The 72,089-nt window shown below is 45.7% G+C and overlaps 1 protein-coding gene across 2 annotated transcripts; it reads left to right on the top strand.

The window, feature by feature from the left end:
- Positions 1-12,747: 12,747 nt before the first annotated feature.
- Positions 12,748-49,303, top strand: CD34 (CD34 molecule). 2 transcript variants are annotated; one of them, XM_075615227.1, is made up of 9 exons: positions 12,748-13,011; positions 24,139-24,230; positions 26,544-26,714; positions 27,299-27,570; positions 29,060-29,143; positions 36,134-36,281; positions 38,554-38,597; positions 42,940-43,098; positions 46,335-49,303. In XM_075615227.1, the coding sequence occupies exons 2-9, from the start codon at positions 24,152-24,154 to the stop codon at positions 46,527-46,529; spliced, it is 1,152 nt and encodes a 383-aa protein (XP_075471342.1). In that variant the 5' UTR covers positions 12,748-13,011; positions 24,139-24,151; the 3' UTR covers positions 46,530-49,303. The 2 variants fall into 2 exon arrangements, with proteins under 2 accessions (XP_075471342.1, XP_075471341.1); XM_075615226.1 differs by lacking the exon at positions 24,139-24,230.
- Positions 49,304-72,089: the final 22,786 nt, after the last annotated feature.

Here is a 72,089-nt window from a genome sequence, read left to right as displayed (position 1 = left end):
TTATATGTAGCAGTAGGAGCAGTTATAGGGAGCAGTAGGAGGAGTTATAGGGGAGCAGTTATATGGAGCAGTAGGAGCAGTTAGAGGGGGAGGTTATATGCAAAGATAACAATAGTTATAGGGAGCGGTTATACAGTATGCAGAGATAGGAAGAGTTATAGAGAGTGGTTACATGGAGCAGTAGGAGGAGTTATAGAGAGCGGTTATATGCATAGATAGGAGGAGTTATAGAGAGCAATAGGAGGAGGTATATGAGAGGTTATATGATGCAATAAGAGGAGTTGGGGTTATATGGAGCAAGAGGAGGTGTTATATGGAGCAAATGGAGTATATTAAGCATGTTCTGTGTTCCCCTTTCCACAGGAAACGTACCCGCATTTCCCTTTGTCATCTGACATGGAGGGATCGTAGCCATTTTGGATGATGTCATATTTAAGGGGTGGTGCTAGATGGATTGACCAAATGGTACCCCGGGATTCCCAAAGTAATGAGAGAGAGAGAGAGAGAGAGAGACTTGCGAGCAGCAAAGAGAGAGAGACAGTGGCTTGAAGTGAGGGAGAGAGAGTGAGAGAGGGTGTAAGAGAAAGAAAGAAAGAGAGAGGAGGAGGAGAGAGACCACAAGAGCACTCTGGGAATTTTAGTTACACCTGCCCCCCAAAAAATAATAATAATTCCGACAAAAAGTTGCTAACTTAACCCGGAGCTGCAAAGTGATTAATCCGTGAAGATCGAGTTAAACAGCACAGCGCTATTTTCTCTTATTAACCATAGCGCTGGGTTAGTGAATCTGGGGTGAATGTGACATTGGCCCTGATTAGCTCATTTTCTCCTCCTTCTTACAAACCCGGAGTTAATATAACACCATTCCCTCGGGGTAGAAACAGATGAACAGCACGCACCTTCGTAATTACCGTGTTAATTAGCGCGCACGCGAGCATTGGTAACGCCGCCTTAAAAATACTAGTGCTGCCTTAATGTGCTACACAGACAAATGAAGAGAAGGGCCCATCGCAGAGAGCAGAAGGAGCACAGAGGTCAGGGTGAAGGACAAAGGCAGGTGACAGTGACAGAGAAAGGGACAGTCACAAGGAGAACGAGAGACAATGCATATGGGACTATTCAATATTTTATGAAGATGCTCCCTGTGGTTGAAGATGCTCCCCGTGGCGAATAAGAGACCAGCTCCGTTCAAGTGAATAAGACTATAATATTCTCCTGCGTAGGGAGGAAGTCTCACATCTTATTCAATAAGGACAATGGTCTTTTGTAATTAAAGTTACCAAACCTCCACACTGAGCCGGGACAGTTTGTGCTGTAACCAGAACGCAAGTCTTGTTACAATTAACAAAACAATGCCTCCTTTTAAAGCAAAGTTATCACAGATTACATTTTAGCAACCCCCTACATACACTCTTACACCCTCTCTCACCCCCCTCCCCACCCCCCCACCCCCCATCCAGTGCCGGATTACACATTTGGCACACTAGGCATGTGCCATGGGGACCCCAAGGTTAGGGGGCTCCCGCCGGTTGCAGCGGGCCGGTGCTGTGGCTCCCCAGTTCCCCAGCGATCACTGTTTGCAATACCCACCTCCTCTTGTCAGCGCCGGGATCCAACTTCCGCCCGACCAGAGGAGGGAGCTGCAGAGCCTCCGGACCTCACGCAAGGTAACATACCCCCCACACACACACACATTTTTCATTGATAATTTGTTCATGATTTTTGGGATCTTACCAGTAGGGTTACCAGGTGGCTTGTCCAAAAATACTGGACACAATGGTAAAAGATGCGTCCCCCACGCCCTGAATACATATAAAAAATACCCCCACGCCCCGAATACTTATAAAAAATACCCCCACGCCCCCGAATACATATAAAAATACCCCCACGCCCCGAATACATATAAAAATACCCCCACGCCCCGAATACATATAAAAATACCCCCACGCCCCCGAATACATATAAAAATACCCCCACGCCCCGAATATATATAAAAATACCCCCACGCCCCCGAATACTTATAAAGAATACCCCCACGCCCCGAATACATATAAAAATACCCCCACGCCCCGAATACATATAAAAATACCCCCACGCCCCCGAATACATATAAAAAATACCCCACCTCTCCAATACATAACAAATATACCCCCACCTCCCCAATACATCAAAAATATACCCTCACCTCCCCAATACATATAAATATACCCCCACCTCCCCAATACATATAAATATACCCCCACCTCCCCAATACATCAAAAATATACCCCCACCTCCCCAATACATCAAAAATATACCCCCACCTCCCCAATACATATAAATATACCCCCACCTCCCCAATACATATAAATATACCCCCACCTCCCCCCATCACCATGATCTCATCTCTCCCGGCTGGCCCCCATATCATCTTATCTCCCCAGGCTGGCCCCCATCAATCATCATCATATCCCCCCCACCCCCATATTTTGTCCTTACCTTATTTGCTGGCAGGGCGCAGATATCACAGGACCTGTCTCTGGGCCGCTGGGGTGTGGGCTCTGCCCCCGCTGTCCTCCGATTGGCCGTCCTCTCCTCCAGTCAGGGACAGCACATGCAAACAACTCACTGCAGACTGCGCCCGCCCACCGTCCGCCCTCCTGTCTCAGCGCAGCGCTTCCAGCCGCACGCCGCCCACGCGCTGGCCGCTGCCTGCCCTCCCCCGCCCACGCACTTGCCGCCGCAAGTTACCAACAATGGTAATACCGGAAACATACGTGTCCGGTATTACCTCCAATTTTATACCGGACAGGCAGCAGAATTACCGGCCTGTCCGGGGGAAAACCGGACACCTGGCAACCCTACTTACCAGTGGCGCGGCTAGACATGCGCAGGCCCCGGGCAAACATCTTTTCAGGGCCCCAGTATACACTGGCGACACACTTTATTCGAGCTCGGCTAGTCCCACGAATTCGGGTATACCCGGGTGTATTGAGGTTTGTGACTGTTGTCTGCCCGAGTGCATTGTGGTATTTTCCAGGCAGGGATTGAAGCATTTTATTCCCACTGGCTGCAATACTGCACAGTATATATATATATATACTGCATTACAATTCATGAATTTATGCCATCTGGTAGACACGCGAAGCATTGCAGCCTATTAAATCCTAATCATTATCATTTAACAGATCAGCCGCCCGTCAGCCAGGCATGAACCCAGGCTGGGAAGGCAAACGCAACGGGGCTTGTCAGAGGTGAGGAGCGGCGCATTCCAGGTATCTGCCAGGTACATACCGGGTATTTGCTCGAATAAAGTGTGTCGGTGCAGTATGTGAACATATTACTTAGACTCCAAATTAAATATACCGCACACATAAATATAGATTAAATATAAGTGATAGATTACTCCTGTACTCATCATTTATTTTTAAGTCAGAAGTGATGTTCCCGCACTTTTCACTCAGCAAACACGTCAATGATGTGATGCATTAGGCCCGAAAGCGCGGCAAATGTATATTGGGGCGGATATTTTTTTCGCCCCAAATTTTGCCGCCCTTGGCCCGGGCCTAAGGAGACTAATGGGAAATTTGCCACTGGGTAAAGTAGCGGGGGGGACCTCTCTGCACCCATCCACAATGAGAATCAATAGCTTTTTTTTCTCAAATACTATTGGGGGTTTTTTCTCCAAAGTTGTGTAAAATTCACCATACTCTTTAAATAAATCAGCATAAGATAATACTGTCTGACATTTTTTCTCTCTCCCCCCTCCTCTTCCCTGATCCTCTCAATCATCCCTCCTAATATCTCCTTAGCTCTTCCCCTCATCATCATCACCATCACCATCGCCATCAGCTCTCCCCCTCATCATCATCAGCTCTCCCCCTCATTATCATCAGCTCTCCCCCTCATTATCATCATCATCATCATTATCTCTCCCCCTAATCACCATCATCATCATCATCATTATCATCTCTCCCCATCATTATCATCATCATCATCATCAGCAGCAGCAGCAGCAGTAGCAGCAGCAGCAGCAGCAGCAGCTCTCCCCCTGATCACCATCATCATCAGCTCTCCTCCTCATCATCCGCACTCCCCCTCCTCCTCCATGCCTACCTGTGGGTGGTAACAGAGACAGGCGGGGGGGAAATGGTATGCGGCGGCCCCCCAGCGTTAAACAGAGGATAAGCCGACAGAGGAATTAGCAGATGCAACAGAGGCAGAGGAGGGTGTCCGGGGAGAAGCGCGCTGTAGCAGCAGACACCGGAAATAAGAAAGACTTCAGGGCCGGACCGCTGGGGCGCGCTCCTCCCCTGCAGTCCTGCCTCTGTAGCAACTGCTCATTCCTCTGCCAGCTAATCCTCTGTTTAACGCTGGGGGCCCGGTGCCACCGCACACCATCTCCCCCCGCCTGTCTCTATCTGAAGAGAGAGGTATGGGCCGCTAACAGCTATATGCTAACAGTGGAGGTTTTTTGTCGCCTTTTTCACCCACCATAACTTAAAATGTGTGTGGTAAACCTACCGAGCCTTGAAAATTGCAGAGCCAGTACAACCAATCTCACACTGAGGAGGCCCACAAGGTTGTAACAGCTGTCTGTGAGTGGTTTGACTGGCTTTGCATCTAATCCCATGCTGTGCTTAAAAGCTGTGTGAATAGCAGAGCATTTGCTTATAAGGGTTCCATGTACAAATGGATTTCAGGCAAAAGGTGTTCATTTGCATGTCATTTCCCAGAATCCCTTGCTGTAGTGGAAGCACTGTATGCTAGGTGATAATGGTGAATGTCAGGGTGGATTACAGACCTGTCTAAGACATGTGAATTTGCTCACAAGTGATAATACACACACAAGCACACACGCACACATGCACACACGTGTCTTGTCTGGTGGGTCTGACTATGGTGTACTAAGGGAGGATGGAAATACAAAATACAGATGTAGTCAATGTTATTGCAACCTGTAGTTTGCCCCCGCGGATGAAATAGCGTGATAACCCTGATCCCTCCTGGACACTTCTCCTGCTGGGAAGGTGTGACACAGTGAGAGTGAGTGGAGGATTATTGGGAAGGTGTGACACAGTGAGAGTGAGTGGAGGATTATTGGGAAGGTGTGACACAGTGAGAGTGAGTGGAGGATTATTGGGAAGGTGTGACACAGTGAGAGTGAGTGGAGGATTATTGGGAAGGTGTGGCACAGTAACAGTGAGTGGAGGATTATTGGGAAGGTGTGACACAGTGAGAGTGAGTGGAGGATTATTGGGAAGGTGTGACAGTGAGAGTGAGTGGAGGATTATTGGGAAGGTGTAGCACAGTGAGAATGAGTGGAGGATTATTGGGAAGGTGTGACACAGTGAGAGTGAGTGGAGGATAATTGGGAAGGTGTGACCGTGAGAGTGTCAGTTTATGGAAAAGTGTGATACAGTGAGAGTAATTGCAGGTTTATGGGAAGGTATGACAGTGAGAGTGAGTGGAGGATTATTGGAAAGGTGTGACAGTGAGAGTGAGTGTCAGTTTATGGAAAAGTGTGCTACAGTGAGAGTAATTGCAGGTTTATGGGGAGGTATGACAGTGAGAGTGAGTGGAGGATTATTGGAAAGGTGTAACAGTGAGAGTGAGTGTCAGTTTATGGAAAAGTGTGATACAGTGAGAGTAACTGCTGGTTTATGGGGAGGTATGACAGTGAGAGTGAGTGGAGGATTATTGGGAAGGTGTGACAGTAAAAGTGAGTGCAGGTTTATGGGAAGATGTGACACCATGGAAGTGAGTGCAGGTTTATGGGAAGGTGTGACAGTCAGAGTGAGTGGAGAATTATGGGAAGGTGTGACACAGTGAGAGTGAGTGCAGGTTTTTGAAAATATTTTAATTAGTGAGAGTGAGTACAGCTTTATGACAAGGTTTCACAGAATGAGGGTGAGTGCAAGTTCATGGGAAGGCATGACACAGTGAGAGTGAGTGGAGGATTATTGGGAAGGTGTGACAGTGAGTGCAGGTTTATGGGCAGGTGTGACACAGTAAGAGTGAGTGGAAGGTTCTGTAAGTCCCACTGTGTGTGCCATGCGCTGCAATACTGTTGGCTATATCTGTACATCATGCTGCCCTATATCTGTACATCATGTTGCCCTATATCTGTACATCATGTTGCCCTATATCTGTACATCATGCTGCCCTATATCTGTACATCAAGTTGCCCTATATCTGTACATCATGTTGCCCTATATCTGTACATCATGGTGCCCTATATCTGTACATCATGCTGCCCTATATCTGTACATCATGTTGCCCTATATCTGTACATCAAGTTGTCCTATATCTGTACATCATGTTGCCCTATATCTGTACAGTACATCATGGTGCCCTATATCTGTACATCATGCTGCCCTATATCTGTACATCATGCTGCCCTATATCTGTACATCATGTGGCCCTATATCTGTACATCATGTTGCCCTATATCTGTACATCATGTTGCCCTATATCTGTACAGTACATCATGGTGCCCTATATCTGTACATCATGTTGCCCTATATCTGTACATCATGTTGCCCTATATCTGTACAGTACATCATGGTGCCCTATATCTGTACATCATGTTGCCCTATATCTGTACAGTACATCATGGTGCCCTATATCTGTACATCATGGTGCCCTATATCTGTACATCATGTTGCCCTATATCTGTACAGTACATCATGGTGCCCTATATCTGTACATCATGGTGCCCTATATCTGTACATCATGTTGCCCTATATCTGTACATCATGTTGCCCTATATCTGTACAGTACATCATGGTGCCCTATATCTGTACATCATGCTGCCCTCGTGCCCTGGAGAAGGTTCGAGGAGAAATGTCCCTGATGTTATACAAACCTCAACCCCAAACTTGTGGGAGATTATTCTGGAGCAAAAGACAAAAGGTCTGAAGCGCTGGCTCTCGTCTTATTACAAATACTTCCACATTCCTGCTTCCCAGCTTCCTGTTTCCTTCTATTCACTGCGGGACCCTCGTCCCACCCCACCCGACGGAAAAGCTGAATGTGGGGGGCTGGTGGTCTCTGTGGGGGCAGCTCAGCCCACACCCCTTCCTCTCCCCTAATAGTACAACACATTCATGTGGTCCTCACAGCCTTAAAAAGAAGGTTATGTGTAAATCCAAGATATGAACGTGCAGCAACGCAGACTGTAAGCTCTTCGGGGCAGGGACTCCTTTTCCTAATGTTACTTCTATGTCTGAAGCACTTCTTCCCATTATGTCTCCTATTATTATGTGACGTGTGTTACTGCTGTGACCCGCTGTGTACATGGATGGGCTATACAATTAAAGTTACTGTATACATACACACATGTATAGTTATATGGGGTACCTAAGTAGGGTTGCCAGGTGGCTTCTCCAAAAATACTGGACTCAATGGTGAAAGGTGCGTCAGGTCACTATGTCCAGGGAGGAAAATACCGGACACGTACATGTCCAGTATTACAGCACCTCTCATTTTTTACTGGACAGAGTATCCAAATACAGGACAGTCCAGTTCAATACCGGACACCTGTTGACCCTATACCTAAGACTCAACCATTCTCTGTCTAATAAAAGAATGTAGCCATGCAAAGTGGTTGGTGGAGGGCTCCCTGACTGTACTGTAAGGTCGTCCCTAAGTGGATAGATTCTCCTTTGTAAATTATTAGGATAATCTGTCTTTATGGATTGTGCTACTTCGGGGTCAGGAATCCCTTTCTCTTTATGGTTACTTTTATTGGGATTCCATTGTATTCTATGGGGAAATTAATGGGGGTAAAACGGGTGATCCTATTGAAGCCTGTGGGGCAACTGGAGAGTGAGTGCAAGTTTATGGGAAGGTGTGACAATATGAGAGTGAGCAGAGGTTTATGGGAAGGTGTGACAGTGAGAGTGAGCAGAGGTTTATGGGAAGATGTGACAGTGAGAGTGAGTGCAGGCTTATGGGACGATGTGAGTGAAAATTAGTGCATGTTTTTTTAGAATGTTTGCATTAGTGAGAGTGAGTGCAGGTTTATGACAAGGTTTGAAAGAATGTGAGTAAGTGCAGGTTTATGGGAAGGTGTGACAGTAAGAGTAACTGCAGGTTTATGGGACTGTGTGACAGAGAGAGTGAGTGGAGGATTATGGGAAGGTGTGAGTGAGAGTTAGTGCAGGTTTATGGGAAGGTGTGACACCGTGTGAGTGAGTGCAGGCTAATGGGAAGGTGTGACAGTGAGTGAAGGTTTATAGGAAGGTGTGACACAGTGAGAGTGAGTTAAGGATTGTGGGAAGGTGTGATACAGAGAGAGCGAGTGGAGGATTATGGGAAGGTGTGAGAGAGAGTTAGTGCAGGTTTACGGGAAGGTGTGACACTGAGAGTGTGTGGTGGTTTATGGGAATGTTACAGTGAGAGTGAGTGCAGGTTTATGGGAAGGTGTGAAGAGGTGTAGGTCATCGGGAAGCGCAAACCATGTAAAACAGAAAAATAATCTGATAGTGCAATATACGTGATAAATAGTGAATTAATATAAATGCAGGAGTCTGTGTGCAAAATACTCACAAACATATAGTGAGTGATAATCACATAAAGGTATCTTTGAATCACAGCCCACCAAGGATGGTAAACACAAGGAGCTTCTGGAGACCTTAATCATAAAAGAAACGGACATAGTGCAGACTGGATTGACAATTTATAAAAAGTAAGTGGTAAGGGATACACTCACATGGTATTGGAAATATAAAAGCATATAGATCCTGCGAACTGGATCTCGGCAAGTGAAGCGTGTGTTCTCTGCCTCCCCTGTGTCTCGGCGTGCGTGTCACTGGTGCGTCTCACCGAACCCGGAAACCGGAAATGACGTCATCCGCTCGCAGGGGCTCCAATCGCTTAGGGATCTCACTGCCAGATCCCTAAGCGATTGGAGCCCCTGCGAGCGGATGACGTCATTTCCGGTTTCCGGGTTCGGTGAGGTTTATGGGAAGGTGTGACAGTGTGAGTGAGTGGAGGTTTATGGGAAGGTTTGACAGTGAGAGTGAGTGGAGGTTTATGGGAAGGTGTGACAGTGAGAGGGAGTTTACGTTTATGGGAAGGTTACAGCGAGAGTGAGTGGAATGTGTGACACAGTGAGAGTGAGTGCAGGTTTATGGGAAGGTGTGACAGTGTGAGTGAGTGGAGGTTTATGGGACGGTTTGACACAGTGAGTTAGTGGAGGCTTATGGGATGTTTACATTGAGAATTAATGGAGCTTTATGGGAAGGTTACAGTGAGAATGAGTGGAGGTATATGGGAAGGTTACAGTGAGAGTGAGTGGAGTTAATGGAAAAGTTACAGTGAGAGTGAGTGGAGTTAATGGGAAGGTTACAGTGATAATGAGTGGAGGTTAATGGGAAGGTTACAATGAGAATGAGTGGAGTTAATGGGAAGGTTACAGTGAGAGAGTGGAATTAATGGGAAGGTTACAGTGAGAGAGTGGAATTAATGGGAAGGTGAGAGTGAGAGGAGTTAATGGGAAGGTTACAGTCAGAATGAGTGGAGGTTAATTGGAAGGTTATGGTGAAAATGAGTGGAGGTTAATGGGATGGTTACAGTGAGAAAGAGTGGAAATTAATGGGAAGGTTACAGTGAGAATGAGTGGAGGTTAATGTGAAGGTTACAGTGAGAATGAGTGGAGATTAATGGGAAGGTTACAGTGAGAATGAGTGGAGATTAATGGGAAGGTTACAGTGAGAATGAGTGGAGGTTAATGGGAAGGTTACAGTGAGAATGAGTGGAGGTTAATGGGAAGGTTACAGTGAGAATGAGTGTAGGTTAATGGTAAGGTTACAGTGAAAATGAGTGGAGGTTAATGGGAAGGTTACAGTGAGAATGAGTGGAGGTTAATGGGAAGGGTACAGTGAGAATGAGTGGAGGTTAATGGGAAGGGTACAGTGAAAATGAGTGGAGGTTAATGGGAAGGATACAGTGAGAATGAGTGGAGGTTAATGGGAAGGGTACAGTGAGAATGAGTGGAGGTTAATGGGAAGGGTACAGTGAGAATGAGTGGAGGTTAATGGGAAGGGTACAGTGAGAATGAGTGGAGGTTAATGGGAAGGTGTTATACTAGGGTTAACTCCCTGTGGAGTTGCTCACCTGTGGCACTAACGTGCTATTTTTATACACATGGAACCAGGATGTGCCTTTTCCTACGGCTCTGACACAAACACACATCAATTAAAAGGCAGAATAATAGTAGGAAGAGGTGAGTCTGTGCAGAGACACAGAGAGCGCGAGACGGAGAGTGAGTAGGAGAGTAAGCAGGGAAATGGGGTCATCCAAAGAGTACTTCAAGTTCACATGCTAAGCAGCTCTTGGCTGCAAAATAGGCCATGAAATATTTCTGCCGACGTTTAGCATGAGCCCTTTGCAAATGCCCATACGTGTCCCCGTTTTGCAACTGAGAAGCTGCAAAACAGGGCCACATTTGAGCCACATTCCTAAAAGCCAAGCCCTTTAACCATCTGGTTGCCAAAGAGGACTGCAGCTGCTTTGCAAAATAGTTGTGTAATGTAAAAAATAAATACAAAAGTAGGCGTGCTGGGAAACGATGAGTCAAACTGTTTGCACCTATAGTTTAAGCCGTTCACATATACGAATGTAGTGATAGAATGGTACATTACGTCAGTCTTTAAAACAAGATACAGTGTTTACACTGCAAGATACTGACTGTCACTTTTTAGCTTCCACAGTTGCCTGTAAACAGCAATTTCCCTAAAGCTTCAGTCTGCCATAATCACGGCGTGTGCAGCCCAGCTTGCGTTAAGGGAGTATAGGGAACAGCCAAGGACCAGCTCAGGCACATCTGTTTGGGTTAATCGGTTTGGTTGCTGGATCTCGAGGCTGCAAAACAACGATAAAACAAAGCAACGTTCAAAGGTCAGTCCATCAAAAGGAATAATTTGGGAGCACGTAACTTTCCGAGGTGCCATATTGTACAATGTTACGGAAGATGTGTCTGTGACAAAGGAAAGCCTGCGTAAGCTGCACATGGATTCATTTAGGATACTGATGCAATTTGGCAGCTGAAAGGAGTGAGAAGATACAGAGCTCTTATTAAAACCCGTTCTTTATGGGTGGGGGACCCAAGCCGGGGCTGGGATCTGCCAGCTGAGGCTTCGTTGGGAAAGTTGACTTGTAACATTAACTACTTACTTTCCCATTCTCACGTTAACTGCACAGGACCAGACCTGAACAAACGGGACTGTGGGTATTATTGATCAGCTGTCCTGCACGGCTTAATACATCTTATATTATCAATGTATCTGACTTCCCTCTATTGAACCCATATGGTATGCGTTAATATCCGTAAGCAGCAGGATGAGTTTGGGAGGAGATACACTGCGTACGCATTATTATGGGATTCATACTTCTCAGATCCTACGTACAACCAGTGGCTTCAAAAAGTAGTTGTTCTGGTACTGCCCAATAAAAAAAAATCGACATTTAATAAACATTAGCGCTACATTTGGAGAAGAGTTTTAGCAATGTGTTGACTGTAAAAATAGAGGTTTGGGAAATATATCCCCTTTTTCTTTCCAAAGAATTGTGGAATGGAATTGTAGGTTACTTAATGGGAAAAGTATCTGTGCTGGTTTGAGAATAATGACTGTCCCCATCATTTATTGATGTTGGTCCAATAAAAATAATAATATATTTAAAACATTTAACTCCTTCGCTGCCAGAAAGGGAATGCCGTAGAATGGTGCAACCTGAAAGGAGAGAGACCCAAAGAATAAATGACCCGTAGCATTAGACTATATGATGTCGCGGACACAGCGATGCGTCTGATATTCTGCAGTTTCTGTAACAAGCTGGGTATACGGGCGCCGTGCAGATTTTACGCGATTAACCATTGATTCGCCCTGACTCTGCCCCCAAACTGCTGCTTCATCAAAGTCTCCCGCAAACCAGGGGGATTTGTATCAAACTGGAGCATTGCTCCGGAAACCTCAGCACAGTGCGTCATCACAACTCTGCGTCACTGGGTCACTATATCATGGTGAATATTTTGGATCCAATTGCGCCGGTAACAGTTTTGGGGAGCGGTTGTAGGAGGAGTTCGGGGAGCAAAGAGTCAGCCCAATAATATAGTGAGATGGATGACAAGTTGGTTCTATAACCTGCGCTAATTTGCGCTCTCTCTGTGTCAGTTTTAGGTGGCGCTATCTCTGCTCCTGAGCGATCGGCGCCCAATGTAACAAAGCGAGATTATCGCGACAATACGTCGCTGGTGCAAATGAGCAAAGATGATGGTCTTTTTTTGCTCTGTGTTTTGGAGCAAAGGGCCCAATTTTAATCCCCATAGCAGCTTGGATTTTATTTCTCACATGTAAGTAGATACCTAACCACTAAAATGAAATGATGCCTCCGTGCTTTATCCGTAGAAAACAAGCCAGCGCTATGATAAAGATAGAAACATCTATGCAGGAGCTGAATTCATTACCTTTCATTCACATCTCGCCGGTGGAAATGCAGAGGCCGCAAGAACGCATATGACAAAGTGACATCACGTTGAAAAGTTTATAGTGTGTAGGTTTAAAAAGCGCACGTCACATTGTAACGCATTCTCATGCACAGAATAATCTTTTCAGCTGAATGAGCTTGCCTGTGTCTTTTTTCGGATGAGAGGTAGACACACTGGCATGAATGGGTTAAGCGGCAAAGCCTTGTAATCACACATCCTACAGACGGAGTATATAAACATATCGTATAATACATGGGATATTGGTGGCTCCACCTCACACTGTAGTTGCTTGAGTCTGAGACACACTCTCTCTCTCTCTCTCTCGCTCTCTCTCTATAAATATATATACACACGCTGCCCTTGCAACTCTAACCTTAAAGGACACTTCAGCTTCCAGCACCAGCATCAGATAACAGCAGAGGACCACGTCTGTCGGCTGCTCTTTGTCAAAGCTCCAAGGATGTTACTTTTCTGCGGTTTCCGAGTCCTGAATAGGAGGCTGGTTTTGTGGAGTCTGTTAAGCATCCTGAGCCTGTGTGGTGAGTTACAAATACTTTACAGCAAATAACTTATATCGCAGGATCGGACCAGTAGTCGTGCAAAGTTGTGACAGTTCATTTGAGGCGCGTTATGAAGAAAGTGAAGATCTTTTTTTTTTTTCTCATGCATTTTTTCACCAGCTGGTACGAAATTCGCCAAATAGTGTAATTAGGCATCCGATTACAGTATTATTGGAAGATTGATCAGGAAAAATGAGGGGTAATCTTCGTAATTCGGAGTACGTACTGTATCGCACCGCGATAAGGGTTATAAAAATAAAAGGTATTACAAATTGACTGAAGTAACTGCAGCAAACGTTCTACATTTATTGTGTAGAATAATTGTCGCTTTAATATTCTCTAAGCGGTTTGTGAACATTCTATGGGGTACAGGTTTTAAGGCTCACTTGGTGATATGTTGGCGCAAAAATATTGCTCCAGATGTATCAAAAATAGAAAATCCTATTGATTCCAATGGTATATTTTACTGTGTTACAGGTACATACAATGCTCTTTTTTGCCCTAGAATTGCACCACTTTTCCCTTGATACATATGCCCCTATATGTTGTCCTACACATCCAGATGTTGGTATATCTGGACAGTGTTTCTGCCCTTTCTAAGATGCCTATTCTATTGCTTAAAAAACGTTTCTGTGCAAGAAATAGTTTGGGAGGTTTGCAAAACATATCTTTTTTTGCTGGTTTCTTTTTCCTCTTACTAATATGAGTAAATTCGCCTCACTTGAGAGTAAAAATGACGGGAACCCCGATACCAGCCTGAGCAAGTAATTGCTTAAATCAGGGGTTCTCAACATCAGTCCTCAAGACCCCCCAACAGGTCAGGTTTTTCAGGATATCCCTGCTTCAGCACAGGTGGCTCCATCAGTGGCACCATCTTTGACTGAGCCACTGATTGAGCCACCTGTGCTGAAGCAGGGATATCCTGAAAACCTGACCTGTTGGGGGGGTCTTGTGGACTGTGGTTGATAAGAACCCTTAGCTTAAATAATTTATGATACATTTGCTGTACTGCATATTCATTAGACCTCATGTAAATCACATTTATACTCCATGCGCAATACTTTTATACTGCGCACAAAGTTGTCCCATCCTAAATTTGTCAAGGACATTTCCGTCACGGATTTCCCGTCCTGTTCAATTTCTTTCAACAAGTGGGTCTGGCAAAAAAATTGCAAGTAAATGAATACCCATCACTTGTAACCAATTTATTACCAAATTCACCGAAAGCCAATACAGCTGTGTTAAATTTGGCATTATTCCAAAATGGCATTGCGGCGTTATTTTTTTAGATTTACTGCAGTATTCGCGGTTATTCATTCCTAAATGGGTTGCGATATTCATCTCATTTGCATACACGAAAAACGTGTGAACTCTAAATTTAGCACAGGTTGAACTTGATGGACCTATGTCTTCTTTCAACCTCATCTACTATGTAACTATGTAACTATGTAACTATAACTATGTAACTTGGTATTAAATAACCCAGGCGAAACAAACACGCTATAACCTCAATCAGCGCCAGTGATGCAATTGTGGAGGGTTAGGCGATATCACACTTTTCTACCACGGGCTTATGTAAAAGGATTTCTTACAAAACTCTATGGCAGAAAATGATTTAACCCCTTAGATGTGTAAGGTAATGCATTAAAAAAGGAAATGTATTCTGGCACCAAATGGGTTAACATACAATAGTAACACCCCACAAATAAAATACTAAAAGCATAACATCCACATGTCCAAATGTTAAGCATTTAGTAGCCCAAGGGGCCAACTAGTCATGGCTCGAGCATGATCAGCTTAGCCACTTGGGCTACTACGGCTGCGCTTATACTGTAGTGCCCTGCGACAACGCCGCCGCTCCAAAACAAATCCATTGACTCCGTCGCAAGCGCTTATAGTAAGTGCGACGTGACGGAGCGACGTCGCAACTAAAAATTTTGAAGTCAGGTAAATTTGATTTTTATAGAGACAGTCGCCACATGTGACTGTCTCTAAACCAATCAGAGAGCGCTGCCCGTTCCTTCGTGACGTCACTGGCCTTGCCGCCAGCGACGTCGCTTAAAACGAAAGTTTAACTTTCGCTAGTGGCGACAGTGACGGGTGACGTCATCGGTCGCGTCACCGTCGCCATCACTATAAGTACGGCCTAAGGGGTTAATATTTAAATAGGTTCTACCAGTGGCGTAGCAAGACATTGCTGGGCCCCACAGGCAAAATGTTTTTATTGCGTTGGTGGCGCATGCGCGACCGGTACTTGCCATCTGCTTGTGCGTGACTGACAAGCTCCGATCGTGCATGCGCACGAGCGACCAGCAAACGCTGATCCCGAATGCGCGGTTGACAAGTGCCGATTGCGCATGTGCACGAGCCGCCGGCAAATACCGATCGCACATGCGCAGTTGGCGGATTGGTCACCATAGAGAGCGGTCCCCCAAAGAGCGCGGGCCCCTGGGCCATAGTTACGCCCCTGGGTACTACATTGTTAACATGATGTATTTGTATTGCCTAGTCCGGGTTGGCTAGTCTTCTCTTGCCAATGTATATACCGTAGTGGCCATTATTTATCATAGGCATGATTGGCCGACCGCCAGCGTGGTATAGCTGATAGAAATCGGCTATCCTTTTTGCCAGTGGTATGGTATCACCAGGGATCAGAGTTTAGTAAATAGCCTGTGAATAAGTAACGAGCTGGCATTTACTCATTTGCCTGTCGATATTGTTGGTAAATGTATCACACTTGCATATGTAATTAGGCGATGATCACGCATTTGCTTACTCATTAGCGACACTTGCTTTACATTTAGCCCACACTTGGCGCTGCAAGAAAACGAGTTGTATCGCTGCCTTATTTAAGCATTAAAGCTTTCGTGAATACGGCGGTACATAGAACGCTTTTTTTTTGGTAAATAACACAGATCGTTATCAATATCCACCATTAGTGAGTATAGGCCTTAGGGTCTCTTTGATGTTATGGAAATTGAGAACAATTTTGGCGCCATCGGTGCCTTCATGGTGGAAATTATTCTCGGGATTAGGATGGTTGGCGCTTGATCTTTGGAGTCACTGTTGACATGAACGCATTTTCTGCTTGAATGTTCAATGTCGGCCAAGTTTGGGAACATGAGCGAAAAATGTACACATCTCATAGGAGTTTATAATCACACACACACATACGCAAATACATCCTATCCTTATGCGGCCCGGAAGTTGTTTGGGAGGGAGGGACTGAGAGGTGGAGAGAGGTGCTTGGGAGAGGTGGAGGCAGTGCCATCTTAACGCATGGGCACGCTGGGCAGTTGCCCAGGGGCCCCGCGCTAATCTATGCACAGACCAGCATTTAACACTAATTTGCCGATCACCCGCCTCAACATTCAAATCTCCGCTAACTCGGTAGAAGGAGAAAAATGACGACTTGTAGCGGAGAGTTGGCAGGGCCCAGTGCACTGCTTTGCCTGGAGGCCTATAATGCTGTTAAGACGGTCCTGGGTGGAAGGGAGGAAGAGAGATGCAGTGGGAGAGAGAGAGAAGGGGGGGGAGAAATTAGAGGGAGGGGATAGAGGAGAGGGTGGGGGGAGAAAGAGGTGGGGGAGTGAGAGAGGTGAGGGGGGAGAGAGGGGAGGGGAGGAGAAAGGAAAGGGGGGAGAGAGAGGGGAGAGACATGGGGAGACAGAGAAGGGGGGAGAGAGTAGAGAGGAGAGAAGAGAAGGTGGGGAGAGAAAGGGGTGGATGAGTGAGCGAGGTGAAGGGGGAGAAAGGAATGGGTGAAGAGAGGTGAGAGGAGAGGTGAGAGGAGCGAGATGGGGGAGAGAAGGGGAAGAGAGAGGGGAGGAATGAGGGGGAGAGAGGGGGGGTTAGAAAAAGAGGAGATAGGTGAGGGGGATAGTACAAAGTGAGGGAGGAGAGAGATGGGTGAGGGGAAAGAGATAGGCAAGGGGTGGGAGAGGTACGGGGGAGAGAGAGCGAGGTGTGGGGGAAGAGAGAGAGGTGAGGGGGGAGATAGGGGAAAGAGAAAGAAAGAGAGAAGGGAGGAGAGAGAAGTGGAGAGAGAGAAGGGGGCTATAGTGGCTATGCGAGTCAGACCATAAACGGCTTTCTTTTTTTCCTTCCGCCTCTCTGATGATGCAGCCCGAGTCTTGCAGTCGGATTTAAGAATCGGCCCTGAACTATTGTGAGTTTGACGGGCCTGTCCTAGACGTATTTTTCCTGCAGTGCTGTGGAAAGTGATGTGGGGGTGAAAATGTATCCGCTTATCTGTCAAAAAAATCTGTATTCTGGTGTTTTATCAGCATGAACTGAGAGGAAATTAACGTTAGTGGAGGTTTAACGGCTAAATGATGCAAACATTTACCCACACTGAAAAAACAAGCTTACCCCACTCTGTGAAAACAAAGGAGGCTTAACCGCTCCTGTTCCAGAGTGGGCACTAGTGCCATTCGCTTTGAGTAATTTCGCCCCCTCGGTGTTTGGAAATACAGCGCTGAGCATATTATAAAAAGATAGATGAAGTTCTGCATTTCTTTAAAAAACAAAATGTATAACTGAAGGTTGTGGAAGGGACGGAGGATACAGAAATAAGAGGAAATGGGGCGCGGGGGAGGGGAGTAGATACCCTTGTAAAACATAACCGTAGTTACAATTATCGGAAAAAGAATTGTGACTAAAGCGCTAAAGTATAAATAACTAATTAGTGATAGTACAAATAGTGATATAAAACCATTTACATAAAGGTAGGCTGCCTAGTACCTACTGTCTAGTACAGACAGAATCAGACATAAAACAAAAAATAAACCATATTGGATATAGATCCAATGTTGGTCTTACTCCCTCCTAATAGAGAGCCAGAGACCGCAAGGAAGAGGTTAACTCCCATCTTAATTAATGTCCTCAATTGGCTCGTTAGCGGTATAGAAGTCTATAGAGACTCACTGCAAGGCTCTCGCTGATCCAGGAAGGTACTGGACCGGGACCGCATAGAATAGGAGATCACCCTCTTACCCTCGAGGAAGCCGAGGGCCTGAAGCATTTGTGCAGATTCACTGAGGATCACAGGACTTACCATTTTGAACATTTGGCGCCAGGTTTATTTTTTGTACGTAGTTACAATTATGCAACAAGTGGGTACACAGAAGAGTTTAGGAACCATAGAAACATGGTAACTGTGGTCATGGTGTCATTCTCTCGGTAGGCCGCAGGCCTCTCGTCTAGCTGAGGCACACTTGTGGACCACCTTGTGTAAAAGGTTGCACAAATACTCTATACCTTGGGATGAAATATTCCTCAGATGACCTACTGGTGACTCGCAGTCTCATTCCTTGGACGGAAAGACCAAGGGTTTACAGTTCGATCATTAAGCTTGCACCCCATTTAGAGTTTTGGTTTGTTCATTGTGTGTTATCCATGGTCCCCAAATATTCAAACATTTTGTGTGTTTATCTTCAAGGAGACTCGTAAGCTTCTCCATCATCATTATGTCATTAATGGTCTCTCGGTTTGTCTTAATTGAGGGGGGTTTCACTTCTTTCCAGTGACCAGCAATTCTGCATTTAGACATAAAGAACATTTACTTGATCAAAGCATCTACATTTCTGGCCATGTTTTCTGTGGACCTGCCAATCAGTACTAATTTGATATTCCATGAGCCTTACAACCTGAAGTGCCAGTCTTTTGATTCTCTCCCAAAACACCTTGATTTTAGGGCACGACCACCGGATATGCATGAATGTGCCCTCTCGTACGCAACGCTGGCAGCAGAGTGGAGGTTACAGTGTAGAAATCATGCCGACAGGTTGACATGTGGTACTACCTGTGCAGTACTTTGAGATTGGTACCCTACTTCGGAGCATCTGGAGGATTTGGTCGTTCTCTCGAATATGTCGCCCCAGTCATCGCCGTATAGTTTGTGTCCCATGTCCCTCTCCCAGCTGGGTATGTTTTTGTCCTTGAGACTGGTTGGGGTGACCAGTGTGTGTTATAGTAGGGCTATAGTCCCCTTATGGTATGAAGCATTAAGGTATAAATGTTTAAATGTCGTTAGTGTTCTATGAATGTATTTTGTGCTCGCTAATGAGGTTACATATTGACGTAATTGCAGGTATTAGAAGAGATGTTTGTGAGGTATTTTGTACTTGCCCTGAATTTCGGTAAACATTTTAGATTTGTTTCCTCTCACCATGTCCCGAGTAGCATGCGGGTGGAAAGTTGAGATTGTCTAAAAGGGGAGATAGAGGTGACGGTAAGGTTAGTAATTTTTTGTTTCCAAATAAGATCCCAGACCTTCAAAGAATGCTCAATGACTAGATGAGTGAGCCTGTGGAGGCCTCTCCTGCTTTCTAGCCATAAATTGACTTCCATATCATCACACACCTTTTCTATGTCTACCCAGCCATGGCTTTATTCCTTTTGCTAGAGACCAGTAGATCGGAGAATTTAGCCTGACAGCTTTGCAATAGCTCATGAGGTTTGGTTAGGCCAATCCACAAGAGATTGTGGGTTTAGTCATTGTGCTGTTGTTTATTCTGGGCATTCTCCTATGCCAAATATAATCTGTATCAGCTTTCTCTAAGTCTCTGATATGGTGAACAGGAACTGCGACTGGGAGTAATGGGAAGAGATGTAATATGCGCAAGTTCATCATCACCGAGGTTATTCGGCCTGACCAGGATATTTGGAAGGCATCACATATTTTTAGATCTTTCTTTAGATTCCTCATAATTAGTGGGTAATTCAAATTGCAAATTTTGTTATATGTTTTAGGTATGAAAACACCTAGATATTTTAGTTTGTCTTGTTTCCAAGTCTTTGGTAACTGCTAATTGATAATTCTAAGGTTTTCTGTAAGAACATGCAGGCTGAAATTATGGAGCTTCCCAAATTCATCTAGTGAGTTAAAAAGTTCCTGTAGAGATGTCTGTGGGTCAGTCAGTAAAAGCAATACATCATCTGAGAACAGAGATATGTTGTGCTCTCTATGCTCAACAGCTACTCCAGATATCTTGCTATTTAATCTTATTCTGGAAGCCAATGGTTTGATGAAAAGGGCAAATAGTAATGGAGACATAGGACAACCTTAGTGGGTGCCGTTTGTTATTGAGAAAGGTTGTGATGTATAGTCTGAGGTGCACACTGTGGCAGTAGGAGTGGAATAGAGTGCTTGTATCCCCCTTATGAACTTTTCACCCTGGCCCATCCTTCAGAACATAAAGGGCCAACCAACCAGATCAAAGGCCTTCTCAGCATCTAGGCCTAAAATCGCTGATGGCCTCTTTTTCTTGTTGTTAATGTGCATGATATTGATGGTTCTTCGGTTGTTGTCCGAGGCCTGACGCTCTGGTATAAAGCCTGCTTGGTCTGGGTGAACTAATGTGCCTAAACATTTGTTGAGGTGAGATGTACATCTTTTGTTTTACTTCTTTACTAATATAAAAGAGCCCAGAGGTCTGGGGCAGTATGAAGATACCTCGTTAAGGATCTGCATGTAATTTTAAAAGCATGTTTAACCAGCGACATGCATTTGATGCAGCCATAAGGACATAGGAAACATTTCTTCCACAGTCTGCTAAAAAAGCCGTCCGATGTAGTGGGTCAAAAATGTTATTTTTTCTAAACTAATCGGTGTACAGGCATACACCACATGAACGTACGCCATGGGTCCAGAGCATGTATGTAAAGCGAAAATGTACTTAAAGTGAAGCACTACCGTTTTTCCACTTATCAATGCTTCGGTACAGGTAGGGAGCCGGTTTTGCTGTTCAGGACGTGCTGACAGGCGCATGCGCGAGCTGCCGTTTGCCTATTGGGTGAGGGGAATCAGCGCGTCACTACTACGGCGGTCTGTAGGGCAGAATAAGTGTCCGTACTCGCGAAGCGAGCATACGGACACAGGGGTATGGTGCTATCGAAAATATGTCCTTACTCGCGAGTGTACTTAAAGTGAGTGTCCTTAAACCCGGGTATACCTGTAGTTAGTTCCTTGGAAAGATCCAATCGCTCTTAAAGTAACTGTCTTAATTATCTGTATTCTGTAAAAATAATCTTATGCTTATCTGTTTGACTAATAATGGCTTCATATTTACTTTGGATAACTGATGGGCTTATGACTGAAAGACGCTAGATAAAGGTTGTAACAACATTCCAACGCTTTTTGTTTAGCAGGAAAATCTTTCAAACATGATTTAAAAATATGAATAATTGTCAGATTATTCTCCGTGTCACCCGGCTGCACTTAACCTGTGGAACATATCCCTGTTATTAGGTCACTTTGGTCCTAGGAGTGGCTGACCCCCTACTTAGTATATTTCACCTAACATTCCTCTCTCTCTTATCAGCGCCGATTCAGGCAGGTTAAATGCCCAGAAAGAGAGTAACAGGGCTGATGTCATCGTTCAGCTCAGTTTCCTTTGTGTGTTGCCTTTGAACACAATTTGCACGCATCCTGTCTGGCCCACAGTGAAAAGGGGAAGAATTTTATCAGACATTTCCAGAGGGCAGAGTTCCACCCAGCCCGTTCCTTTCACATGTCACAGGCTCACAATCCTACCGATCTCTGACTAATTTAGAACAGACTCCTAAATTGCAGCTATTGTGGGACCTGACTGAAATCATCTAGGATCTATTTTGGATCTTCCTATTATGATATTATTAACTTTTTGCCCAGTGGCAGCCAGAGGTTTCCTGTACTTGTCCACCGATGTCAAATGTTAAGCACTGAAAGAAGGGAGATTTGGGGGTTTCTGGACCCAAAACTGCCATTTTAATTGGAAAAAAAAGCGAGATTCTGTTGGTCTATAAGAGAACTCATTGGAAGATTGAGTGAGACTGCAATCCTATGAGCGAGACTCAGTTCAAATGACTGAGGCCACTTTCCAGTGAGTGACAGAGTCTGCCTTCCAGTAATACAACTCACTCCCAGTATCTGAGTCTGCCTTCCAGTAAGTAAGACTCACTCCCAGTGACTGAGTCTGCCTTCCAGTAATACGACTCACTCCCAGTATCTGAGTCTGCCTTCCAGTAATACGACTCACTCCCAGTGACTGAGTCTGCCCTCCAGTAAGTAAGACTCACTCCCAGTGACTGAGTCTGCCCTCCAGTAAGTAAGACTCACTCCCAGTGACTGAGTCTGCCTTCCAGTAATACGACTCACTCCCAGTGACTCAGTCTGCCTTCCAGTAATACTACTCACTCCCAGTATCTGAGTCTGCCTTCCAGTAATACAACTCTCTCCCAGTGACTCAGTCTACCTTCCAGTGAGTGAGACTCACTTTAATTAACAAAATAATGTCATTCAGAGAGTCATACTCAATCTGAATGATAAAGTAAGAATACGTTTAAACATGTCCATAGCACCCAGTGTAATTGTCATGCGTTGTGGCTGATGTTGCAGTTGTGTGACAGTTTACAGGAGCAGTTAGGAACATGTTAGGTAATACACATTTTATTCAAATAATATCACATTTTGTGTCTGGTTTTAACATCTTCCTTCTTTTCCCCCTGAATCAGTCACTGGTGATTTGCATCTGCAAAGGGCTGCAACTGCCGCATCAGACTGTATAGAAATTCCCCTACAGTGTTATTCCCCTCTCCTCTTTCTCTTCACTCGAGCCTTTCAGGGCCTGGATAAGAGTAACACCAAGACTGACATAACGTCCCACGCAGGCGTTAAGCCTGTGCTAATGAGATGTACAGCAGGGCCCCGCTTCTCGGCGATCCGCTGATACGCCGGCACCGAGAAGGGGGCCGCCATCTTGGTTCTTAAATCGCGCATGCGCAGACCGTAGTCTGCGCGCGGATACCATAGGCCGCGCATGCGCAGAACGGCAAAAATGCCGATTTGCGAATGCTGAAACAACTGAAATCGCCGGATTCGCTATCCGGCGATTTTCACTGTATGGCGGGCCCCTGGAACGGAACCCGCTGTATACCCGGGGCCCTCCTGTAATGCGGACATTGCCTTTGCATATAACTAAAGAGAGCGAAAAGGGAAAAGTCTCGCTGCAAGTCATGAAAAAGAAGTTGAACTCAGATGTATGGGGTGTAAGACTCCCATCTTAAAACGCTTTACAAAAGAAAAGGCTCCTAGTATCAAATGGGGCCCCTATCTCTAGATCAGGGGTGCCCAACTCCAGTCCTCAAGCCCTCCAGACAGGTTAGGTTTTCAGGATATCCCTGCTTCAGCACAGGTGACTCAATCAGTCCCTGCTGCAGCACAGGTGGCTTAATCAGAGTACTCGACTGAGAATCTGATTGAGCCATCTGTGCTGAAGCTGAGGTATCCTGAAAACCTGACCTGTTGGGGAGGCTTGAGGACTAGAGTTGAGCATTCCTGCTCTGGATGGTTAAATGCGCCTGCATGCAGAACCCTGCTAATACTGTAGGTGAAACAAGCCTTCCTTATGACTTTTAACCTTTGCCTTTTTTCACATGGGATTTACCTATTCAACAGATGAATACTATAAGCATGTACTTTGCTATCACAGGTCCCGCTTTATTCTTTGTGTATATATATATATAAATATATATATATATATATATATATATATATATATATATATATATATATATATATATATATGACACACAATATGATTTACTTATTATTAAGTGCTTTTCAGATTGACCTGTACTAGCTAACGATACTCTGCTATGGCTACCTAGTATTATAGACACTTTGTCTTATTTATTTTTTTAACTTATACATTGCCATACTGTGTCTCTTTCTATTTACAGGCATGTTAATGCAATCTTTGCTATTTGGTCATTTACATTTGTTTTTCGGGGGGGGGAGGGTTGGGGATGGTAACATTTAGAACATTTTGTATATTTATGTTGAGTATTGTATGTGGGAGTGTATAATATTGTCATATACCGAGTATATTAAATAGATATCTTTATGCAGTTGTTCTTGTGTATGTGTTACACAGATGTCACATATTTTTATGGTCTGTATTTGTTATTTATTGTATTATTAGCAGGGTTCTTGATGCAGACTCATTCAACCATCAAGAGATACGAGTCCCATTTGGTCCTATGTGCTTTTTCTTATGAATACAATTAGCTTTGAGGATATGACCATGTTAACTCAAAGAACATACTGTCCGTTCCTGTTTTTAGGTAACGTGACGGCATGAGTCCTGATTTAATGAGCCTTAGTACATCTTGGCCTATGAATCCAGCATTGAAAACTGGAGCATTGCTTCAAACAGGTGCAGAACGTGTGCACTCAGTATCACTGTATCAAGCGTCAATGTATCAATGTGCTTTGCCCCAATTTTGCTCCTCTTGGTGCTATGAGCGTTTGAAGAGCAGTTATTGGAGGAGTTGGGGAAGGAGAGCGCAATATTATGAGATGGATCCAAATTTGCGCCTATAACTGGTGCAGTTTCCTTCTCCCTTTAGCCGGATTCCGGTAACGTTGACCTGTACCTGAATCACTTGCACCAATCGTACGAACACAAAATTGACAATCCTTATACATCGGCCGCTGATGCAAACTGATGGGAATGTGTGTGTTTGTAGCTGAGTGAGACTGCCCTCTGACCCTTGCCTCAGACAGACAAGCAGCCCTATCATACTGTATGCGGGGTACCCCACCTCTCACCCCCCCCCCCCCACACTGTGAGATCGCTGAGTGTGCAGCTCTCCCAGACCTAGCTGTCCCATCCTTCCATCACGTCACCGCCGTGCCTTAACCATGAGCTTTGTTTTGGATTCAGTTTAATCTCCCTGCTAGAAAAACAAATGTGCGTTAAAAACACAACTGTAAGATAAGACCCCGAGCCCTGGCACTGAAACTCCGATCTGTCACAGCTCACAGCTCAAGGGTACAGGGGCAGCGCCAACAAGATGGTATCTGCAAGGGGAAAAGGTTATGCTGCTTTAGAATGCACTAGGGCAACAGGTCAGGTTTTGAAGATATCCCTGCTTCAGCACAGGTGGCTGAATCAGTCTCTACTTCAGCACAGATGGCTCAATCAGTGGCTCAGCTTTGACTGAGCCACTGATTGAGCCACCTGTGCTGAAGCAGGGATATCCTTAAAACCTGACTTGTTGGGGAACCTTGAGGACTGGAGTTGAGAAGCTCTGCACTGGGATAGACTACAGTTGCTGCTGTTTATCAAAGACTCCCTGCTGCAAACCTGCAGCATGAATCAGCACCAGATTGAATCTCATTATAAAGCAAAGGGGCTTTTCAATATGATCAATCTGAGAGCGCTGTTGCAGTAGGGAGACTGATTAAGCCTGCGAGAACAGAATCAACCAATAGCAACAGCCAAGCATTAAAACTTCCACTGTGCACATGTGGATGCAGAATCTGGAGCAGCCAGATGTTAAAGAGACATCTGGAAAACATCAGCAAGGTGTTTGTTTAGGTTCTATACGCACTTGTGAGGGTCACGTAAGAGGCATCCCATGCTTATGAGAAGTGACAGCTTCTCTCTATGGGACGCTAAGTGAGGATAGCAGGGTCTGGCTGGGAGGAGATGAGGCTGGTGCATCTGCTATTGGTTTTGGAGAAACTCTTCATCTAACGCTTAGACCTTCTCCATCAATGAGGTTGGCTCCTCCAGCAGCAACAGGGTTAATGATTACTATCTATTTGCCTATATAACATTGAACTGTACATATTCCTCAGACACACGTCACACAGTGGTTTAACTGCAGATGAGAATTCTGGGTAATGATATGCAAATGAGCACACTGAACATGTCACTTTTTAGTTTTTAGTCCATTTTAAACTTGGATGATTCCCTAGAGCTGCATTACACAGCTTGGTATAAGGAAGTACAGGCAGAAAACTCTCTCAAATCAGTTGTGTCATTTTGGACACGCTAGTTTAGATCTTTGCTCCAAGTTTGGTACCATGTGTGTCAGTTTGTGATTTGGGGAGTGTCAATAGGAGGAGTTACATGACATAGATCAGAGGTGCTCAACTCCAGTCCTCAATATCCCCCAACAGGTCAGGTTTTCAGGATATCCCAGATTCAGCACAGGGGGCTCAAGCTGAAGCTTAGTCGAAGACACATTGAGCCACCTGTGATGAAGCTGGGACTGACTGAGCCACCTGTGCTAAAGCCGGGATATCCTGAAAACCTGTCCTGTTGGAGGGGGCGGGGGAAACCTTCAGGACTGGAGTTGAACACCCCTGACACAGATTATAATTAAATGAATATTAAATAAGTTATAGTGGGTAAGAAAAAGTGACAAAAAACTGCCACCATATAGCATACAGCAAATAAAAATATCACTTGTGAGCACATTCACGTCTCAGACTCGTCTGCTACTCTGCTTTTCCCCATTAAATGTATCAAACTCTGCATCTCAGCGAGTGACTATTTTATCTTAGATTTGCTTCACGGGAATGTAAAGATGTGTTAACGGGATAATAATTTGTCACACGTAGGAAACTAACATTTGACGCCAACGGAAAATGGAGAAATGTGTCATAACAACCTTCTATTTGCACTTTTTGGATGTTGATACATGTCCCCATAAATGCTTCTGTGTTTTGTTTTAAGGTGCTGTAGCTGGGGAGGATGCTAATCCTATCAATCCAATCACATCGTCCACAACTCCTCACAGTTCCCCACAAGTGGCATCAGAACAGCACAGCACAGTAGCCACATTCCAAATGGAAAATTCCACCAGCATCGGAAACACATCACAGCCAATGCTCATCCAAGATTCAGGTGGGACCTTTGGGTCACAGGCAGCTGGTCTAAGGGTGGGATTCACTAAGGTTTATCAGAGCTTGAAGCCATGTTAAATGTTATTCAAGTCAATGGCAGTTAACGCAGGATCTGACTCTCACTGCATTGTCTGTGTCTGACCCTAAGCTGGTTAAACATTGGGACAGAGCTTCATAGGCCTAATTTTAGAAACTTTTTTTAAACACAAAAAAGGGGGTTTGGATTTGAAAAAGGAACCCCCGTAGTGATACTCTGGGGCCCTTCATGCTATCACGATTCCATCTCAGGTTAGGGAACATTGCATTTAACACCCTCTGGAATCAGAAGGGTCAATTATGTCCAGATGTATACAAGCATTCATGTATCAAGACAATTTGTGAATTCAATTGAGGCATTCTTCTCCTGCATCTTTTATCAAGGGCTATTAATGATCTATTTCAAGAGAAATAAACTTGATGGATGAAGTTTTGACCATAATAATCGTAATAATAGTTGCAGTGCATCTAAGCAAACATCCCTTTGCCTTGATATGCACACCCCACAGCATTTCATTTAAACTGATTTGCATGTTCATGGACTTTCAGAAACTACTGTAGCATTAACTGCAGCTACTACACTCAACGCGTCAAGTATCGAGGTGTCCGACTCTAACACCACTATTCTCTCTGAACCGACCCCCGAGGAGACTACCAAAACTATGGAATCTTCTGCAGCTTCTCAAGGAACCAAAGAGACGGAGATTCCTTCTTCTGCTGCCTCTCCATCACCCGCGTTGTATTATTCCTCCATCGTCAACTCTACAAGCCCCACACTGGAAGGAAACGTCGACGGGATGAAAACGGTGCCATTCAATCCAGTAAGTGTGTGTCCAACGTCCAATCCCTTCATCTTTCACCAATACACTGACTTGTATAGAAGTACTCTGCTAATACTATTCTTGAACCACTTCCATCAAATGTGCACCGCTCCCAAACCCTGGGGTTCCAGAAGATCTACAATAGGGTCCCAGAGTGATAGAGAGGATGCAGAGCAGAGAATGATACAGACAAATAGAATGTAGCCGAGATTGACAGAGAGAGAGAATGATCAAGAGAAAAAAAGGGTGTTTCCCGCCTACTGAAAGAACCCTATTAAAGGGAACAGTCCCTCCTTGGACCAAAGTGCACTAATAGCAGTGACATGTTTAAAGGGTCGCATCTGGGTGACTGGTACCTCTTTTTTGCTAGCAAAATCTGGTGTGCTGAGGGGTTTGATTTCCTCTGGCTGCTTCCTTTTGTCTGATACCATTATGTGTTCAACAAGAGTTTACATCAGCAAAGCCCCCCTCCCTCTTCCCCTCCCCTTATCTTTATTGCCTCTCTACAGGATATGGGATAAGGACAAAGAAAACATTCCGAGGTTCAGAAGAAATGCAATATGTAATTAATTTCAAGAAAGCCAAAATAAGTTGTTGCTTTTAGCATGGTTAGATTAGTTTAAGGAAGCCAACTGGACTACAAATCTCTACAAAAGGTTATTTTCTGGACAGCTATGATAATTACACCTTTAATATAGTCCACTCTGTGTGGAATCCTTATTATAGGGGTGGCCAACTCCAGTGCTCAAGGGCCACCAACAGATCAGGTTTTAAGGATAGCTCTGCTTCAGCACAGGTGGCTCAGTCAATTACCGAACAACTGATTGAGCCACTTGTACTGAAACAGCGATATCCTTAAAACGTGACCTGTTGGTGGTTCTTGAGGACTGGAGTTGGCCACCCCTGCCTTATTATTTTGAATAGGATATTTAAAGGGCCAAAATTCCAGTCGCCCTTTTGATCTGTGCACCAATTGCACAATGGGACTGGAAGGCAAAATAATTTCTTTTAATGTAAAAAGCACGGACATAAGCCATATTCAAATGATTAGGCCATGTACTGTATTAGTAAATATAGTCCTGGGTCTTTGTCAAAGAGCAATGTGCAGCCTACTCCAGGGGTACATTTATGGAACAAACCCTATCCTTTTCCTTGCTGCAAAATACTGGCTGAACAGGAAAGGTTTGTGCCGTTCCAGCAGAAGCAGGAGCTGTCAAGATTAGGAAGGAACCATAGGCCCTTATTCTGTAATCTCCGATACCGCTGATTCAGCGCTACTGCACAGAAAACCCCATTTACTTCAATGGGTCTTTCCTTGCGATAGCGCCAGATTATCACTAAAGCAGTTTACTGCATGTAGCCTCTCAGATACTTTCAGTGTCATCAACAACTCCTGTGTAGCACTGAAGTAGTGGGTTCCTTCCTTGCCCCTGACTCTGTGCACAGTCCCCTCTATGCTACTCACGCTTGTTGTCCTGTTGAATTTTAGGTCAGCGTGGTATGTCAGAGCAGCAGGAACATCGCGTCGAAGGAGATAGTTGCCAGCTTCCAACACCAAGAAAATATTACCTGTGTAAGTAGCAACGGAGTTGACTCCACAAGACACAATGTATCAGTCTGGATTAATACTGTGCAAGACAACAATTAATCCAGATTGTGATCTCACTGCATTAGAAGGCACCTTTCTTTCAGATTCAGGAGGAGCGGAGAGAGTTAGAGAGGAGAGGGGAGAGAGTTACAGGAGGAGCGGAGAGAGTTACAGGAGGAGCGGAGAGAGTTACAGGAGGAGCGGAGAGAGTTACAGGAGGAGCGGAGAGAGTTAGAGAGGAGAGGGGAGAGTTAGAGAGGAGATGGGAGAGTTACAGGAGGAGCGGAGAGAGTTAGATAGGAGAGGGAAGAGTTACAGGAGGAGCGGAGAGAGTTAGAGAGGAGAGGGGAGAGTTACAGGAGGAGCGGAGAGAGTTACAGGAGGAGCGGAGAGAGTTAGAGAGGAGAGGGGAGAGTTAGAGAGGAGATGGGAGAGTTACAGGAGGAGCGGAGAGAGTTAGATAGGAGAGGGGAGAGTTACAGGAGCGGAGAGAGTTACAGGAGGAGCGGAGTTAGGCTGAGATTATACTCAGCGCGAAGGTGCTGGCACACACGCGCCAAACACAAGTAGCCTAATCCCTATGCGGCCGCCCCCTAGTGCGCGCGCATGACGGAGCGCGATTGCGAGACCGCATTTTGAAAAGACAAAAAAGTTGTCTTTTCAAGCGTGGTCGCATGACGTCAGCGTCACGTGAACAGTTCAGCCAATGAGGGCGAACCAGCTTCGTGATGCGTCTGCCACGCCTCCCCATCGCCTCCCAATCGCCTCCCCAATTTCCTGCAGCCAAGTACACACATCGCTCAGGTGAGAGGCGCCCACGAAGCGATGAGTGTGCGCAGAGGTGCACCAGCGTGGACTATAACCATGGCCCTAGAGAGGAGGGGGGAGAGTTAGAGAGTCGGGGGAAAGAGAGTCACAGAGGGGGGCCTTGAAAAAAGATTTGCAGGGGGGCCTAAGAATTGAAGTTACGCCACTGGTTTAATGCAGTTTTATATGTAAAGTTACCACCGTTTCTGACCTGGCAGTTTCTAAGGTGCTGGTACTGAACATTTAATAATCATATACAGTCAGGTTACCCCCTCTGTAACTTTTCCCTATTCATCCAGATTCCACATAACTCCTATTGCACCATATATAACCGCCATCTATAACTCCTATTATACTATATACGGTATACCTATTCCCTATAACTTCTCCGATTACTCTATATTTCCTCAAAAACTATAACTAATAGGGGCGCACATTTTGGCATAAAATCCTTTGTGTTAAATAGTAAAATCATGTAATAAGAATACACTCATACTCCATATAACCGCTCCCTATAACTCCTCCTATTGCTCAATATAACCGTTCCCTTTAACTCCTCATATTACTCCATACAGGCATACCCCGCATTAACGTACGCAATGGGACCGGAGCATGTATGTAACTATGTAACACAGGCATACCCCGCATTAACGTACGCAATGGGTCCAGAGCATGTATGTAACTATGTAACACAGGCATACCCCGCATTAACGTACGCAATGGGACCGGAGCATGTATGTAACTATGTAACACAGGCATACCCCGCATTAACGTACGCAATGGGACCGGAGCATGTATGTAACTATGTAACACAGGCATACCCCGCATTAACGTACGCAATGGGTCCGGAGCATGTATGTAACTATGTAACACAGGCATACCCCGCATTAACGTCCGCAATGGGACCGGAGCATGTATGTAACTATGTAACACAGGCATACCCCGCATTAACGTACGCAATGGGACCGGAGCATGTATGTAACTATGTAACACAGGCATACCCCGCATTAACGTACGCAATGGGACCGGAGCATGTATGTAACTATGTAACACAGGCATACCCCGCATTAACGTACGCAATGGGACCGGAGCATGTATGTAACTATGTAACACAGGCATACCCCGCATTAACGTACGCAATGGGACCGGAGTATGTATGTAACTATGTAACACAGGCATACCCCGCATTAACGTACGCAATGGGACCGGAGCATGTATGTAACTATGTAACACAGGCATACCCCGCATTAACGTACGCAATGGGACCGGAGCATGTATGTAACTATGTAACACAGGCATACCCCGCATTAACGTACGCAATGGGACCGGAGCATGTATGTAACTATGTAACACAGGCATACCCCGCATTAACGTACGCAATGGGACCGGAGCATGTATGTAACTATGTAACACAGGCATACCCCGCATTAACGTACGCAATGGGACCGGAGTATGTATGTAACTATGTAACACAGGCATACCCCGCATTAACGTACGCAATGGGACCGGAGCATGTATGTAAAGCGAAAATGTACTTAAAGTGAAGCACTCCCTTTTTTCACTTGGGTAGAGGTCGGGAGCCGGTATTGCTGTTCAGGACGCGCCTGTGTCCTACTCACAGGCGCATGCGCCAGCTGCCGTTTTCCAATTGGGCGAGGGGAACCCGCGCGTCACACAACCACGGCGGTCTGTAGGGCTGAACAAGTGTCCGTACTTGCGAAGCGAGCGTACGGACACAGGGGAACGGTGCCAGTGTAAATATCTCCGTACTCGCGAGCGTCCGTAAAGTGAAGGTCCGCATAGCGGGGTTTGTCTGTATATAACCACTCCCTATAATTCCCCCAATTACTCCATATATAACCATTCCCCATAACTCCTATTGCTCCATATAACCAAAAAGTGTAGCCTGGTGATTAAAAAAAGAATTCATATTAGTGCAAGGTGAAAATAACACTATTTTTCTCCAAAAATTGCCTTGGTACATAGCTCCAAGTGTATTAATGTACATTCCCAAGTGCATCAGCTTGAGGAGTGTGTTAGAGGCAATGCACACATTACACTGGGATGGACTTCTTTGTCATGGGCTCAGATCTACAAGGCTCTGTTAAGTCCCTTACTGAGGCGTTAACCCAACTTAACATCACGTTAACACTAACAGTGTATCTTCAAAGGACGATAGCATAACATTACGCCATGTTTTCTCCCAAAAAGAGCATAGCGTTACCTATAACGGACGTGCACATTATATGCAACCGACGTGTTATCAGCACATTGCACATCCACTAAAGTCCATGAAGGTTAACGTGTTATTCCCCCCAAAAATTCCCTCTCCTCCCTTATTCAACTCGAGCTAAAGACCTATTTCCGGATCAGAGTCACGTTAAGGCGTGCTTATCACGTTATTGGCAGTTAACGCAACAATAACAGGGATGTTACGCCTATGTTAATAAGCTCAATAAAGCATGTTCATTTTGCATATAATTTGATTGGAGGGCACCATATTTACGTCCATTCCTGTTTTAGGTAAGACCATTATAAGCCCTGATTGAACTGAGCTTGGTGGATCTGTGCGCAATTTATTCTCATTGCAACAAAACACCCCCCTCCCCCCCTCTCCCAGGCCTGAAAATTGTGCTAACCCATCTCTGGAAAATTGTAAGTTCGACGCTTCTTATACATGTCACATCTTCAAGTAGAAAGGTGCAGCCTGCAGTGCGTCAAAACAAACACTTCCCTCTGGTTTTCCGCACACGGCTCCTTGAGAGGATGCTAAGAACGTTTCACAAATAAATGGAATAAATATTCCCTGACGGGCCGGTACTGCCTGTTTCCTAGCATTGTTCTGCAAATTACACAGGGACACGGAGGGAAGCCTCAGACCCCGTTAGGAAACACAACAACATTCCTTTGCTTTTATCCAGTTACGTGCCGCACCTAACGAGGTGGACACCAAGTCCCATTTATTTTGGGTGCAGAGCAAAACACTTTTAATGCAGCATTTTCACACCGCAGGTACGATCGTGCTCACGTTTATGAGAATAAGGAGTTTCCAGGTCATATTCTGGGCTTCTGAGAAAGATGCTACAATGTAGAAGTTCACTAAACGTCAACAAAAGTCAACATATTGCTGACAGATCATGGGACAGATGTACTAAGCAGTGCTAGGCAATAGGACATTGTCCGGTGACAATAGACACCCTAATTAAATGGTCGATAAGGTGTCTCCAAAAAACTGCTGCGGTATATTGATGTTTCTATATAAACAAGACAATGTATTAACAATAAAATAGGGTGTGTGTGTGTGTATGTGTATATATATATATATATTCACTGTATGTGCACAATCTTTTATTGCTGATCCATTGTCTTGTTCCAGTGAAAAGTTTGCTTCCTCCCAATCATAAATCGCTGCTTTCGTTTTCTTTAAGCTTTTCTTATCTTCAATAGAGTGCTTTACCATATCAAAGTAACATTGGGTTCCATCAGTACTGATATATTTGCAGATTGTTTTACACTGCTCTGCATATACAGTTCTTCTTCTTGCATCTGGTGAGTGTTTCATTCCTGTTGTTTCCTCAGTAACTGCTTTGTTTCCTCTGATATTTTCTGATCCTGCTTTTCGTTAGCGACTCCTCCAGTATTTTCTGCGCTTTCAACTACAATCTTAAGAAGTTCTTCATAATTGTTCGTTAAAGTACCCCCATGCATTTCATGCAAGCTGCAGTGATTTTTCAGTTCCAGTTGAAATGCTTTGCGGATATTCTTGAGGTTCTTGATGTTGAGGTTCTTGATTGTTTTTTTCTTCTTTTGAATCAGTTTTCTTCTTTCCGTCTTCCCATTCAGATGTAATCGGCAGCGAGCCAGTCGATGATCACTCAAAACAGTTTAGGACTGTGCAGTCTTCAATCAGGTGTTTCTTCTTTGCTAGGATATAGCCCATGTCATTCTTCCATTGGGTCCCCTTCATGTCCATTCTTTATTCCATTGGGTCCCCTTCATGTCCATTCTTTATTCCATTGGGTCCCCTTCATGTCCATTTTCTGGATTCTTCTTAAAGAACTCATTCATTGACGTTTTCACATTCCGCAAATTCCACCAATCTGTCTCTTTGAATTGAGGTTTGAATTACAGCTGTGTTTAACCTCCGGGGAGTCTTAGCAACCTCTGCCATCATGCCTTCTTCCTAAACGCTGTTAAAACCAGAGTAAATCTCACCTCCACAGAACAAGGGCCATTGCTTTTTCGGTGTCTTCCATACTTGTGGATTGAGGCCTTACTTGCCTTGCCGACCTCATTTGAATGTTAGTGTAACCCCTCTCTTTTTAATATACCTCAGACTATACGCCTGATGCTGAGGCAGGGGCCTAAGTCCATATACCTTGGTTAGCTACCACACGTGTGTGGGGCTAGTAAAGGGGACACAACACTCGGATGTATGTAACAGGTTTATGTATATGAAATATATATAGCAAACAGGCTAACAGTAACCCTGTCATCCTTATGAATAGGATCCCCACATTCAAGCCACAGTACAAATTATATAATTACAGTTCACCTAAGCACTACCCATGTGTGGGTGTGATAGTCAACATAATAGGCGTCCCAATCCTGAGTGATCAGGCCTATATTTGTAGTAGTGGTAACCCGATGGAGCTCATGTATTGTCAATGTGGGTTGTACTTCGCAAAGGTTTGTATTGTGGTACCACTATTCCTCTGACCCATCAGGGGATCCCCTTTATCAGCATTGTATCTCTCTTCGGCTCTGCTCTCAGCAGCTGGACTCTCCGTCGATCAGCTCTCCAGTCTCCACGCGGGACATGTCCAGGTCCCATTTCACAGGAGACTCTGGATCAAGCCACACTCTCCCAGCTCCGTGCAGATCTGCCCACTGTCATGGCCGCCCCAGTATTAAAGCTTACTCTCCCTCATAGTGCCTCCTCCGTCACAAGCCTTGCTACTGGGTTATCACAAGTCCATGGAGAGGGACCTGCAATTGGGCAGTGTACATGTGTTGCTTGGCATACACAGGGGGCTACATTAGCAAGTACCTTTCCCACTATAGCGTGTATATTGCTTAAGCTTTCATAGTATGGTTGAACCTACCAGGACAAGTGCTACTATACATCATCTTGTACACCTGTTGTCACCTTCTTACCACTATAAGGCAGTGAGACAAGTATTTGAGGGGGAATTCAATGAGTGCTTACCACAAGGCCCTTCCTGCATCTCAGTGCCCAAATATATGTTTAACCGCCCTGTTAGCACCATCACCTATCCTTATTACTTGAAGTCAGGGCCATCAACAGGGGGTAGAGCCAGGAAAAGTGTCCCGGGCCCCACGGCTGCAGAGGGCCAGCGCAGGAAGTTGGGCACAGTCAGGTCCAACTTCTGCGTCCAGCTTCCAGGTCCCTGCTTGCTGCCAGCCTCGTCTATCCTCAGCTGTTGTGGGCCCTTCTCTGTTAGGCCGGGCCTCTCTCCCGTCGGTGCTCTCTGGAAGCTAAGCACGACTTAGGGCCCAGATTCTGGAGCACACCGGCAGCAGAGAGGCTCAGCCTTACAGAGAGGGAGGCCCGTCAGGAGCTGGGGCACCAGGGGCCTCAGACCACCCAAAGATAGGTGTGTGATGTATTTTGTATTTAGTAGTGTGTGTGTGTGGGGGGGGTGAATTGTATTGTGTGTGTGGAGGTATTGTATTTTGGGGGGGTATTTTATTGTATTTTGGGTGGGGGGTAAAGTGGGTGGGATTGTACGGGTATCGGGGGTAATTTTTGTGTGTGTGGAGGGGGAATGAATGTGGGGGGGTAATTAAGTTATAACAGAGGGAGGGAGTGTGAAAGGAGAGAAGGGGTAGAAGAGGAAGGGGGGGAAGGAGTGAGAGGGGGGAAGAGTGACAGAGGGGGGGGAAGAGAAATACATAAGGAGAGGGGGGCTTGCGAGGAGGTGTGAGGGAGGGAATAGAGGTGGAGGCTCATCAGAAGGTGGGAAAGGGGGGTTTGCAAGGCCACCAACATGGGGGGGAGGGGGCACCAGTCGAAGCTCTAGTCCTGAGGAAATCTGTCTGCGTCCCTGCTTGAAGTATTTATTTAATGAGGAATTGTGGTTTCCTCTGTAGTGGGACTTTATTATGTATTCCATATATCTATCTATATATTTATTTTTCCTGCAGGAACAATTGAGAGATGGAAAGGAGAATAAGCTGAAAGAAATTCTGTGTGATGCCTTTGGCACAAACATCACCAGCTGTAACTTAACCCTGTCTTCATCAGAAGCGAATCCTAAACTGATCCTCCTCATTTCACCTCCTTTAAGCCAAGGTAAGGAACACACCCTATCACAAACGCCCTTAAAGGGTAATGCAAAACCTGGGCATCTTTTGGGTGGCTAGGAATTAACCCTTAGAACATTGGCAATCCCTTCTAGGCAAAAAGTGTATTAACGACAGTGACATGTTTGTTCTTTTTAAATATCGTTTTATTGAGGAATTGATACATGGAACACACAAAATATACGTTACCAGCACAGTATATTACAAACAATCACATTGGTATCCAGATATGCATGCAGTTCCTTTAGAAACATACAGTGTAATTGCTGTGTGACATTTTAAAGTTGTTAAATGATCTTTTCTTCTATTTTCTATTTTAACACTGACATTTCTAACCAGATAAACTATTAAATGTTGACTATACAGTTAACAAAACAGGAGGGGTGAAGGAGGTAAAAGCGAATAAACACCTGGAAATCAGCTAACTAAGAATATAAGTAAAGAGAATTGAGATTAATAGGGCTATTATTAATAAGAAATATTATTAGAAAGCCATGTTTGTTTCCCGATTCTTGCATTAGTCTCTAGTTCTTTTGGCATAACCATAATACTGTGTCACAAAGCAAGTTCAGCCACTATAACTGAACATACAGTAGGCAGAGGGATGTAATTCTGGGCAAGAATAAGTTCCTATAAAATTCATCCCTCTGTAATTATATCCTGTTATACACTCCAGGATATAAAAGTAAGATTACATGGAAACCATTAGGATCCTTTTAACTTACACATTTCTACGTTAACTCCAGGATTTAAAGAGGCAATCCTGTAATGAACGTTTTGGCGAATTTGTTTTATTTTTTAGCATAGGATTGAAGCAGGGGGTCTCCAGAGCTGAACCCCGCTAATTTTAGCTCCGGGAACCTGCTGCTTCTGGTGATACTTACCTCCGTAGGATGTACCGTTAGCCGCTCTGCTCGGCTAGCAAGGTTCGTGTGATGGAGACGTTTCAAAGCTCCCGCGCCCTGAGGGCCAATAGGACGCTGTGATGTCATCAGATTCCTATTGTCCCGTGTGACGCGGGAGCATTAAACTCCAGCTATCCCAGCCAGAGCTGCTACAGACACTCTACAGTTGTTGGGAAAAGAAAGTACGCCCTCTGTGAATTCCATTCTATGGTGTTACATATCAGGATAATAATAACAATCATCTGTTCCTTAGCGGGTCTAAAAATAGGTAAATACAACCTCAGGTGAACAACAACACATGACATATTACACCGTGTGTGTGTGTGTGTGTGTGTGTGTGTACACATGACATATTACACCGTGTGTGTGTGTGTGTGTGTGTACACATGACATATTACACCGTGTCATGATTTATTTAACAAAAATAAATCCAAAATGGAGAAGCTATGTGTGAAAAACTAAGTACACCTTATGATTCAATAGCTTGTAGAACCACCTTTAGCAGCAATAACTTGAAGTAATCGGTTTCTGTATGAGTTTATCAGTGAACGATGCATTTTATTTACCCAAATATGACCCATAAAGGTGTTTTTAAATCAAGTTAGTTTGAAAACATGATTAGCTGAGACTTGGGCGGGCTCTGATTTCCTCTGCCTTTTGTCTGATGTCACTGTGTGTTCAACATGAGTTTGCACAGGCAACGTCCCGCTCAGCTGTTCTCTGACCAGGCTTGCATTTTTAAGATGTAGAAAATAAGTATAGGATATTTATGTCGCGGTAAATTTGGCTGATTTTATTGATGCTAAGAAATTTTTAAAAACTATTGGCTACTGATGCACAGGTTAATTAAAAAAAAAAACTATTTAATAGTGTGAGAATATGCCAAATCGTTCACAGATTGTCTATGTACTGAACCTCCCGAAAAAACCCTTTCCTGAATTCCACACACTGTAAAATGGTGCCAAGAGTTAAGTTTTATTGTGAATGTGAGATTTAAGCAAATTGAATGGCAAATACAAATTTACTGCTAATTAAAATATTCATACATGACCATAATGACCAGTCAAAGGTTTGACTCTCATGCACCCCACGACCACTACGCGGAGCGCTTTGTAGCATGGGTTCTCAACTCCAGCCAAGACCCCCCCCCCCCAACAGGTCAGGATATCCCTGCTTCAGCACAGGTTGCTCAATCAGTGGCTCAGTCAAAGGCTGCACCACTGATTGAGCCATGTGTGCTGAAGCAGGGATATCCTGAAAACCTGACCTGTTAGGGAGGGGTCGAAGACTGGAGTTGAGCACCCCTGCTTTATACACTTTTCTTAAATGCATTATTTTGTGTTTTAAACATTTTAGAAGCGACAGCAAAGCTGGAAACACAACGGAAAAAGCTTAAAGAGGTAAATATGTTTCAGTTAAGTCAACTCCTTTACCTTGTGTGAATAGCAAAAAGACAGCACAGAGTGATATTTGTTTTTAAAAAGGCATTTTTCTTAGTCGGGCATACAGGATGCTAGAGGATGAATAAAAATAAAGGTGTAATTTATTCCCCAAAAAAGATGTTGAGAATGCCACAGTTCACAGAGACCTGTGAGGTTTGCAAAGCCCTGTACACATGAAGAGACCTGTGAGGTTGCGAAAGTTCTGTACATACAGTATGAAGAGACGTGAGGTATGGAAAGCTCTGTACTTGTGAAGTAGAGACCTGTGAGGTTTGCAAAGCTCTGTACACATGAAGAAGAGACCAGTGAGGTTTGGAAAGCACTGTACACATGAAGAAAACACCTTGCAGTTCAGACCCCTTTAAGAAAAGAGGTAATTTCTATAAAAATGAAGTCAAGCTGGAGTGCTAGATACACGGAGTGGCATGCTAACGGAGAAGGTTGAGGGCGAAAACAGTATGGGAGTTTAGAAAGCCAGTAAGTGCAACTCCAAGGGTTAGAACCATGAAAGTGAAACTAGTACTCATGATTGGATTTCAACATTACAGCAACTCGGAAAAACAGACTAATTAGAGTTTGTTCTTATCTGAAACATTCTTTATACTAGTCATTGTTACAATGTATACACAGCTGTTGAGCATACGTTTTAAAAGACCATAGAGGCTCCACCTTCTCCTTCTCAGGTTCACGAGCAAAAACAATTATGAATTATTTTGATATTGGTCCAATAAAAGTTGCCAAGATTTCTCCCAGACCGAAATCAGCTAATGGGTTAGAGGGCATAAAAATAAGCTCCCCCGCCTCCATTGTTAGGGACCTGTTGGGGAATGTTTTTCGGTAAGGGTCTCACAGCAATCTTCTGGACTATATCCTGAGAATAACTTCCTTCCTTCGGTGTGAACCCAAAAACTCTTCCAGCAGATGTAGAACTTGCAAACATCTAGTCATATCTGTTCAGTGTCCACGGCAAGAATAACATACCAAGAGTCACTCATTGACAGGGAATCTGGCCCAATTTGCTCCGTGGGCAACTTATTCTGACTCTGTTCTATAGGATTTAAGACATGGTGACAGAAGAAGGTATTACAATAGAAACTTCCATTTGGTCTACAGTATGTTATGATATCATGGATGGCTTAATGTACTGTACATAACTAAATAATAATGGGGAGAATATTTAAGGTATCACTGTCTCCCAGCTGCAACCCTAAGTGCAAATAAAAAAACACTAGATTTATCAAAGGAAAAAGTCCTATTGAAAGTAATAGGATTTTTTTCATTTCCAATTCCTTTGTTACTCCAGTAAATGATAAGCAGACGTCTCCCTGGATGAATCGTTTGCTGAATAGTCTTTATATTTGCTTTCTAAAAAAATATATATATTCTTTACTTGTCCCCTTAGATTCCAAAGGCGTTACCAACGCATAGCAAAGCACCCTGGCCTAGAGAGGTAGTACGTTTCCCATTTAACCTCCCATATAACAATTCTGCTTATGGTCACAAGTTCCTGCTTTCTCAGTTGAAATTTCACACTCCTGATCTGCATTAGAGGCTCAGTGTGACCTGTTTTAATAACTCGATATATTGATGGATCCACCCAACAAATTTGGCTGAAACTCGGGAGCACACGATGCATGCAAGCTCCCAGATAAACAGAGCAAGGGTACATAGTAACAAGAGTAATAAAGTCCTCTTAGTGAAAACCTTCCCATGAAAATCTGTTAGCAATTTGCATTGGCTCGGATGTAGCAAGGACTTGCATAAGTTTAGTTGAAGCATTCAAGAGCCGGAATTGGTGACATCCTACAGATGGAGCAAGTATCCGAGTTCCCTTACATACCCCAACATACCCAGGCATGCGTCAAATGTAACAGTTTTCACCGGATTCAATGGCAATGTTGTTGCAAATGACAGCAATATGTCTAGCATAGCTCAAAAAAGGGAATAGCAAAGATGGCTATACCTGCTTGTCATAAAAGAAGTATCGACATTAGATATACTGTATTGAGATTCCTTACAAGCTCGTCTGGGTTCTTCACAAATCGGCATCTTTTCCCTAAATGTTGCACTGTTAAGCACAAGGTGAAGTAGAAGGAAGAATGGGACAGGTGTTGGGGCCTATGTACTGAGCGTCACCAATGGCTTTTTTGGCGTAATATTAGTGCATGTCAACCTCAATCGCACTCGTGTGCGCCTACGTACTTAGCTCAGATATCTCCATCTGTGCCCCCAAAAATAAGGTATGTGTTTTTGGCGCATAGAAATGGACAGATATAAATGGTATGTACTAAAAAAAAAGACTGTATATATATCTGTGTGCCACAAAATCAATTAAATGTGTGTCAAAATCCAAGTTCAAACTTGTTGTAAACCCTAAAGTCTGTGTTAGTGCAGAATTTGCGTTGATTTCCCTTCTAACCTAATTAGATTGTAAGCTCTTCGGATCAGGGACTCCTTTTCCTAAATGTTACTTTTATGCCTGAAGCACTTCTTCCCATTATGTGTTATTTATATTATTTGTTATTTATATGACTGTCACATGTATTACTGCTGTGACGCACAATGTACATTAATGGCGCTATATAAAGATATACATGCATACATACATTCTAACCCTAACTGTAACAGAACCATCAACAAATTAACATCTCCGTGGTATGCCTGTCTGAGTTGATTAGACACAACACCTCTCTTAATTTGTATAGTCAAGTGATTTTGTTAGAATATTTAAATCAGTCTATATTGGCGGTTCTATATGGCTGTGTCACATATGAAGTGTCCGTGGAGTTAAAATTGGAGGTGAAGAATGCAAGAGGAACTGGACTCTGCACTTTGTCAACAGCTCTTCAACTGTGAGAACTTGGCTTTCTAAATGCTCTGACAATTTCTACAGATGTAAAGGCTAACTTTCTAAGCTGCTGTTTAACCTTCACTGCTACACTGCCCTGCCAGGCCTGATTTATACTCCTGCTCTTTCCTACTCCTCCCATCCTCCACTACCTGGGAACTCTCTCCCCCTACCTCTCTCCCTGCATCTCATTGTGCCTCCCTATTGTTTTTTCTGTTTGCCATTTCCTCACTCCTTTGTAAACATTTCTGTTCTCTTCAACTTCCCTATTCTCCTCCTTCTATCCACATCTCACCTCATCTCCACCTATCCATGTGCCCATACACTGCACCATTATTTACACACCTCTTTCCCAACAGCTTCTACACTCCTCGATACAAAACACCCCCACAAATCCTTCTTTCCCTCTCCTCCCATCTAATTTAATACTGACCAATCTTAAAACTCTCCTCTTAAATGAAGCATCCCAATAGCCTGGACTCATGGCAACTGTCCCACACCCAGTCACTCCTACCAACTGCACTTAGTCCCTCACCTGCTGTCTCTATAAGTCCCACCCAACATACCACTTAGATTGTAAGCTCTCTGGGGCAGGAATTTCCTTTCCTATTGTCTGACTTTGCTGCGCTTATTGTATTATTAGAATTAATTCCCTGTACTGTATATTTTTTATTTTTAACATTGTATTGAAACATGGGCTCTCTGGAGCTGAACCCCATTAATTTCAGCTGCAGGGACCCCTTGCTTCTGGAGATACTTATCTCTGTAGTAGGCGCTTGGCTAGCAGGGATCAAAATGGCCGCTGTTCACAGCTCCAGCGCCCTGCGGGACCAATAGGAAGTTGTGACATCATCGGTGCGGCTTCCTATTGGCCCATGTGATGGGGGAGCTTTAAAAAGCAGAGAGATACCGGCACCCCCTTCAGAGTTAAGTATCTCTGGAAGTAGGGGGTCCCCCCCGAGCTGAAATGAATGGGGTTCAGCTCCGGAGACCCCCTGCTTCAATCCTATGTAAAAAAAATATCAATGGCTTGAATTTCTCCTTTAAGTTGCTATGTATCAACCCAAAAAATGTATTTGACACAGCACGAATGTTTCACTATATACAGTAGGTTACAAAAAAACAAACATTTCACAGCGTGGCTATAATAAGTAATATTACACTAATAAACAAAAAATACACAATTCTGTTTTCATTTCAATTGCATAAATTAGGTATTCAACACGAGGGTCAAAAATAATTGAAAGAAAAAATGATGCGTCATATGTATGATGTCTTCATATATAGGATGCACGTTTATTGATGCTTTGTGTCACTTGTTAGCACCAAAAATTGACACACAAAAAATGTCAAATCAAATTATAGTCGACAGGTCCCATAATTAAAAAAAAGAAAAAGAAAAAGCAGAACCAGCGAGGGGTTAACTGTGTCTTTCACGTGTTCCTTTTTCAGGCCAATATCGAGATGGAGTTGATGTTTTCCCAACCCCAAACGCAGTCAAAGAAGACGATGATCGCTCTGGTCACCTCTGGGATTCTACTGGCCATTCTGATTCTGGCTGGATACTTTCTGTCCAACAGGCAGAGCTGGAGTCCCGGCAGGCAGAGACTGGTTAGTTCGTACAGCTGGCAGAATGACAAATAGGGTGGCAGGCGGGTGGGGGGGGGGGGGGGGGCAAGAAAAGAAGACACGAAGGGCAGATCTACAAAACAGTGCTAGACCTTAAGGCCCCCTTATGGAACATTCATTTGAAGCTGCAGTTCCTCTTAGGACCGACATGAGCCATGTGACGGTGGCAGTGACATGGTAAACCCTTTGGGTGGCCCCAGAAGTAACCGCCCCAGGGGCCCCAGTGACATAGCGTGAACTTTTTCTACGGAGCGCAGAGTGTGATCTGGACCTCTTCCGTTTCCGGATTGAGTAACGGCGGCGTGCTGGAAGGGCTGTGGCACCCAAAGCGTTAAGGAGATAAATCTGGTTGATGGACACATATACATATTTTTTTTGAAAATTTTTTTTTAACAGTCACTGACGCCTTTTTTTTTTTTTTTTAACGTTAGTTTGCAAACATGGGGCAGATTTACTAAACGGTGCTAAGCTTTAGCTTTCATGTGAATTGAGCCCAGGTAAAGCTTAACACCGTTTAGTGAATCTGGGATGTGCCGAGCTGAAGCTCGGGAGGGGTTTAATTTGCTCTGCCTTTTATGTCACATCCTCATGTGCTCAACAGGAGTTTGCACAGGTAAAGCCCCCTCGTTCCTCCCTGCTACGTTTTATTGGCTCCAACAAGGAGGGCTAGAGAATGAGTAAACACTTGATTGACAGGTGTCCCCACCACCCCTCTCAGAGGACTAGAGTACAAGAAAATGTGTCTTAATTCCCAAAGAAACCAAAATTATTGAAATGGTTCAAGCCTGATTACAAAGGCAGACGGTGACGTCGTTTTCAAGGTTCGTTTTTTTTTGCAAACTAACAGGGATTGCACCTTTGAATGGTTCCAACACTCCTTACTACCTAGCACTGTTTAGTAGACATTCCCCTAAATCTCTGTAGCACAGTATCACGGCATAGGCAACACTTTGAAATCATATCAATAGATGCGAAAGGGTTCTGGTGCCCGTTATCTAGCGGTGACATTTGGTCAGGGTCGTTTTGCCGCGACCGAGACGCTTCTGGCATTTTGCCACTCACCTCACTGCGGAGACATCTCTCTGCCACCCGTTTCCACACCAAAGTAAGCCCTTTACCCTGAAACCCCCCCTAATACTAACGCTACCCCCTACCCTAAAAACCTTAACCCCTTACCCTAAGACAGCGGTGCGCAAACTGGGGGGCGCTAGATTTTCTGGGGGGTGGCGCAGCAGTTAAAGAGGTCCCACGCTCTCCCCCAGGCATTTAAATGAAATGCCGGGGGACTGCGCGAGGCCTCCATAATACACTTACCTTCGCTTCCAGCGACGCTTCGTCCTGGTAACCTGGCATCAAATGACGCCGCGGGGTCAAGTGACATCAAGTTACCATGGCGACATGACTCCACGCATCATTTGACAACGGGGTCGGGCAGGGGGGGACGCAAGGCGCCGAGGAGAGCAGGCAGGGGTGTGCACGAGGAAAAGTTTGCGCACCCCTGCCATAATCCATTACCCTAAAACCCTAACCCTAAAACACTTATCCTTAACCCCCTACCCTAACCTCTAAAACCCCTTAAGTTAACTGGCACTTATTGGCGAAATGGTGGCTGAGTGTCCAGCGTCAAAGGGTCCCCCGGCAGCGGCAAAAAATGGCCGCGATCACGTGTCCGATTCCGATACCTAGCAGGTCTGTCCCTATTGCTACCTGGCAGATACAATTCCAGGCGTCATTCTCCCACTGTACTATATGTTGTTGGGAATAATCAGCGGGTGGTCCCGGTAGCACAGAAATGATGAACCCGATCAGAGGAAAGGATGAATATTGTGCTAGCCCACAACGGAGGATAAAGTAAGACAGTATTAATACAAGGTTACTGGGAATAATGGCGCTGTTTCCATTACTTGCGTTTTGGTTTTGCCAATCCCCCCTCCTTTTTATGGGCAGCAGGAGGTCCCCAGAGATGAAACGTGGGATTTTCAGCTCCGGGGACCCCCTGGCTCCCGAGATACTCACTGCTGAAGGTGGCGCTGGTACTGTCCCCTCCAGGGGGAACCATGGAGGTATAAATCTCCTGCGGTCCAATAGGAAGACCCAAGATCATCCATCGGGGGGGGGGGGGGGGGCGGGGGGCGTGTGTTAAGGAAGTAGCAGCGACACCGTTCCCGGTAAGTATGCCTGGAGCCAGGGGAGCTGAAATTAACACTACTCAGGCCCCAGAAGCTACAAATCATTTTATACCAAATACACATTTACAGTATAGCACAGGGGTGGGAAACTCCAGTCCTTAAGGGCCACCAACAGGTCAGGTTATCCCTGCTTCAGCACAGGTGGTTCTTCTACTGAGCCACTGATTAAGCCACCTGTGCTGAAGCAGGGATATCCTTAAAACCTGGCCTGTTGAGGACTGGAGTTGCTCACCCCTGGTACAGCAACGAGTGCACATTGTGTAGGAGGTTAATTATTCCCTTGATATAACCGTGTGCCCGTTATGAGAAACACTACATGCTACTTAGTTTCTATAAATACTCTGTGGTTTATGTAACGGATAATAAAAAGAAAATAGAATGAAACCCTTGTTGTGTGCACTGTTCCTCATAAGTCTTCTTTGCGTGTACGGTGCCTCTGCTTTCTTGCCCATTGTGTGCTGCGTGTCCTGAATGCTGAATGATTGCATGTGAAGAAAACATAATGCATGTCTGTAGCCGAATATAAAGCCGCTGTATATGTACTTGGCACTTCCTACTGGCGGCCATTTTTAAAAGTCCCGGAAAAAAAAAAAATTCACAAATCCATATCCATTCTTTTTAAAATTAAAACTTTGTGTTTTATTGGATTTTCAAAGACAAAAACAAAAAATGGGAATATACATTTAGGAGGAATGGCGGAAAGGGGGGGGGGTAGTTACGTGGGTACAGAAACAAAGCAGGGATTGGGGAGTGGGGTGTAGGGTACAGTTCAGCTTCAGCAAAACAATGACACAGTAGCTATAATATTTTGTACAACCACAGAGCAAATATTTTAAACTGTCGAATCTATATCCATTGTAATCTACCACCAAATGATATGATCAGGGGGGAGTATGAAAGCCAAGGTAGTTTGTGGTAGGTGCGAATTTGTCTTGAAATAGTGAGCAGGATAAAGCTGGAATCTGATTGGTTGAATTGGCTGTGATGTCATCCACACTAACCCTGCTTGCTGTTTGTGTGCCTGTTTAGGGTGAAGACCCGTACTATACAGAAACGGATAGCCGAGGCAACACCCTGGTCTCTGCGTCTGCTCATGGTCAGGCAGAACCACGGGACAAAGCAAATAGAGGAACGCGGGAGAATGGAGCAGGCCAAGCCGTCACCCCGACCGCAACCAACGGGCACTCGAGCAGGCAGCAAGCTGTGTCAGACACCGAACTATAAATAGGGGAAAGGGTGACCCTACAGAACTAGGGGGGTGAAAGAGGGGGCAGGGGTGGAGGACATGGGCTTGCAGTTTGAACTGGTGATGGAGAAAACTCATGTAGTGAGTGATGAGCAAGGGCATAGCCAAGGGGGCTATTTGCTAACGCAGGGGTGCTCAACTCCAGTCCTCAAGACCCGTCAACAGGTCAGGTTTTGAGGATATCGCTGCTTCAGCAAAAGTGGCTCAATCAGTGGCTCAGTCAAAGACTGTGCTGAAGCAGGGGTAGCCTGAAAACCTGACCTGTTGAGGGGTCTTGGGGACCTGTGCTGAAGCAGGGGTAGCCTGACAACCTGACCTCTTGAGGGGTCTTGGGGACTGGAGTTGAGAACCCCAAATTGGGGCAGAACCAAGTCAAATGAATAGGAAGACACAAAACAGCACCAAATTTATCAAAGAAAAGGAATCCCATTGAAAGCAATTAGAAATCCGGTGCTATTCTTTTTACCCAGGTTTTGCAGCCGGAAGACTGGTTACAAAATACTGAATCTCTGACACCTGTCTGATGTCACTGACAATGCGACCCTAAAATCTTGTGTAGAGACAGAAGCAAAAGATCATCACCTGCATGTGGAACGCGCTGATTTTATATAGAGCAAGGATTTCACATATTGTAATGTGTATATATATATATATATTATTATTTTTTTTTTGAGGCAAAAAGTGGCACTGTGTGCTCATTTGCATGTAATTTCCCAGAATCCCTTGCTGCAGTGTAAGTGCTATATGCTGGGTGATAATGGTGAAAGGTGGGGTTGCAGACCTGCCTAAGACATGCAGATGAGCATACAGTTGTATATATATATATATATATATATACATATATATATATATATATATATATACTGTACCGGTATATATATATATAATGTATGTGTGTGTTTTCTTGCTGCATTGTCATACAAACACACCCACATTTACATGTACACATGCACTGCACTGTATATATGGATAAACATACAAACACATTATACATATACATATATACACACATCCAGTTCCATATGTTAAGCTCACCCAGTCCATATAGCACTTGCATGTTTTATCATTTTTTATTGAAGGGTGACTAAAAAAGCTACAAGTAAAAAGAAGTCACTAAAACACAACATTTCTTAATTAATAACCTTTCTTAATAATATTGCGCTGCACCAAAGCCTGTACCTCTTTAACTTTCCCTAATATTTAAATGAGGGTTTTGGACTGGTTACATAATTTGGCCAAAGTATGATAAGCCTGCTTACCTCACCAAAGTAACCACAGTCAGGCAAGTTCTAACTTCTAATTTAATTCTATTTTGATCCTGTTTGAGCTGAATTTCTCCTGCTTTCCTATTTAGTTTTCATGGAGGAAGTCACTGATTTGCAAGCTTAAATATCGTTTCCTTGCCATGAGCGTTAATGTTTTTGCTTTTAGCTTTTTTGGTCCCTCTCCAACAGCACTCCGGTAAAAAGATAAATCTAAACCATTGCAAGTGCTATTTGTGCCAAACATGTGAATCTGGATTTGTGTGTATGTAATGATGGGGACCACCTTCTCATAGTTTAAAGGAGAAAATCATGCGCTTTTTAAATTATTATTATTATTATTTTGACATAGGTTTGAAGAAGGGGGTCTCTGGAACCCCATTCATTTCAGCTCCAGGGACCCCTTGCTTCCCAAGATGCTTACCTCCGTTTGGGGTGCCGGTATCTTGGCAAAGTTTAAAGCTCCCCCATCAGGCGGGCCAATAGGAAGCCGAACTTGATGATGTCACAGCTTCCTATTGGCCCGCAGGGCGCAGGCGCTTTAAAACTCCGCCATTACGTGAACCCTGCTAGCCGAGCGGAGACCGGCACACCCTGCGAAGTGTCTCTGTAAGCAGGGGGCCCCGGAAATGAAATTAATAGAACTAGAAGTAATAAGAAAGGGTTAGTAATTTTGAAATATGGGGTTTTAGTCAATTTTGATGTGTTTTGATCTTGGTTTTTTTGGTGTGTGTCTTCTGCTTATGTGTGTATGTGTGTGTGTATATATATATAAATATATATTTATATATATACTGTATTATGGAAAATATATATTTACATTATGTATACATGCAGTGTGCCATCAAAATGTATTGTATATATGGAATGCCATCAATTAACCAGCTGATGTAATTAGGTGAAAGATGTATAGATCTGAGCTTCAACCCGACCATCAGGAGTGTGAGAGAAAATGCTGCAATCTGAACATTCTACTGACAGGCAGCTGAGAAGAAACTGCACGAGACTCAAAAACACACAAAGAAAACCCCTGATGTCGCATGTAGTGTATGAGGAAGGGCCACTGTATCAACCACCTATTTTGTTCATTTAAAATGCAGTTGTTTTACAAAGCAATGAATGCCTGGTTAATACAGAAATCGCGATTCTAACTTGATTATTTTGATATTTTAAGTCCTTGTCACTTGTTACATTGAAGAGCTTAATAAAGTCGCATGTACAGTAACAGAACAAGACTAGTGAGGGTAGAAACGTGCTCTTAATGGCAGTCGTTACATGTATGTGCTCCGCCGTGTGTGGGAGGCTAAGAAATCCGTCACGCAGCGGGAATTAGAATGTTTCTTACTCTGAACCAAGCCAAACTCTGCGACTTTCATCCTTCATCCGCTTTTATATCACGGAATAAGGGAGGTCGTGGCTGTTTTAATGCCTTGTAGCTCAATAACTATTTTATATTCTGTATAAAAATAAATGTTTTTTGTTGTTTTTTATACAGATGTCTTGGTCAGATATAGTTCAAGGGTCAGTAGGTCAACCAACGTGTCATGGAGCACACAAAGGGCTAAGGGTGATTGACTCTCACTAAGGTAGCCAAAAAAACAGAACAAATGTAGACCCTTTAAATATCAGAGCAGAAACAGTGGTAATAATCTTAGCAAATGGAAGATAAATTGTGTTCCGTGTTAAAGGAGCAATCTAAGCTATCTATTTATTTGTTTACCATAGGTTTCAAGCAGGGGGTCTCCAGAGCTGAACCCCATTAATTTCAGCACCGGGGACCCCCGGCTTCCAGATACATACCTTCAAAGGGGGTGCTGGTATCCCTCTGCTTTTCAAAGAACCCGCGTCACGCGAGCCAGTAGGAAGCCGCATCGAATGACGTCACAGCTTCCTATTGACCCGCAGGGTGCGTAATCAATGCTAGCAGAGCAGCTACCGGCACCTATTATGGAGGTAAGTATCTCTGGAAGTCAGGGCCGGCATGCTAGCTGCACCGAGCCTCGCGATTACAGAGGCCCCAGAGGTCTCCCACACAACAATTAAATTGTATGATGGGGGAGAGTGCGTTACCTCTGTAACTCGTACCTTCTCCCACGGCATCTCGTCTCCTTCTGGTATCTCCCCCTGCATGGTCCCATCATTATAGCTCTGCGACGTACAATAGCAGCGCCTTGCCGTGACAATGGGAACACCCCATGACGTCTCGTGCTACGAAAATGGGACGCCCTGTGCACCACGTTGCCATGACAACAGGATGAAGTATGGCGCCGTGACATCACGTGGCATCCCCTTGCCATGGCGGAGTCATAATGACAGGGCCATACAGGGGGAGATGCCGGGAAGAGATGAGATGGATGATATGCTGCCGGAGAAGGTAAGAACTGAGGCCCCACACGTCACTTTACCGAACCCCCGCAAACATCCCACCCGGCCCTGCTGGAAGCAGAGGGTGAGTGCTGCTGGAATGAATGGGGTTCAGTTTCAGAGACGCCCTGCTGCAATCCTATGGTAAAAAAAATCACAGTCTTGGATTGTCGCTTTAAAATGGATAAGAAGTAACGAGTGACACACTGAGTACATGTCATTACCCAGAATCCCTGGCTGTACTGGAAGAATTGTTTGCCAAGCGATAATGGGGAAAGACAGATTTGCAGGCCTGTCTGAGACTTACAAATGCACCACACGTATATTTATTTGCTATAGAGTAATGTAGGAATTCATTACACTATTACAAATAACTTGTCCTGTTCTGATAAATCTGGAGTCATTTTTCGCATGAAACAAATGAAAATCTAAGGCACTTCTTCCAGCAAAAGGGATTAAAGGTCAATGAGCCACCTGCTATTGTATTTATTGTTTCTAAATGAACGTCCTAGCTAATGATTTCAAGGTCTCAGAAAGCCCTGGGGACGCGGGAGAGGAAAAGCCCATTAAGGTTTCAATTTATTTAACATATTATTGTGTAAATATTAGGCATAAATGTAGGGAAAAGACATTCTCTAAACTTTCTGTAAAAAAAACACACAAAATAGATTTATAACGACAACATTTATTGGCTTTCATTGGCTAGACAGGGGTGCGCCAACTTTTCAGTCTGTGCCCCCTCTCCTTATCTGTTCGCCAGCGTTTTCTGACGTCATGTGACGCCACGTTACCATGACAACGCGACGTCATGTGACGACGCTTTGCCATTGCAAGGCTTCACCAGAAGATGGCAGAGACCAGGTAAGGGACCTACAGGTCTCGAGCGTGCTCCTCCAGCTTTTCATTTAAATGCTTTGGGGAAGAGCGCGGAGCCTAGTTTGCGCACCCTTGCGCTAGATGATGTGCGCTATTGAATATCACTGAAGTTAGTTTTTTTATATATACAGGCATACCCCGCATTAACGTACGCAATGGGACCGGAGCATGTATGTAAAGCGAAAATGTACTTAAAATGAAGCACGACCTTTTCCCCACTTATCGATGCTTGTACTGTACTGCAATCATCATATACGTGCATAACTGATGTAAATAACGCATTTGTAACAGGCTCTATAGTCTCCCCGCTTGCGCACAGCTTCGGTACAGGTAGGGAGCCGGTATTGCTGTTCAGGACGTGCTGACAGGCGCATGCGCGAGCTGCTATTTGCTTATTGGGCGAGATGTCCTTACTCGCGAGTGTACTTAAAGTGAGTGTCCTTAAACCGGGGTATGCCTGTATATACAAATGTTAACCATGTGAGAGGAGTGATCCTGCTTCACAAATGTTTACGTGTGCGTAGGGTGAACAGACGTCTCGGTGTAGCCGGGACTGTCCCGATTTTTAGGGCTGTGCCGACTTTTTGGGGTGCTGTCCAGGTTTTTTTAATCCTGTTTGCCGTGCATGCGTGATCGGCACTTGACAACTGCGCATGCGCGATCTGCCCTTGCCGGCTGCTCGTGAGCATGCGCGATTAGCACTTGTTAACTACGCATGCGCTATCGGCAAGTTCCGATCGCACATGCACATGAGCGACTGGCAAACGCTGATCACACATGCGCAATCGTCAAGGGCCAATCGCACATGCACACGAGCATGCGTGACATTTGTCCCGGTCTTTGCCGGGTCAAATACAGTCACCATATGTTTTTTTGTCTATTTTTGGACTGTATATATCTATTTGGAGCACAGGGATTATGAGGGGACAGGTAGCACCAGGATTCTACTAGTCCTCCCTAGGCTGAGGGAGTGTCACTCGATATCTCATTTTATTGCTCTTTTTTTCTGTTTTAGAAATCAAGATTTTCTTAATCTCTCGCTCATGAGGTTCCCGTGCAAACAGGTAGTCCCAGGGGTCCTCAACTCCAGTCCTCAAGACCCCCCAAACAGGTCATGTTTTTTAAGGATATCCCTGCTTTAGAACAGGTGGCTCAATCAGCGTCTCAATGCTTCAGCACAGGTGGCTCAATCAGTGGCCACTGATTGATCAACCCGTGCTGAAGCAGGGATAGCCTGAAAACCTGACCTGTTGGCTGCCCTTGAGGACTGAAGTTGAGAACCCCTGCATTAGACTGCATTGAGCTGCTGGGAGAATTTCAGTGTTACCTCCTGGACATTTGGTATTTCAAAGGCTTATGTCTCCTGAACGGAGCATCAGATTTTAAACTTGTATCAAAACTCGATTCACGGTTTGTTTAAAAAAAAAAAAAAAAAATTGCAAATAATTTTTTCTTTTACGGAAAATTAGGGCTAAACTGGGTGGGATACAGATGTGATACATATGAAGTAGATATCAAAGATATGAGGGCATTCATGACAGTAAGTGAAAACACTTATTTTTTGAGTACATGTCATAAACATCTATACGCCAAGCGCAGTCCATTTCTGTGTGCCAGCTAAATTACAAATCTAATTATTGACGTTGATGGTGCAGATGTAGAAATTTCAGGTTAGTATATAATAAGCTATTGTAGCCCTGTGTAATTTTGGGGTTACATGCCTTCCTCCTCCTGTGCAATAATCCCTGTTAAAAGGGCAGGTTTGCCAAGAGTAATCATGGGGTTTGCCCTCACCTCCTGTGATTATATTATTCAGTGAAGGAAGTGACATCAGGCTCTGTGTCCACTAACAGTGACACAGGGGTGGTGCCTACTGAAGCTATATAATATGCAGAACTTCCTGAATTTAGTGTGTGTGCCTCACCATCTGAGTGAGGCGAGTCTATCCAGCAACCTGTCAGGGCTCTGGCAGTGTTTGTGGCCCTCCCTTCAGGGAGTGGTGTGGAAGACTATACTTCTTACGTCATTAGGGAGTAGGGGAAGAGTTAGACCTGCTTTCGGGGCCCTCGCCTGAGAGTGTAAGGTCAGGGACTTCCTTTGGGTTGGCAATCTGAGGATGAGTGGCTAGACGACCAAGCCACTATGATGGGCGGCTGTCCATGTCTGCTGTTAATAAAGGATGCCAAAGAGAAAGAACGCTCCTGTCCTGTGTGTGGAGTCACTAAGGAAGAAGGGGCACATAGAGGTTCTCTTTCAGAGACTCCTCCCTGCTACGCTGGGGATCTGGAAGAGATGGAGGTGCTGTACGATGAGTGAGTATGACTCAACATTACCTCACAAGCCAGTCCTGATGCTATTCCCCTTAATACCATCATGCGGGAGACTCAGGAGTCCTGTAAGCCAGCAGGTGCACTACACTATAGACATGTGTAACCAGAGTAGTATTTCCCTAGAGGGGCCAATCTGCGATTGGGGGGGGGGGAAACCCGTTACACTATTTAAATTTTTGTTGTTGCATTTGCCACTTTTTCACCGAAAAAGCCATATACCAGGTTTCGTACATGTGTGTCACGGGGGAGCACATACAGTGTAGCACAAATTCAATAGACGCTCATTTCGATTGTGAGGTCTTCGGGACAGGGAGTCCTTTTCCTAATGTCTACTTTTATAACTGAAGGGCTTACTCCTATTATGTCCCGTGTGTTACTGATGTAAAGTGTTACGTACCTGGATGGTGCTATATAAATAAAGACATACATACACACATACATACACACATACATACACACATACATACATACATGCAACTTTAAGGCTAAGGCACCGCTGCTTCAGACCACGCGCCCGCACTGCAGACAGGCGGTGTGTAGAGAGGCACTTTACCGCTATCTGCGGTCTGTAGGGAGCGGGAGCGGCGGCCGAGGGGGGCGTGGTTTGAGTCCTACTCCCCCCCTCCACAGCTCCCGTCCAATACACCCCCCTCCACAGCTCCCGTCCAATACACCCCCTCCGCAGCTCCCGTCCAATACACCCCCCTCCGCAGCTCCCGTCCAATACACCCCCTCCGCAGCTCCCATCCAATACACCCCCTCCGCAGCTCCCGTCCGATACACCCCCTCCGCAGCTCCCGTCCGATACACCCCCCTCCACAGATCCCGTCCGATACACCCCCCTCCACAGCTCCCGTCCGATACACCCCCCTCCACAGCTCCCGTCCGATACACCCCCCTCCACAGCTCCCGTCCAATACACCCCCCCCCAGCGGATGGCTGCAGTGGGGGTCAGTCTCTCGGGCTGCAGGAGGGTGCTGCTGCCGGCTGAAAGGTAAGCTGCTCCCTCCCCTACACATGCCCTCACAGCTGATCCCTCCATCGACACACACACCTCTCTTACCTCTTGGAGGCTGACAGCTCCAGCTCCCGCCGCTGATAGGCTCACCAGCGCACCACGTGACGCGTCACCGCTCGGGATCGCAATTCTCTTGCATCCCCTGGCGGCTGACGCGTCACAGCGCGTAGTGAGTCGTGCAGCGAGGGGGGACTGGGACCGGCTCGGGAGGAAACCCCTGCAGGTGAGTAACACTCACACGGCTGCGCGCCGCCGGACGCAGCGGGACCAAAGCCTTTTAGGCTTCAAAAGATCGGGCCAAAAAGCGAAAGACAACAAAAACCTAATCAGTTCTGTAAAACCCACTACAAATGCAAAATACACTGCAGATCTCATCTGAAATCTGATTCTACCTCTCGGACTCACATGTGCAGGCTTGGACTGGTCCACTGTTGCGGTGGTCCAGTCTAGGGTTGCCTGGCGTTCAGTAAAAAATGAGAGGTAATACTGAACATGTACGGGTCAGGTATTACCTCTCTGGACATAGTGACCTGACCGGCTTAGGGGGGCCACGGGATTTCCCCCAGCAGGGCTGTTTTTAAGGAGCCGTGCAGTTTCCTCCATCCTGATTGGCTGCTGCTGGGTAATGGTGTCAGGAGCCTGGGGTGGGGCCAAGAAGAGGAGGAAACAACATGGGGTGTGTATGTGTCTCGAGCGGCTCACACCTTTCACTATTGAGTCCAGTATTTTTGTAGAAGACGTCTGGCAACCCTATGGGCAGCATCTGTAGTTTTTGACGAGTTCCAACAACGCTTAAATCTTTATTCTTCAAGAAGAAAGAAAAGTTTAATCCGACTGTTAATGTGTAGTCATACTCAGCACAGATTTATGCTGCACCTTTTTGACAGGGAGAGAAAATAGAAGCAGGATCTACTGATATATAAAAAAAATTTTTAACAGGATTGACCCCGGGAAAGTGGATAGTGTTATTTCTCGCTCCAACGACCCCCTGGTCTCCGAGATACTTACCCGTGAAGTAACTTCCTGATTTTTTTGTAGGGCATTTAAATGGTTGCCCAATTTGTATTGGCTGGTGGGACCTGCAAGGTTTGGCGGCCATTTTGTTTTCCCTGGAGGGAGATTTTAAACCGGTAACTTCTCTGGAAAGTATCTCAGGAACTAAGAAAAAGAATGCGATTCAGGTCCAGAGGACCCCACTGGTTCCAACCAGGAAATATAATGTTGTCCAGGAATAAAATGAATAATTTGGGACAATACAGACCAATGGATGAAAATCAATGGCCACAAATATATAGCCTCATAGCAGATAAAGGTTCATCAAAGTTAATAAAAAAGTTACGAATTTCGGTCCTGACGGCTTCTCATCAAAGGACAACCCACATCCAGATAAAGACAACCTGTAAGAAAAGTGCCAGCACCATAGTGTAAAATTGTATAATAATTTATTAGAGGCCAAGAAGGTAAAATAATAGCACTCACAAAGGCGTTTTAAAGAGCATTTTTGAGAATCATCTAATTTATGGTGTGCTACTGGATTCTTTTGGTGGTTTTGTGTGTGTATATATATATATATATATATATACACGCGCGTGCCTACTATAAACGCAGCCTTAGGCTGGGTCCCTAGTGGCAACTTCTGCGTGTGCTACAGCGTGCGCGCCACACACCAGAACACAGCCCTCTACGGGGCAGGCCCCAGTCGGCGTGTGTGCGTGCACACACAAGGCGTTGGCCACGTCTCGGCAACGGTTCAGCGAATGAGGGCGAACCAGCCGCGTGACATCATGGCTGTGCCCCCGCCACGCTCCCCCCCTCCCGTCGGATCTCCTGCTCTCCAGTGCAGACCACAGGTCGCAGCTGAAACGGATGCACGTGCTGCCAGATGCTCCGGCGCGCATGCAGCAGTGACCGCTAGGGCTGTAGCGTTAGGGATGCTGAGGCAACAGTCCCCAAAAAGGCACAGTCTTTCACTTTGTGTTGCAGAGAAGCTCTCTCCTTCTTAGGTAACAGCAATTCCTTCCTCACTGGAATCCTTAGGCAAGGTACATCCTACATAAGAGCTTACACCCTATCACCTCTGACAGAACCAAAAGTATCTTACCCCCTAGTAATGCTAAGGTGATACTCCCAGACAGGGCGTCGACAGGGGGGGGGGCAGAAGGTAGAGGTGTCCCGGGCCCGGTGGGGGGCCCAGCGGCACAACTTGGGCCCGACCTCTGGCCAGGCCCGGCTGCCGGTACTCTCCCAGCCGGTCTCGGGCTCTCTCTCAGATGCAGGCCTCTATCACTGTCCCACACCGACGGGCCTCTGTGACGTCAGCACGCCGTAAGCAGGCTTGGCCCAGCATCCAGCACGCGACGGCATGGAGGGAGACCCGGCACGCACCAACTCGCTGTGGGACAGAGGGATAGAGGCCTGCAGTGAGACCCGGGTCCCGGCCGCGAGAGGACCGGCAGCCGGGCCTGGCCAGAGGTCGGGCCCAACTTGCAGTGCCGGCCGGCCGGACGGGCGCCCCGCAGACCATCCACAAGATATTCTGTTTTAAAAAAAATATGTATTGGGGTGTGGGGGGTCTTGTTTATATGTATTGGGGGTTGGGGGGTCTTTTGAATATATATTGGGGGTAGGGGGGGTCTTGTTTATATGTATTGGGATAGTGGGGGTCTTGTTTATATGTATTGGGAGAGTGGGGGTCTTGTTTATATGTATTGGGAGAGTGGGGGTCTTGTTTATATGTATTGGGAGAGTGGGGGTCTTGTTTATATGTATTGGGGGAGTGGCGTGCTTTTTAAAATGTATTGGGGGTCTTTTTTTAATGTTTTGGGGGGAATGGGGGGGGTCTTGTTTATGTTTTGGGGGTGGGGGGCTTTTAAAAATGTATTGGGGAGTGGGGGGATTTTTAAAATGTATTGGGGGAGTGGGGGGGGGGGGTTTAAAAAGTATTGGTGGGAGTGGGGGGCTTTTTCAAATGTATTGGGGGAGTGAGTTGGCTTTTAAAAATGTACTGGGGAAGTGGGGGGCTTTTTCAAATGTATTGGAGTGGGGGGGGGGGGTGTAAGAGACGTGTTCAGAGGTACGCAATGGAGACTGTTTTTAAGGTGAAATTAAAATTAGGCTTTATTGCGCCTGTCCCTTTAACACAGCAAAACATATGAAAATAAGCCAAACAAAAACCTATCTCCGCTTTGGAGACTATCTAAGCTATTTACCAGCCCCAAAATATAAACATATATACAGATACATAACTGTTCCAAAAGAAAGTCTTATCTGTCTCTCTGGTAGCTGTAGTGGGGAAGGCTTCTCTCTTTCCTGGGTTGCTGCCTTTTCCTCAGGCTATATCAGCACTCAGGTTTAGAAGTCTTGTAAGCTCCAGACATCTGTGTTCCCTCTGTCAGTCTCCTCTGTGAGACTCAGGAACCTCCCCTCTGTCTGCCTCCTTGTTCAACTCACATGTGTGCTCAGGAGTCTCTCCTTCCTGTCTCAGGAGGAGCCGTTTCTCTAACAAACCTCCAATCAGCCAGGTGCTGATCAATTAACCAGCACACTGCTGGATTAGAGGCAAGTTTTCTGAACAGGGATAAATCCCGTTACAGGGGGCTTTTTCAAAGTATTGGGTGAGTGGAGGGCTTTTTCAAATGTATTGGGTGGGGGGCCCGGACATATCTAGTCCTGAGCACCGGGAAATCTGTCTGCTGCCCTGCTCCCAGGCCCTGACTTGCAGAACCTTCTCAGGAGTACCTGTCCATTCCCTTTTGTGGATGGAACTTGCTCAGATCCATATAGAGTAGCTCTATCTTAAAGAGTGCACTTCCCTAGCTGGAAAACAACAAAGTGATACTAACACTAACACATGGAGTTACAGACTAACAGGATTTACATAATTGTGTATTTACAGATGAGATACCCTTCACACAGGTCCACTTCAGATCTGAAGTTGGAGACCCAAGTCCCTTATATTTCTAGATTTTCCCACTACTCCTGTTGCTGGGCAGAATAAGGGAAGGGCTTAGCCTAGCTGAGTCATCCCCTATAGCAGGGGTGCGCAAACATTTGGTGCTGCGCCCCCCTGCCTGCTCTCCCCCCGTGCTCGAGCCCCCCCTTACTTTTGTGCCGGCGTAAAATGACGCTGTGGGGTCATGTGATATCATGTCACATGACCCACGACGTCAAACTGCCATGCCGGTTGCCCAAAGCCGTCTGAATCAAGGTAAGTGAGTTACAGAGGTCTCGGGCATTTCATTTAAATTCCTTGGGGAAAGGCGCAGAGCCTCTGTAACTGCTGCACCCCCCCAAAGAAATCTTGCGCCCCTAACCCTATAGGGTACACTTTCTAGAATATTCCTGAAACCAGGGCCTAGTCAATCACTAAGTGACTTGCAACATGAAATTGGTTACATTAAATTAGTTTCATGGAACCTGCAACATTATACCAGGCCTGTGAAAGAATTTAACCCCTGAACTCCCTGTAAGAATCCACTAAGATAGCTTAGCACAGCGGTGCGCAAACTGTGGGGCGCGACCCCCAGGGAGGGCGCGACACTGCCGACGGGGGGCGCGGGGTTTACAGAGGCCCTGCGCGCTTCCCGAAGGCACTTAAATTAAGTGCCGGGGGAGCTGCAGGGCCTCTGTAAACCTAACTTACCGTGGCTCCGGCGGCTTCCTCCCTGCGGTGCCATGGCAACGCGGCGTCAAAATGACGCTGCGAGGTCATGTGACCTCACGTTGCTATGGCAACGTGACGTCATTACGCCGGAGCGCGGGTAAGTTGGTGTTGGAGGGGGCGCGGGAGCGAGGGGACAGCCGTCAGGGGGGCGCAGGGAAAAAAGTTTGCGCCCCCCTGGCTTAGCATACCCCAAGTGTGCTTGAGATATATATATATATATATACTGTATATATGTATGTCTTTATTTATATAGCGCCATTAATGTACATAGCGCATCATAGCAGTAATACACGCGGCCCCAATGCAAAGGCAGCCTCCACGGGACTACAAGTCCCATGAGGCATAGGGAGGCAGGCACCAGGTGCCTCATAGTGGCCAATGAGGGTCCAGAATTCTCAGACAGGGAATTGATACATTTCGTGGGCTTAGGGCAACGGCAGTTAGAGCTGGGAGCAGGAAGGGGGAGGAAGGGTGCAGGGAGCAAGTGGCTCCTACACCAGGTAAGGTAAATCCCAGGCAGGCCCTAATCCCTGTTAGGGTAGTGGGTAGGTACTGAGGGACGGCCCCTAGGTTAGGTACCCTGCCCTTAGGTGCAGTGTGTGGGGTGTGTAGTCTTGTCAGTGCTGTGTGCGCTGACAAGAAGGCACACTGTGTGTGTGCAGTGTAGCTGCAGGTATAGTTAGTGCAGTGGGTTGCTGCAGGTATTAGGGAGAAGTTAGTGAGAAGGGATCCGGGAGGTGAAGGGAGAGGTAGTGTGGGTGCAGGGGGTCAGGGACCCGCCTGCATAGGATAGTTATTCCCCGCAGGCCCTAGGAGTATTCCCTGAAGTCACCATAGGTTGCTGTGCTGCAGGGACGCCCTATAGTGGTAGCGAGCATCACCCTTACTGAGTACCAGCTAGGAACAAAGCACAGAGTTGCGGCGGTTGCAGTCATCTTTGACCAGACAGCTGGACACCGTGATATCTGGAGGCTACGTGTTGGAGGCGTCTGACCCTTTGTGAAGTTGTTGCCGGTCATCGCCGTGACCGGAAGGTATTATAACATCAAGTGCACCAACACCGGTCAACAGGCGCTGATCCCGCCTTAGGCGTAACTCTTTAGGGACACTGAGCGAGTGGCTAAAGAACTCAGCCTATACCAATATTACTATACATGGACACGGTGTGTGGGGCACGCGGTGAGGGGGCGGAGACGTTGCTCCTGATGAGAGTGGCCGAGCCACTAAGGTTATACCATTAGAGTATAAGTGTATATGTTGTGTTATTGCTACCGTGCATTATTATAGTAAAACCAGTTACAATCATAAGGTGTTGTATGTTTCTTGCCGGCAGTGGATATTCACAGTTGATTGCAAATAATATCCACTGCCTTTCTTGCCCAGGGGAATCTTACATCACGGGGATCCTGGGTAAGTGGAGGCGCTGCGCTAAGTAAGTGTATAAGTGTTACCCCAGGCTCCCAGCTAGCGGAGGCTCAGATCTCCTGGAGCCGCAGGTTGTATACAGTGACCTGTAGTCTCTTTGGGGAGCGTCAGAAAAAGGGCTACATATATATATATATACTTAGTTAAGTTATGGTGGGTAAAAAAAGTGACAACAACCCTCCACAGTAAAGCATATAGTAAATGAAAAGATAACTGTATGCTCATTTGCATGTCTTAGACAGGTCTACAACCCTGCCTTTCACCATTATCGCCCAGCACACAGTGCTTCCACCGCAGCAAGGGATTCTGGGAAATGACATGCAAATGAACACAGTGTGCCACCATTTGCTTCTAAACCATTTAACATGGTCTCCTATAAGCTTAAGCTTGCTGCATGGTCACAGCTTGGAGCACAGCCTGGGTTAAGATGCATAGCCAGTAAACCCACCCACAGACAGCTGTTTTGACCTTGATGGGTCTCCTCAGTGTGGGGTTTGTTATACTGGCTTTGCAAAATGAAGCAGGGATAGCTTTCACCACACTTAGTTAAGTTATGGTGGGTAAACAAATTGACAAAAAGTCACAGTAAAGCATATAGGAAATTGAAATATTACTGTATGCTCATTTGCATGTCTTAGGCAGGTCTGCAACCCTGCCTTTCACCATTATCACCCAGCATACAGTGCTTCCATTGCAGCAAGGGATTCTGGGAAATATATATATATAGTGAACCCAAGTGATTTGTATTGGCGCTAAGTAACACCCTCAAAATAGTTCAAGTGTGAATAAATAAACACACAGCGAATAGGTGTGTAACCAAAAAATACTTCTCAACCTTCACAGGAATTTGTAAGGATTCCTTACAGAAACAAGCTTGGTCCAGGGGGGGGGGGAGAAGGGAGCGGTACGATCAGGAACACACCAAAAATAAAAGATAAACAGAACAATAGTGCAGTATGTTCAAACAATGTGGGGGATAGTTGAATCTTGGCTCGAGTAGAATTCCTACTTACAACAAGTAGAGTATAAGTAGGCGGTGGTCTGACTAAGTCAGTGTGGATCAGGTAAGGTTTTTAGCAGAGATGACTCTGGATATGAAGTAACTTCAAGCGTAATTCATTGAAGAGATGGAGACTCCGATTCACGCAGAGTATGGGGATCATATGCAAAAGAAACGGACTATAGTGTAGATCATAAAACACAGTATTTATCCAATCAAACAAAGTAGGAAATGTACTTACAATAAGTACATAGGGTATGTACACGTAACAGTTTCGTGAGACAGTAGAGGGCTCTTAATTAAAAGAAGCTAGCTGGACTGTTCTCCGTTTGCTCCCACCTCGCCGCCGGTGGATGGCGTCTGACGTCACTTCCGGTGGAGCGGGTGATGACATCCGGTAGGGAGCGGGTAAGATGGATCTCAGCAAGTCAGCAGTGATTTCGGCACGCACCTCACACGTCTTCACCCTTAGAGCAACTGCAGCAGACTGACGAAAAAAGGCTCAACGCGTTTCGCTGTTCACGGACAGCTTCCTCAGGAGCGAATCGCCTGGGTTAAGATGCATAGCCAGTAAACCCACCCACAGACAGCTGTTTTGACCTTGATGGGTCTCCTCAGTGTGGGGTTTGTTATACTGGCTTTGCAAAATGAAGCAGGGATAGCTTTCACCACACTTAGTTAAATTATGGTGGGTAAACAAATTGACAAAAAGTCACAGTAAAGCATATAGGAAATGGAAATATTACTGTATGCTCATTTGCATGTCTTAGGCAGGTCTGCAACCCTGCCTTTCACCATTATCACCCAGCATACAGTGCTTCCACTGCAGCAAGGGATTCTGGGAAATATATATATATATATACACACACATACATACATATACACACATGTCCGTGTATATAGATATACACACACATACATACATATACACACACGTACGTTTATGTAGAATGATCTAGTGTATGATCACGGCAATAAAAATACTTCATTATTAACCCCAAGTGTGCTGGATCTTTCTTCTGCATTGCTATATATTGTGACAAACGGCTTACTCCGGGGCTCCGCCGTCTGTCCGGGACTGTTAGAACACGGTCTTTTAGGGTAGGTTAAATGATGAGACGTCACGTACTGTTCCTTTAAACAGGCTATGCCTGGTTTATTCAGTCCCAGGCACTGAGACTGCCACAGTTTAAACAGAAAACAAAGCCAAACAAAAAGCTGCTCGTCTGAGCGATAACTTAAACTTAGATGTCCCTGACTCAGAGTTGGAAGTGGCTTGTCCACTTCCACCAACAAAATAAGTACCTTTGCAGTCTTTAGACAAACTAACAGAATGAATGAAGCGATTTGGGAAAGAGGCTTTCTCACCCCTCTGCAGTTCAGCAGCCTTCCAGGCTCTTGGGCGGGGCCCAGAGGAAACAGGAAACAGGTCTTATATACCTGAACTCTAATCAGCATGACAGGTGACAGAAAACAGGCAGCAGACAAACTGTGGAATGGAGTGCCTGTACCACGAGGCTGCCCTGTTCAGCTTAGACAGGACAGAAACTGTTCAGTATCCTGGGAGCCCTGTATATGGAGTTTATTACCAACCCCTGGTTTCTGTCACATATCCTCCCCCCCAGCTCAGACCTCGAGGGGTGAGCGACCATGGATATTAGGGAGTGCATCCTTGACAACCCGTCGGCATTGCCATGTTTGTGCCCCGACCTGTGTTCCACAGAAAATTTAAAGGGCTGTAGGCTTAGGAACCACCTGGTCACCCTAGCGTTCTTCTCCCTATTTTGACACATCCAGGTAAGGGGTGCATGATCTGTGACCAATCGGAACTTTCTCCCCAACAGATAATACTTGAGTGTCTCTACAGCCCACTTTATTGCGAGACACTCTTTCTCGACTATGGAGTAATTTTTCTCCTGGGGATTTAGTTTCCTACTTAAATAAAGGATGGGGTGCTCCTCCCCTTGAGACTCCTGGGAGAGTACCGCCCCCAGCCCTACCTCAGATGCGTCGGTTTGGACTACGAACTCTTTGGAGAAGTCAGGTGTGACCAACACTGGTTGGGCACAGAGAGCTTCTTTCAGGCTTCTAAAGGCCTGTTCGGCTTCGGGGGACCACTTTACCATTAGCGGTCCTCTTGCTTTTGTGAGGTCGGTTAGTGGGGTTGCCTTAGTTGCAAAATTGGGAATAAACCTCCTATAGTAGCCAATTAACCCCAAAAAGGTCCTTACTTGTTTTTTTGTGACTGGCCTTGGCCAATTTTGTATCGCCTCTACTTTGAGTGTTTGTGGTTTGAGTAACCCTCTACCAATAGAATACCCCAGATACTTGGCCTCCTCCAGACCAATAGTGCATTTAGCGGGGTTAGCAGTTAGTCCAGCAGACCGAACTGCGTCGAGCACAGCTTGGACCTTTGGAAGGTGGGACTGCCAATCTTCACTATGGATTACCACATCATCCAGGTAGGCGGCAGCGTACCGAACATGTGGTTTTAAAATTTTATCCATCATTCTTTGGAATGTGGCGGGAGCTCCATGTAAGCCAAAAGGCAGCACTTTATATTGAAAGAGGCCGTCTGGGGTTGAGAAGGCTGTTTTTTCTTTTGCCCTTTCTGTGAGGGGAACCTGCCAGTACCCTTTTGTTAGGTCTAGGGTTGTGAGATATCGGGCTTTGCCCAGTCTCTCTACAAGTTCATCCACCCTGGGCATAGGATAAGTATCAAATTTTGACACCGCGTTTAGTTTCCGGTAGTCATTACAAAACCTTGTTGTACCGTCTGGCTTTGGGACTAAAACTATAGGGCTGTTCCACCCACTTTGGGATTCCTCAATTACGCCTAGTTTTAGCATTTTTTTAACCTCTAAACTTATAGCCTCTCTCTTGGCCTCTGGGATTCGGTACGGTTTAAGGTTAACTCGGACCCCCGGTTCAGAGACTATGTCATGTTTAATTACGTTAGTTTTACCTGGCTGTGTAGAGAAGATTTCTTTGTTCCTTCTCACTAAACTCTGGACCTCTCGTTTCTGATGCACGGACAGTGTTTCAGCTATGCTAACCTCTGGGTCAGTTTCTTGATTCTCTGACGGACCTGGGGGTACTAGGGTTAACAAGACCTCTCTATCTTTCCAGGGCTTGAGTAGGTTTATATGGTAAATTTGCTCAGGTTTCCTCCTACCTGGCTGACTTACCCTATAATTTACTTCTCCCACTCTTTCCAAGACCTCATATGGCCCATGCCATTTAGCAAGGAATTTACTCTCCACGGTGGGAACCAGAACTAGTACCCTATCACCTGGGAAAAAAATTCTGACCCTAGCACCCTTATTATACGTATTCCTTTGTGCTTCTTGAGCTTTCTCCATGTGTTCCCTCACTATGGGTAGGACTGCAGCAATGCGGTCCTGCATTTGGGCAACATGCTCTATTACACTTCTGTAAGGGGTAACCTCGTGTTCCCAAGTTTCTTTGGCTATATCCAGTAAGCCCCTTGGATGTCGGCCATACAATAGTTCAAACGGGGAGAAGCCTGTGGATGACTGGGGAACTTCCCTAATGGCAAATAACAGGTATGGTAACAAACAGTCCCAGTTTTTCCCATCCTTATCGACCGCCCGGCGTAACATGCTCTTTAAGGTTTTATTGAACCTTTCCACTAAACCATCTGTTTGTGGATGATAGACTGAGGTTCTGAGATGCTTGATTTTTAGGAGTTTACATAGCTCTTTTGTTACTTGGGACATAAATGGTGTTCCCTGGTCAGATAAGATCTCTTTAGGAATTCCGACCCGGGAAAACAGAAGTACTAACTCTTTTGCTATGTTTTTAGCAGAGGTGCTACGTAGGGGAACTGCCTCCGGATATCGGGTAGCATAATCTAATATTACCAATATATGCTGATGTCCCCTAGCAGACTTTATTAGGGGTCCTACTAGATCCATAGCAATCCGGTCAAATGGTACCTCTATTATGGGAAGGGGTACCAATGGGCTGCGGTATGCTTTGAACGGGGCGGTGATCTGACATTCTGGGCATGAGGAACAATAGTTTGTAATTTCTGCCAGAACCCCAGGCCAATAAAAGCTTCGGAGAACCTTTTCTTTTGTCTTTTCCACCCCTAGGTGTCCCCCCAATGGATGACTATGTGCGAGGTGTAATACTACGTTACGGAATGTCCGTGGTACCAACAATTGTTTAGTTGTAACTGATTTTCTTTTATCAACCCGATATACTAGGTCGTTCTCTACCTCGAAGTAGGGGTAAGCAAGTGACCTATCTGGTTGGCCATGAGTACTATTCTGGTCCCGTATATTTCCCCTTGCTACCGCTAATGTGGGGTCCTCCCACTGGGCCTTCTTAAAACTCCCAGGACTGACCTCTAGGTCAGCGAGGGTCTTATCCTGTACTGGGGTGGTAAGTGCCTGATCAACATCTTGATTTGGGGTATTCCCTACCAAAGTAGTGATGGGGAAGGGAATTTCACAGCACTCCTCCTTTTCCCCCTTCTTATTTGGGCCCTCGTCAACCTCCATTTCTGAAAAAGGGAAAGGATTTGTTTCTTCTAACACTTCGTTATGGTCTGCTATTGAACTCTGGGCGCTATTCTGAGCTGGGGACCACATTTTTAGAAAATGGGGAAAGTCGGTCCCTATTAACACATCATGTGCCAGTTTGGGTACAACACCCACCTTGAAATCTAAAGAACCAAATTCTGTTTCAAAAAAAACATCAACAGTGGAATATTCATGATTATCCCCATGTATACAACAAATTGCCACTCTTTGTGAACTGTTTACCTGTTTCTTCTTAATGGGCAATAGGTATTCGGACACTAGTGTGACCATACTCCCAGAGTCAAGAAGTGCCCGAACCCTCTTACCATTAACCTTTACAAATGCCCACAGATGGTTATTCAAGGGGTCCTCTGGGCTAGGGCCCATACATTGGGACAACAGCGAATAAGGTTCCACGCTGTTGCATTGCATGGGCTCATCATTTAGTGGGCAGATTTTTGCTGTGTGGCCCCTCTCATGACAATTTACACATTTAGGTACATAGTCTGTGTCCCACTTAGAGCCTTTTCCCGGCTCCCCATGTTGGCTATTGCCCTTAGTGTGCGAACCACTGTTGCTGGAGCGGCGTGAAGGTGGTCGCCGCTCTTCAGCGCCCCTTAACCCCGGTACCCTTTTACCGTCTCTGGAAGAGTCCTGGAACCTCGGAAAGTGGGGTTGCTCCACGACTGTGGGTTGCGGGTGCTCTTCTGCTGCACTGTACCTTTCTACAAGGGCCACAAGCTCATCCGCATTGTGGGGGTCACTCCGACTGACCCAACGGCGTAAGGCAGAGGGAAGTTTCCTCAAGAACTGGTCCATGACCAACCGTTCCACGATGTGGCTTGCTGAGTTGATCTCGGGTTGTAGCCACTTCCGGGCGAGGTGGATGAGGTCATACATCTGGCTTCGGGTGGCTTTATCCATCGTGAAGGACCATGCGTGAAACCTTTGGGCACGAACAGCCGTGGTTACGCCGAGGCGGGCGAGGATCTCGAACTTCAATTTTGCATAGACGTTAGCTTCGGCTGGCTCTAGATCAAAGTAAGCCTTCTGGGGTTCGCCGCTTAGGAAGGGTGCGATTAGACCAGCCCACTCAGCTTCTGGCCATCCCTCTCTCTGTGCCGTGCGTTCAAACGTGAGAAGATAGGCTTCCACATCATCCGAGGGTCCCATCTTCTGAAGGTAGTGGCTTGCCCTGGTCATTTTCGGAACTGGGGCTGCCTCTGCCAGTGGAAGGTTACTGATAGTCCCCCTCAGGATCTCGAGTTCCTGCTGTAAGCCCTGAGCGAACCGCTTTTGCTCCTCTCTCAGCAGGCGGTTTGTCTCTTGCTGGTTTGCATTAGTCTCTTGCTGGGCTATTAACAGCTGTCGCTGGGTTTCACTCGCCTGTTGCTGGGCTTCATTCGCGTCTTTCTGGACAGCGACATTGCGTACCAGCGCACTCACCACGTCTTCCATCTTGTTTGGAGAGAGAGAAAAAAAAACCTTTTTTTTTTTTTTTTAAAGTTCTTTAACCCCCAGACCTTTCAGTGTTCTGCCCGCATTCTCCACCATATGTGACAAACGGCTTACTCCGGGGCTCCGCCGTCTGTCCGGGACTGTTAGAACACGGTCTTTTAGGGTAGGTTAAATGATGAGACGTCACGTACTGTTCCTTTAAACAGGCTATGCCTGGTTTATTCAGTCCCAGGCACTGAGACTGCCACAGTTTAAACAGAAAACAAAGCCAAACAAAAAGCTGCTCGTCTGAGCGATAACTTAAACTTAGATGTCCCTGACTCAGAGTTGGAAGTGGCTTGTCCACTTCCACCAACAAAATAAGTACCTTTGCAGTCTTTAGACAAACTAACAGAATGAATGAAGCGATTTGGGAAAGAGGCTTTCTCACCCCTCTGCAGTTCAGCAGCCTTCCAGGCTCTTGGGCGGGGCCCAGAGGAAACAGGAAACAGGTCTTATATACCTGAACTCTAATCAGCATGACAGGTGACAGAAAACAGGCAGCAGACAAACTGTGGAATGGAGTGCCTGTACCACGAGGCTGCCCTGTTCAGCTTAGACAGGACAGAAACTGTTCAGTATCCTGGGAGCCCTGTATATGGAGTTTATTACCAACCCCTGGTTTCTGTCACAATATACACACACAATAATAGTGCTGGTTTATTGAAGGATCAGCGTCTCGGTCCCACTTTGGATCTGTCGAATGTAGAATGATTGTATGTGTCCACAAGTGACAGTATGCCCACTGTAATACTCCTTGATGGCCAGCAGAGGGCTCCCCCCGCCCGTTGATCTCCATTGGCACGTTTGGAAATTTCCATTCATGTTTCCTGACGCGGTTGGCATTGGAATCCTGTTCTTATTGTTGACAGGTCTTCTACATCCGCAGCCGGGGGGGAGGGGCCCTGAGAAAATGACGCATCATAAACCCCTCCTCCCATGCCAAGCAACGTGTAACCCAGGCATCACACGCAGCAACAAAAGGAGAACTGCATCTGCAAGGCTCGCTCTTATGGAATTAAATGTTGCGTATATGCATAGGGACAGACACGTAGCGATAGACTTTTATATACACATGTATTTGCATTATTGACATGGCTTCAAAAACAGATCCACATATAATAATACTACTTTATAGTAGTGTATGTAGTGTATATATATACTCATATAGCAGTGTAGTATATATATATATACACATATAATATCTACATGGAAATGTGTTACATACCGGCTGTAGGCGTGCTGGCGCTCATGCGCGGTGACGTCACGCTCCCTGCTCGGCCGGGTGATTTGTGGCCGGCTAGGTGTGCGTGCGGGGTGGGGGGGGGGGGGGCGATTCAGGGGGCGCGGCCATATCATCACGGAGCTGGTTCGCCCTCGTTGGGCGAACCTTTTGCTTCTTCGGCAAGCAGCTAGGCGCCAAGAATGCGCAGGCGCTCGCTCACGCTTGCCACACACATTGCTGCAATGTGTTTCATCGCGGCCAGCGTGAGCACACTCGCCCGCTCAGCGCCACCCTGGCCACAGCCTTACACACACACACATATATATATATATATATATATATATACACGGTACAGATACCTCTCTCTCTATATATATATATATATATATATATATATATATATATATATAATATTGACTATAAGATATATAATTGTGTATGTATATATTTACACACACATACAGAGAAAAGTTGATGTTGGCTTGTATGTTTCCATATATGTGTATATTAACATGTATACATACCCTTTTGTTTTGTGTTTATGTATATGTGAATATATGTGTACACACACCACACACCACACACCACACACCACACACCACACACCACACACCACACACCACACACCACACACCACACACCACACACCACACACCACACACCACACACCACACACCACACACCACACACCACACACCACACACCACACACCACACACCACACACCACACACACAACACACACACAACACACGTAGAGAACGTTGACTAAATTAGGAGTATCCCTCACCTTAACTACCTCCTTTAAGTAATTACCTATCAACTAATAATGTCGTTAATTACTAATTGTCAATAACTAATGAATACCTAGTTCATTAATACCTAATGAATATGAATGTGGCGATTAGTTATAACATGGCTCCCTCCCCATATCCCCCTCAGGGCTCCTTTTGTGGCAAAGGTCCGGCCGTGACGTGTTCACTGCTGCAGTGACGTGCGCATCGCGGCCATGACGTGAAAAGACACGACACGTGCCTCACGCGCCGCCCCCCACGCTGGCCTCATCCACCTGCAGGGCCGCGTGACCAGCCCCGCAATGTTTGTAAACACGCGTCACTGGGCCACGTGAGGAAGAGGATGGGCGGCATGTGACTGACAGCCGCGGCGCCCAGAGGGGAGAGCGGGGGGGAAGGAGGGCGGAGAGGACTAGTGGCAGGTGCGGCATCCGAAGGGAGGGGGTGGGGGAGAGGGTGCAGCCGCCCTGGGAGAAGCTGCTGCTCCTGGGAGTGGGTGCTGCTCCTGGGAGAGGGTGCAGCCCCTGGGAGTGGGTGCTGCTCCTGGGAGAGGGTGCAGCCGCCCTGGGAGTGGATGCTGCTCCTGGGAATGGGTGCAGCCCCTGGGAGTGGGTGCTGCTCCTGGGAGAGGGTGCAGCCCCTGGGAGTGGGTGCTGCTCCTGGGAGAGGGTGCAGCCAACCCTGGGAGTGGATGCTGCTCCTGGGAGAGGGTGCAGCCGCCCTGGGAATGGGTGCAGCCCCTGGGAGTGCGTACAGCCCTGGGAGAAGCTGCTGCTCCCTGGGAGTGGGTGCAACTCCTGGGAGAGGGTGCAGCCGCCCTGGGAATGGGTGCAGCCCCTGGGAGAAGCTGCTGCTCCTGGGATAGGCTGCTGCTCCCGGGGGGAGGGTGCAGCTCCTGGGAGTGGGTGCAACCCCTGGGAGTGGAATGCCCAACGGGTTACAGGAATTAAGGGCCAGGAAGATTGATGTGTGAAGAGTCACAAGGATTTGGTGGATGAAGATCATAAGAAAGGTCATCGGGGTTAAAGATCAGGGGCCATTGGCCATTAAGGGTCACATGGATTGAGGTGTTAAGAACTACAGGAACTGGGTTTAAGCCATATGTAATGGCAGTACATGGGTTATGGTATAAATGAGATCAGTGGGGTGGGGATAATGGGGGGGGGGGCTGTGTGAGGAATCCACAGGTATAGAAGCATTGGGGGACTGCAAATGTATTTGCCCACTTTGCTGCAGAGGAATGCATTGCAGTGTATCTGGCATCTGAAGGATTAAGTGGGCAACAGGGGGACTGGGGTAGTAACCAGGGTCTGACCCTCCCTCCCTTTTAAGGTCAAGAAGACTAGAAAGGTGATGGGCAGCTGGAAGAGTGTGGGATCAGAGAGGAAGCATGGGACCATAAAGGTTTGTAATGTTGGATCAGAGGGGTATCTATAGGTTTTAGTAGAGTATTGATGGGAAAGGGGGTTAGAAACGATCCTTGATCAATGTGGCCGATCTGTAAGATTTATCAAGGACTGGTGGAAGGGGAGGCGGGGTACAATAAGACCCCATTGTGCAGGGGTGAGGGGCAGATGCCCATGTAGAATTGGGGTAAGTATTTCACTCATTTTAACACATGTATTTCCACACATCGATTTGTATCTGGAGAATAGTAGGCTTGATGTAAGTTCTAAAACCTTTATAGTGGGGGGCGAGGGGGAATACTTTAGACTACAACAACTTTATGAGGTGGTGTAGTGGTTATATCACTGCCTCTGAAGTGGGTGAATCGGGCTTTAATCCCAACAACTCCTCTTGAAGAAAGCTACTTTATCCCCGTGTCCCAAGCACCAATATTAGATTGTAAGATGTGTGCAGGACAGGATCTTGTGCCCTCACCAGCCCCCCCCCCCCCCCCCCCCAAAAAGTAAACCATTAAAAGCAATATTTTCCCATGCAAACCCAAGGCTCCGTCACAAATCATGGACAAATTAAATACCTTTATTTGCATAGCACCATCCATGTAAATAGCACTTCACAGCAGTAATAGACACAGTAAAATAATGTGACGTAATGGCAATAAGCGCTACAGATGTAAAAGTAAACATAAGCAAAGGGAGTTCCTGCCCCCAAAAGCTTACAATCAAAATATGCTGGAGGAAGAAGTTGCATGTTAATTATAGTTGCTTTAGATTGTAAGCTCTTCGGGATAGGGACTCCGTTGCCTGTCTACTTTTATGTATGAAGCACTTATCCCTATTATGTCAGGTGTGTGAATGCACCAAAGCGCTATGTACACGGATGGCGCTATATAAATAAAGATATACATACATCTATTGTTGCCTATAAGGTTGGACACACCCTATCGCTGAAGACATGTTTACGTACAGAAAGCTGAAATGTAGCTGCGTCCTATTGCTGTTGCTAGCAATGTAACATTGTAACTTGCAGATTCTGACCCCGTGTCTCATCATATGATAATTCCTGTGTCTGTACAGTTATACATTTTCAGAATCAAAACCGCAGTTTACGATTTGCTTGGATTGGTAATCTA

Source organism: Ascaphus truei, chromosome 9 (assembly GCF_040206685.1).
Source record: "Ascaphus truei isolate aAscTru1 chromosome 9, aAscTru1.hap1, whole genome shotgun sequence".
In the NCBI taxonomy this organism is placed as follows: Eukaryota; Metazoa; Chordata; class Amphibia; order Anura; family Ascaphidae; genus Ascaphus; species Ascaphus truei.
Note: the sequence above shows the minus strand (reverse complement) of the source record. Positions and strands in the feature narration are given on the sequence as shown.

What these genes read in the sequence shown, in the direction of transcription:
- CD34 (XM_075615226.1), top strand. Translation starts at nt 12,933, where the DNA reads ATGTTACTTTTCTGCGGTTTCCGAGTCCTGAATAGGAGGCTGGTTTTG. An exon ending in AACGGAAAAAGCTTAAAGAG is followed by an intron (nt 38,598 to 42,939) that starts GTAAATATGTTT and finishes TTCCTTTTTCAG; the next exon opens with GCCAATATCGAGATGGAGTT. An exon ending in GTCCCGGCAGGCAGAGACTG is followed by an intron (nt 43,099 to 46,334) that starts GTTAGTTCGTAC and finishes GTGCCTGTTTAG; the next exon opens with GGTGAAGACCCGTACTATAC.